This window comes from Centruroides sculpturatus, unplaced genomic scaffold (genome assembly GCF_000671375.1).
Source record: "Centruroides sculpturatus isolate CEXI.00-Female unplaced genomic scaffold, Cexi_2.0 scaffold1285, whole genome shotgun sequence".
Taxonomy (NCBI): Eukaryota; Metazoa; Arthropoda; class Arachnida; order Scorpiones; family Buthidae; genus Centruroides; species Centruroides sculpturatus.
In genome coordinates this window covers 185578-239500 of record NW_019385572.1, presented here as the reverse complement: position 1 = coordinate 239500, position 53923 = coordinate 185578, and the positions used below count along the sequence as shown (strand labels likewise).

At 29.6% G+C, this 53923-nt stretch overlaps 2 protein-coding genes across 2 annotated transcripts; one reads left to right on the top strand and one right to left on the bottom strand.

Annotated features, from left to right (window-relative positions):
* Positions 1 to 5538: 5538 nt before the first annotated feature.
* On the bottom strand, positions 5539 to 12299 carry LOC111640223 (multidrug resistance-associated protein 4-like). The gene is made up of 4 exons (XM_023386224.1): positions 12192 to 12299; positions 11908 to 12080; positions 6188 to 6293; positions 5539 to 6115 (listed from the first exon to the last, which is right to left on the bottom strand). Exons 1-4 carry the CDS (start codon positions 12297 to 12299, stop codon positions 5939 to 5941), a joined length of 564 nt encoding a protein of 187 aa, XP_023241992.1. The 3' UTR covers positions 5539 to 5938.
* A 6722-nt stretch (positions 12300 to 19021) lies between these two features.
* Positions 19022 to 38768, top strand: LOC111640222 (DNA replication licensing factor MCM6-like). The gene is made up of 7 exons (XM_023386223.1): positions 19022 to 19087; positions 24756 to 24884; positions 25368 to 25529; positions 32128 to 32251; positions 34276 to 34449; positions 38362 to 38501; positions 38574 to 38768. Exons 1-7 carry the CDS (start codon positions 19022 to 19024, stop codon positions 38685 to 38687), a joined length of 909 nt encoding a protein of 302 aa, XP_023241991.1. The 3' UTR covers positions 38688 to 38768.
* Positions 38769 to 53923: the final 15155 nt, after the last annotated feature.

The following is a 53923-nucleotide window of genomic DNA, read 5'->3' as shown; positions in this document are numbered from 1 at the left end:
GTATCCTGAGGTACCACTGTATTTCTAACAAACCTTAAATATCTAATGTATTCCTCTTCACTAATAATTTGATGTTATATTGAAGAATGCAAACTAAGTTCATTTATTTCGTAATTTTTTTTTTATTGTTGAAATTATCTCTTTAAGAATTTCATATTTAGGTATTTTTTCCTCTTCATACTATGATTTTGTGTATATATATAGATGTAAAGTATACATTTTAAGAGGGCAAAATTTTAAGACGGGTAATAACAGAGATTGCTTTTATATTACTATTCAATTTTTGCGAGTAGATTGTAGAATACAATATTGCATCAATACAGAAAGATAGAAGACGAAACATCGCATGCTCGAAGGCTTTAATTCTCATTTTATATATCATGGCAGAAAACGAAATTTTATTCTTCTCTTAGAGAATTAATTGTAAGGTTCAACTGATGAAACGAATAAGTTAGATTCAGAATGGATGGAATGACAAAAGAGAATTTTTAAAATAATTAAAATTATGTATTTAATTGAATTGGTTTTTCGCAAAAATTGCTCATTTATCTCATATAAAAACACTGAATAACTTTTATATAAACAACACTTTTATAACTACAGTCTGACCTATTTATGTACGTCCGATTTTATATAAAAATTATAAAACTCAATTTTTTGCTGTTAATTTAAACAATCGTTACAAATATAATAAGTAGTTCTCAAAACTTGGATATAGGTAATGATAACAAATGCGTTCCAAATAAATTATAAGTTGGGAGTATTCGAATGAGAGTAAATGAAAAAAGGGGAAGAAAATATGTACTTAAGTACTTAATTTTGCATTTAAATTTACCCTTTTTTATTCTAGCATATGTTGTTATATTGTTCTAATTGTTATAAGGGTTGAGCTAAAAAAATTTCCATACATTTTCTTCTCCTTTTTAAAAGTATGTCTTCTCATGGCTCGTGTTGTTTTAACTGTCACTATAATATCAGGTAATTAAGTTTTATTGCATAAACCATTGTACACGTATCCTAAATATTTCAATACATTCAGTAATTCTGTAAATCTGTATTAATTTACTGATAAGTCTGTTAAAATAGGACTGAGGAAAGGCTTTAAGCACGAAATGCATATCTGTTCTTACCAATAAACCAACCTTTTTCTAATGGAAGTGTTCCTGTGTGATTTGTTCTCAACGGCAACATTATGCTAAGAAAATACATATAGTGAAGAGAATAGCAAGGAACCAAGATCTAGAATATGTCTTTATGAAATTTTCACAATTACTCTCAATTTTCTAAGCGTTTGTTAACTTTTCTGGGATCTTCCTCTTACAGTTTGTTTTCTTTTGCCATCCAGTAGCGCGTTATAGCTGTATGAGTGGCCAGACAAATTTTGAATAGATGTCCAATGTATTATGGTTTCTTTAGAAGTTTTTTAAGAGGAAATTTTTCGAAAAATATTAATTAAGGTCTGCCTATTGGAGGGGGCACAGGCGATAGCCCTTTTTGCATATAAAAGCTAGCGACATCGTTGCTATCAGTGATTTTTGTTCTTTCGTGTCTGCTAGTTTTTCCTATTTGTTTCATGTATAATCTAGTTTCTAAAACTTTATATCCCTGGTGAAATGAAGCTACTTTTGCAGTTTTTGGCAATGAATCGCTTTGTATATAAACAGCACATGTCTTTGCCATCAAGGATGAGTTTGAAATGTTTATCGGATGTACGAGAATGAAACACTTGAATGCAAGAGTTACTTCATAATATCATTTTCAGCTTATACTTTTAATTCATTAATTAATTATGTAAATTTATTAATAATAAGGTTAAGATAGGCTATTAAATTTTATTTCATCCTGCAAAATATGTCACAGTTAATTAAAATTATAGTAAATAAGTCGTTGGCATATTTATTTTTTGGTTTTTTTGGTATCTTGTATCTTCACTTACTGTAAGTAAATATTAATTAAGAATGTTAATATATATTGATATATATTGTACAGTACATATGAAACAGGTATTTGTTTCTCATCTCCAAATAATTGTTGTTTGATTATTAATATTTAATTGTACATTTAAGTATTCTGATTATTAATAACAACAATATGTACTATATTAAAATTCGTCTTGCCTGTATTAACCTAAATATATAAAATTACTAGTCCTGACTGACTGACTGACTGAATGACTCACTCACTGATTCATCATCGCCCAGAGCAAACTGCTGAACCTAAAGAGGTGAAATTTGGTACACAGTTAGGGTTCGTCAAAAAAACGCGCACTAAGAAGGGGTTTGTCGAAATTCTCCAGCGGGGGGAGAGGGAGAAAATTAAGGCTTAACCGGAAGAACGGCTTCTACTGTACTATCTTCGATGCGAAGTTTCGTTTTCAACTACGTTTAATTTTCATAGAGTACTTTTCAAATCGAATTTGTTATTGCATATTGGTTCGATTATACAATGATTGTAAACGTTTCAAAAAATTGATCAAATTGAAAATAGTTCGTTTGATTCTCTGCAATTTTCATCATTCTCAGCGGTGGGTGTTATATAACAAATACTGTGGTTATTGAAATACTGAATATAAATAGGGTTTGCTTACAAAATCCTCGCGGGCAATGCCGCGGGTAACAGCTAGTTAATTATAAGTATAGGCCTATAGTTTCTTAGGGCTATGGAACAAGCTTATTACATAAATTTCCAGTGTTTCTAATTAACCCAACCGAAATGCATTTCGTCTAAACTATCTCTTTTCAATTAGATAAAAAAAAATAGTGTATGCTGACTGCGCTAACATTACAATATCCTTTAGAAGTACAAATACCAATATGATAATTAATGCACTACAAAGTAAACAATGTTTGGGTTAGACTATAGAATTAGTTGAATTGATAATAAAAGAAATTTTAGTTACAAAACTAGTTGATACACTCAAATTAAAGGTATTCCTGCGATAAGTCGTGTGACCGAAGGGTCGGCACATCGTGGGCGATGCCACGTCAGGACTGACAACGTTGTGACCTTTTGCCCCATTATACATAAGCGGTGAAATTCGGGAAAGAGTACACTGCTACAGAGCAGAGCAATACAGAAAAAAGCTCCTCCTAATCAAATCAAAGTTTTGCGGGAAATATGTGGTAATTTGTTGAGAGGAAACATATCGGCTAACGTTTGCAAATTATGTAAATATGAAAATGTAATCAGGAAATTGAGTGGGATAAATATTCCTTTAAATACTAAACAGAGGTTTTTGGTAAATCAATCCGGTATAGTGTTTCTACCCTTTCTGTTGAATCTGAAATTTCCTATGTCAGGTAGTTTGATTGATAAGGCAATCAGAAAAAGAATCTAATGGCGAAGTAGATGGCTTGAATTTCTTACGAATTACCGATGAGTTATTAAAAGCCAGAAATACGAATTGGTTGTAATATCGAAGAATTATTCGAGAGCACTAATTTACCCGATGATGGTAAAGCCAAGTCCATTGATTTGAAGATATGAGAGCACTATTCATTCTCCTAAATTCTGTTAGAGTATCTGTTGTATCTGACAAAATTGAAAAAACAAAATCTTAACCTGAAAAGCAAACTGTTGATGTTAGATTTATTATACATAAATTTTTATTACTACCTTAATTATACTTTATATTTAATTGATATGTCGAATCGAAGTCTTTACAGATAAAATTCTAAAGGCAAATTAACAATCAATGGTAAACATGTTTTTGAAAGTCCCATAGTAGACATAATTTCGTAGCGAATGTGATAATGTGATATAGAGAAATTGCATTACCTGCTGTTTGTTTTATCGAAAGCACGAATTTTGGTACAATTTAAAAAAAAATTAAACATTTTTCCAAAACCAAAACCCCTCCAAAAACGAAAGATATATTAAGATTTATAACAGAAAAATTTTCAAAGAGTGCATATATAAGTGAACATCCAATCGAATTGTCTGCAGAAATTTCAGAAATTTTTAGCGCACAATAGAATTGTTATCTTACTACTTACTACAAAAAATACATTCGTATTTTTTATTTTGTGGCAATTTTAATGTACTTTAAATTTTAAAAAATTTAATTGTATTCATTGTAATAAATAACCATTTTCTTAGAAATCGTATTAAAAAATTAATCAACATTATTGTACCTCGTAATTTGGAAAAAAGTGGTGTATCATCTATGAAAATGTGTGCTATATGTTATGCGTATAAAAAATAAAAACACGTGTATCTTAATGTAATTTTTTCTTACCGAATACAAACAGATGATATCAATTGTTTAGGAAAAAATCAAGTTTACCAATAGAGGAAAATAGTATTTTATTTATCAAAAACTACGTTAAGTGGGATGTTATAAGACAAAGAACTGACTTAACTTCTGAGTACATTTTTGAATTTTCAAGTAATTTAAATTGGGAATTAATATGGAAAAATTTATATTTGTAGTTAATTCATCGAAAAACATATTGGGCATGGAAAATAACATTTAATTGCAGAATATAAAGTATTAGATTTAAAAAATTCATTAGTAATTTTTCAAAATATCTCGATTGGAATAAATTAGTTAAAAAGTATATACGAAAAATCAGACACGAGTTCTGCTTTGAAATAAGAACGATTAAAAAAGACACTATACATAAGCTAAATTATTATCTACATTAAAATTTAGTTTTCTATTATTATATACTGAACGAAGATTTTATTCATTATTTCATAGACTACCTTTCTTGGTGTCAGGTCTTAAAATATCAAAATCTAAATTAGAAATATGTTTTGGATAATTTACATAGTTTATTAGTCAATATACTTTATGACATTTGTAACATTCTTTGTGAAATGATAGATGTAAGCTTATAAAATAAAATATCCCCAAAGTGTATCAAATGTCTACGACTACGTTATTGCAAGCCTGAAAATTTTCTATTTCTCCTCTTAAACCGAATGGAATACAATGAATTTATACCAGTTTTAATAAAACATGGATTCAATATTAGACACAAGAAAGGAGATAATACGAATGCAAAAACATTTTTTTCATATAATTTTTTTAATTATTACTGTAAACTAAATTTTTCAAAAATACATACAGTAGAGCATCGATTATCCGACCCCCGATTAACCGTCACATCGGTTAACCGACAGTTCTAGTTCGCAAATTTCAAATGTCCGCTAGCGATGTGGCACTAAAGTATTTAGCTATGCCTTGGCTACTTTAATATTATTTTTGTTAAATTTTAGCGTGTTTTAGCTGGCAACATTGGCTCGACCATTAAAGGGAAGCCAGTATTTAAACGAGACTTAATTTTCTAATTATGAGTGGTTGTTTGTTTTGTGAGCAATAAAATAATTTCATAGTAATTTTTACCGATACAATAGAGACGATTATTATTTAAAGAGAAAAATTTGTTAGATGACAATTCAACGCGAAGTTGATTAATAGCGATATACTAATTACATGGGATATACTAATATACTATATTAATAATGAATTTTTTTCATTTTTTTTTCGGTTTTCCGATTTTTTTAGTTATCCGATCAACCTGAGTCCCCAAATCAGTCGGATAATCGATGCTCTACTGTACTTACAATTAGAATTATATTTTTGACTGAGATTGATCTGATTAAACTAGTACACAAAATTTTTGTTTTAATTATTTCAGTTAAATCTATTTCTGTTGTTTAATACAATAAAATGTTCTTCTTTCCTGAAATTAGATCATTGTAAACATTACTCATTATATTATCTCAAAAACTGCTGATGGCATCTCAATAAAAGATCAGCATGTATAAATTGAACTGTGAAACTTGCATATACGGGTACTAACAAATGTTCAGATTTTTACAATTTTATGTGTTATGTGATGTGCGGAAATACCACTCTAAAAACTAAACAAAATAAAAAATCCATAACAACGGATCCACCCAGTCTATGCATAAAATAAGATCCACTGTTTCATAGTTTTGTTTGCTCGACCCTCTCTTTAGCGTAATATTTAGCTTTGGCAATTTCGTATAATTCATTCATTGAAGTTACTCCTGTCTTCTTTACTAAATTATAAAATATACCATTTACGTTTTTCAGTAACGCATACGGCGAGTCAAAGTCTTGTACTCTTCCTGTATCTAATACCTAGAAATTTAAAATGTCTAATTAATGTCTAACAGGTATTTATTTTTATATTATTCAAAAGAAGAATCTTACCAAAACTCTATCCGAATCAATAATTGTATGTAATCTGTGGGCTATTGTCAACACCGTACAAGATTCGAATTTTTCTCGAATTATTTTCTGTAGACAGGAATCGGTTCTTTATATAAAATAAAAAAATAAATAATAATTAAAATAAATAAAACGGTTTCTCCATATTGAAATGTATCAGAAACAATTTAAATTATAATAGGGAAAACAAGCAAAGAATAAGTGAACCCTGGAAAAGAGTAAGTGAAAAAATGCATTACTAATCCATATCAACATGTGAGGAAATTAAAGGATAAAAAAATTGAAACACACAGTCGACATTGTAAAACCTTTGAATAAAATGTCAAATTTTGTCAGTAATTTTGTTTTTTTTTTTTTTCTCAGCTGGAAAACTATCGAGAAAATAGCATCAAGTGGGAAAGTGCAACTTTAAGCCATGATAAGAAAATACATGCATTTGTAAAAATACCAATCTAATCGATAGCTCACTAGTCAATTAGTCGATATCGTTGTTGTGTACTATCCGGCATCAAATGTTTTCCATCTCAAGACGAAGACAAAGCTGCACCCATGAAAATTCACACCAAATTGAACATATATAGTTAAGAAAATTAACCTGCATCTAAATCAGATGGACAGGGTTAAATCACGTTTATGGTGGTGAATGTCAGTAAATCCAATATCAAAACAGATTTCTTGAGGAAAGTATAAAGTTAAGTTTATTTTCATTTTAAGTAAGTTACTAATTGCAGTAAAGCAGCAATTATCTTATAATAATTACACTTGAAGGAGTTAAGATTAGTGTTGTTAACCATAATACAGTAATAAATGATATATGTTGCTGATAAATAATTTTCACACTACACAAAAGTTTAAAGCCACATTAGTCTAATACATACAAACTATACTTAGCAAACTTACTGCAGATTACAGACATGCTCTATCCCCTATAGCAGTGTTCCGCAACCGGTGTGCCGCGGCACACTGATGTGCCGTCACATGGTGACAGGTGTGACGTGAACTTTTACATATTCTGTTAATTTCAAATTTTATTTATATATTTTTATCACAGTTGTTGTGTTTCTTATGTATGTATGTTGTATGTTCTTATGTATGTATGTTGTTGTGTTTCTTATGTTATCTTTTGTATGTATTTCATTCTCTGCCGCAACACTGATGAAATAAGATGATGTTTGTTTATTCTTTATTACAAGCTACCCATTTTTGTGTATTCTAATAAATTATATGTAAAGAAAATTTGCTCACAGGTGTTGGTATCTGTTTAATAACAATAGTAATAGGTTAGTGGCATTATGTAATTCTATTAATAGTATCATATCATACGTTTTTGAGGGGAATAACATTTTGGTGTGCCGTGTTGAGTCATGGGTGTGCCGCAAGTAGAAAAAGGTTGCGGAACACTGCCCTATAGAGCATGTCTGTAATGCCATGGTAGATGGATTATATCTCATAGCCATCTAGCGCGCACTGTACAACTGACTGCACAAGTTGTGCAGGCATGGAGACACATATCCCAACAAGACATTCAAGCACTTATTGATTCAATGCCTGCAAGGATCCAAGAGTGTATCCATGATCAAGGTGGGAATACCACTTACTGAAACATGTACCCAACAGCAATAAAACCTTGCTTAATTCATTTCATTTTGTGTTCATTTCTTCTGGGTATGCCCTGTACATGTTTACCAAGTTTCGTGAATTTCCACTAAATCCATCTGGGTGTAACACTTTCAATTTCCAGTAGTGTAGTTCATGCTTAAAAAACGTGTTAGCAAATTTATTATTATGCTTCTGTAAGCCTAAAGTCATTGCTATTCTTCACTAAGTGTGAATGTACAATTAAAACTCAGTAGCAGATCTTTATCTGCTGCTGAGTTGCAATCATTAACAGGAAAAAACAAATTTTTAGCAAGACAATTCTGCCCTCCATACATAATGAAATAATCGTGAGTGATTTAAAGACAATGCAATTGTTCTTTTGCTTCAGTGATTTATAATACTTGAATTGACTTTATAATACTTTATTTTGAAGAAAAATAATTAGATAATTTTGCACATGTTGCATACAAATATGGTCGGCATTATATACGTTAGCCTGATTATTTAGTAGCAGTTCTTCACAACAGCAAAAAATTATTACAGTGATAACTGTTACAACAATGATTACATTATCAAAGAATCATTCCCTTTCATTGTAATATATAGCGGCTGCCCTGTAAAGTATTGCGTCCATTGAACGTCTTCTGCATTGATGCCTTTATACAAATATGTCGATGTACGTTTTTAAAAAGACTGTTTTCTTCCATTAATTAATGTTTGCATGAAATAACTATATCTAATCATGTTTCTGAGAAGATGGTTCAAACATTCATAGATACAAATATGGTATTTGAAAAAATGCAAAATAGAAGACATAAAGTTACCAACATTAAGTATACCGGTGAGTATTAGTAGGAACTTACAAAGACATGATGTAGAAAAAATAAACAAATTAATAATAACTTCTAATATTAATCATAAAAAGTATAAACTAAAGAACTTACAGAGGAAAAACAAAAGAATCAAAGAACAAACAAAAAATGAATCTACTGGTAAGTCCTTTTTAAATAAATACAATAAATTACTTAAGAAGATAGGTTATCTGACTCTGAAAAAAAGAGAAGATTATGAAAGACAATTAATTTTCAATATGACGAACGTAAAAATTCCAGGACTAATCCAAAGAACACTAAAAGTGGGAATGAACTACAATGGACCAGAAATGTTGAAAATTCAAGAATTTGTTGTGATAACAGAACATTTGTTATGAAACTTTCCAAAAGGAAAAAGAGAAGGTATAAGAAAAGGTATGCATGAAATAATAACAAAAAAAAACTAAATAAAAAAACAAGGAATAAAATTAATAATTATAAGAAACAATTAAATAATCTTAAAACGTTTTTAAGTAATAATAATTTAGAAATACTTCAAGGTGACAAAACGAAACAAATAATAATAATGAAGGAAGAAGAAAAAACAGAAGTGATCAGAGTATTAATTGACGAAGGAAATTATAAAGAACTGAAGAATGATCCAGTGAATGATCTTATAGAATTATTAGACAAGGAATTGAAAAGTTTGAAAACAAAACTACACATAACAGAAGACATCAGATATGTCAAGAAAGAAGATAATAGAACACCAAACTTCAACATAAGGGTAAAAACACAAAAATCCTGTAAAATATAGACCATTAATAGATGTTAGAAAAATATTTAAAAAATAACTTAAATGTATAATATGTCCCGATATTAGAAGATACGTACTTGTAGACGAAAATTTATATTTTAGATGATTCATACAGTTTCTATAGTTATACGATATGTAACAGGGTTTTCAACTACTGATTTTAACGCCGTAGTTACCCCAACTTTACACTTTTCAGAAATGTATGGCCAAGTGATAGACTACCTGGAAATTTACATACAGGTCGACAGTCAGACTTGTTGAAAAATAGGTGGCAAGCAATGCCAAAATAGGAATCATACTAATTGCAACTATATATACAAGATTTCTTTGATGTGCTGCATGTCGAACCCATATCTACGAAGATCGACCTTATTCAGGGTTTTCTCGAAATGAATACTGACAGCCCAACAGCTACTTTTCATAAGAGATTTGATAAATGAAAAAGGCATTTAATGTTATTTCTACTATCAGAGATCACTGGAAACTTTCATGACATTGCCAAAGTGGTTTTGATTATGCAGGTGTTTATGAAAACAAGGCGATTTTATCTATCACTGTAATCTAAAAGTTTTGACACAGAAATTACATAAAAGTTAATTTAATCATTCTGAGACATGCTTATTTTCGTTGGTTTTGCAACTAGATTTCTTCTTACATCTTTTCGATATTTTCCATACTTGACTACTCAACTGTGTTTTTGTTGAAAAATTTCTAGAAATATTTGCATTGCAATATACCAAATTTTAAATAAAATTAGATATGTGAGAAGTTGGACTCTTTTCGGAGTTTTAAAAGCTTAAAACATTATAAAATTTTTTTCATCAGAATTTATTTTCTTCCTCCAGTTTCACCTTTCCTGTAGGTTGAATTCAGACCTTTTCACCCATCAGCGTATTGCATCGCCTCGAGAGGTGACCTTCTAGATTTTCAAAGACGTTCAAGACGACCGAGGAAGTTCTCTCCTCACCACGGGTTATTTTCCATTTCCATCTCCGTTACAATAAATACAATTAAGTAGCCAATTAACAAGAACCTCCACCATTTAAGTGCTAGAGTGAAGCGAAAAGATCAACTACAAGGGTTGACCGTACTGAATTAACCACGCAATTTCCTTATGCTAGCCGATTAAAACGATAAGAAAATATATCAAATGAATCACAACTACACAATCATCACCCAGGTGGCCTTGCAGATATTCTGACCATAGCCATTTCTGGCAAGTAATTCTGTAGGTTTGATAGCTGTTGTCAAACTTATGATGAGAAAGTGTCACAATAATGGGTAGAAACTGTAATAAATCTTGATGCAAGTCGAACTTACATACGATTGCATTAGATTTTCCCCGATAATTCTCCCTCCGGGATGTGTATAAAGAGGGGTCGCATTTGCACCTCTGGGCAGACACAGCTGAGCGGATACAGCCAGGCAAACACCCACAGCGGACATCACCAGTGGACATCAGATAGACACTAGACCCATACTGCCATTTCATCTGTCGCAATCCTTGCATTCCCACCATAATCCCCAATGAACCAGATCTGAGGAGAATGGAGATTACGAGTAGAGTCCGCCGATCCGGAAACATTTCTTATCATCGCCCATTTGACGAGATCGAGAACCAGAGAGGTAATCACATAGAGAAAATTTTATCTTCTCTCTCTCGTTCCTCGTCTCTCTCTCGATCATAGCTTGAACTTAGACAGTATTATGTCTTATAGAGTTAGATAATTAGACGACTTAAAAGTATTTTTGTATTATTCCATTTTTGTCGCTTTTTGATTTGTAATCGTTTGTATAGCTTTACATAATTAAATATGTTATTCTTATATATATAATTATGTGTCATCCTTCAGTACGACCGACACCTTGTTACGATTTCGCTCACCCTCCTATTCTTTAACATATCGAACATCCCTGACAAAGAAGCTTATAAGTGGGGAGAAGCTCGGCGCTATACCCCCTCGGTTCTCACAGATATAAAGTAAATTTATTAAGTAGAAAAAGCGAAGACGTTTACATACACCATGCAGTTTGCCATGTTGACAACGCAAGACTTTTTCTATTACCATTTTCATATATACAATTCATAATATTAATACATATATTAAATACAGACAGTTTGGCATGTAGACACAAAAAACGTTTTTCTCCCGTACTTATCCTCATTACTTCAAACACAAAATTGGGAAAAACAAAAGATGAGAAACAAGATAAAATATACTTTAAACATATCCACACTATATTTGAGATGATTCATTAGAATTTGGATCCAGATGTCCAGAGCGATTGATTGTAAGTTTAGTCATCATGCAAATCAATTATTTTATTGGTGGCTTAATGGCAATGTAGTCATCGTGAATATCATACAATTTTACTTATACCAAACTTGTACCCATAACTATTCTCTATATAACACGAATTACAAAACTGAATGATTAATACTTGAAATTGTGTAACATTTTTAATAATCTAACCTTTTATCAATATTGGACGTTGCTTCGTCCATGACAAGAATTTTATTCTGGCGAAGAATGGTTCTGGCAAGACAAATTAACTGTCTTTCCCCCACGCTGAAATTTCGCCCTCCTTCTGTTAAATGCGAATCCAATCCTCCAGGTAATTTAATAATAACTTCTTTCAATTGTACCTATAATTCAAATATTTATAAAAATAAATATGTGTAAATTGAATTTAAACAGAAAAACGTTTAAAAAGAAAAATCTAAAAGTAAATTGAACAATATTAATTTAATTGTAACCTCCTCTATGGCTTTCCACAGCATTTCTTCAGAATATTCATTGAAAGGATCCATGTTTCTTCGAAGTGGCCCGGTAAATAACATAGGATCCTGAAAAAGTATATGCATACTCTGTAGTAAATGTATTTTACAATTCGTTTCTATATTGGATAATATGAGTTACAATTACGAAAAGTGGCCAAGCAGTTTCTATCCCTAAACACAGGGCTGTCGGTTGTAGGTTCGCGACGACATCGGACAGGCTGGCCACTCAAGTTATCAGGTTTTCTGTGTCTGTTAATTCGAATTGAAAAGCGGAATAGAAGCAGCAGGATTTTTAGCTCTGTTTTGGATTTAATTCTAATACTAAATATTAAGTAAAGTGACAAGTTTTATACAGTTTTTTAAATAGGAAGTCAAGAGGGTTCTATCGGTGTGTAGGTTTTTGAAATTGGATACTTCGTTGAAAAGTTATGACGTCTGGAAAGATATTCGAACTTAGCGATAAATTTCTAATTATGCCGGCAAACAGCCTGACGGGCTTCACGGTGTTTGAATCATATCTGTGCTGTAAGTACCTTTGCCGATTTTTAAAATTGTAGGAGTAACAGTTTTGAAAATTTCAACAACTTTCGGTAAAAATTCGACAAGTCATTGTGGGCTTCCTGCTAGTTATTTCCGAAAAATATTCGGTTTTTTATGAGAGGACATTAAATGTTAATTTTGTGCTAAATATCATCTCGATACACCTTATAGTTTTTGAATTATGGCCGTTCCATCAAATTTTCTTAACCTTCAAAATGTGTTCTATGGCGTAGCCATAGAAACGGTCATTGACTTTACTCTTATAAAGTAGCTGGAAACTTGGGTGAATAGCGATTTTATCACTTGTAATCGAAATAATAAGGAAGAAGGCAATGGCAAACCACTTCCTCAACTCTTGCCAAGAAAACTACATGGACAAGGAATTTCATAATAGAGATATAGTGTTGGAGGATGAGACCTTCAGGTTCGAAAGCACTCTAACTTCTACTGGGGATGAACAAGGAACTTCACTGACTAAGATTGAACATAATGGCATGATTAAGTCAAAGCTGAAAGGGAGTTTAATCATTGATGCAGTCAAACACGAAAAGAAAGTTCCAAGTTTCTTCAAACAACACATATTTGCAACATGGAATGTAAGAAGCATGTATGCTGGAAAACTAAACATAATTAAAAGTGAAATGACAAGAATAAAAATAGAAGTGTTAGGAGTCAGTGAGCTTAATTGGATAGGAATGGGACACTTTGATTCAAATGATTTTAGGATCTTCTATTCTGGACATGATAACTTAAAAAAATGGAGTGATTCTAATTGTAAAAAAGAATTTAGTAAATTTTATTTTGGGTTATAAACCAGTTAGTGACAGAATCATAGTCTTGAGGATGCAGGGAAAACCAGTCAATCTGTCAATCATTCAAGTTTATGCTCCTACTATAGAAGCGACAGAAGAAGAAATTGAAGGGTTTTATGAAAAGCTTCAAGAAACAGTTAATAATTTACCAAAAAATATGCACTCTTTATTCTTGGTGATTGGAATGCAAAAGTAGGAAAAGAAGAGACTCCAGGACATGTTGGAAGATATGGTCTTGAGAAAAGAAATGATGCTGGGATACGTCTAGTGGAATTCTGCATTTCAAATAACCTCTTTATTACAAATACATATTTCCAATTACATAAACGAAGACTATATGCATGGACATCACCAGATGGAAATTATAAAAATCAGATTGATTATATAATAGGTAGCAAGAGATGGAGGAATGCAATTAAATCAGCATGTACCAGACCGGGTGCTGACTGTGGGACTGATCATAAACTCCTTATATCAAAAATATCATTCCATTTAAAAGCTACGAAAAAAGGAAGTGAAATAATGGGATGTTATGCTACAGATATCGCCCCATCTTACATCTCAGAAATAAAAGAAGGTCTCAAAACAATTAATACATCAGGAAAAAACCTGATAAAGTATGGGAGTCTTTAAAAAACACCATTAAACATACTGCTGATAAATGCATAGGAAAGAAGAAAGAAAATAAGAAAACGCCTTGGCTGTCACACAAATCTTTAGAAATTGCAAACACTCGGAAACAAATGAAAATTATAGGAGATCGTCAAACAATTAAAAAATTAACTGCAGAGTTCCAAAGACAGGCAAGGAAGGATAAAGAAGAAGATTTTAATAATAAATGCAAAGAAGTTGAATTAAATAATGCAAAAGCACGTACAAGGGATCTCTTCAAAAAAATTAAAGAGGTCGTTGGAAAATTTACTTCTAGGCTTGGTATTTTAAAGAACACACATGGAAAGGATTTAATGGAAGAAAGTGAAATAAAGAGAAGATGGAAAGAATATACAGAACAACTTTATAAAGCATATAATAATATAGAAGAAATAATTGAAGGAAGAAATTTTACTTTGGAACCATCAATTTTGAAGGAAGAAGTGGAATGGGCAATCAACCAAATTTCAATTGGGAAAGCAGCAGGAACTGACGGAATTCCAGTGGAACTGCTCAAAGCAGCTGGGGAGGAAGGAATTAAGATACTAACAAAGTTATGCCAACAAATATGGGAAAAGAAGGTTTGGCCAAAGGAGTGGAAGGAATCCATTTTTATACCAATCCCAAAAAATGGCAATGCAAGAGAATGTTCCAACTATAGAACAATCGCACTAATTCCCCATGCAAGTATGATTCTGTTAAAAATAATACAGAAGAGAATTGAGCCATATTTAAAAAGAGAATTACCACTGGAACAGGCTGGATTTAGAAAGGGAAGAGGAACTCGCGATCAAATTAGCAACATCAGATGGATTTTAGAAAAGGCAAAAGAGTACCAGAAGGACGCCTTCTTTTGTTTTATAGACTATAGTAAAGCATTCGATTGTGTGGATCACTCCAAGCTATGGAAAGTACTCAGGAGCATGGGAATTCCTGAACACTTTATATCTTTATTGATGAGTCTTTACAATGAACAAGAGGCAAAAGTAAAAACTCTATACGGAGAAACTGAATGCTTTAAAATTGAGAATGGGGTGCGACAAGGCTGCATTTTGTCTCCATATCTGTTTAACTTATATACTGAATATATCATGAGAATGGTTACTACAAATGAAGAGTCCATTGGTATCAAGATTGGAGGCGAAACTATTAATAATATAAGATATGCAGATGATACCACCCTTTTGACAGAAAGCAAAGCAGATTTAGAAAAACTTATCATAAGGGTAAAAGAAGAAAGTGCTAAATTTGGTTTGAAGCTAAATGTAAAGAAAACTAAAGTAATGTCAACTAAAGAGTTAAAAGATTTCATTGTGGATGGTGAAAGAATTGAAGTGGTAGAAAGTTACATACTTTTGGGCTCAAAGATAGAAAGGAATGGAAGTTGTGAAGGAGAAATCAGGAGGAGAATTAATCTTGGCAGAACAGCCATGGCAAATCTCACCAAGATAATGAAAGATAAAGACATTTCCATTCATACTAAGAAAAGAATTGTAGAAGCAATGGTTTTCCCTGTAACATTATATGGCTGTGAAAGCTGGACTCTAAGGAAAAAGGAAAGAAAAATGATAGATGCATTCGAATTATGGGTATGGAGAAGATTACTTAGAGTTCCATGGACAGAAAAGAAAACAAATATCTCAATTTTAGAAAAAATTAAGCCAAGCTTCTCCTTAGAGTCAAGAATCTTAAAACAAAAATTGACCTACTTTGGACATGTGATGCGTAAAGAAGTTTCCCTAGAGAAGACTATTATGCTGGGAAAAGTGGAAGGTAGAAGAAAGAGGGGAAGGCAACGGATAAGATGGATAGAAGAAATAGAAAAAGTCACAGAAATGAAGCTGGAGGAGCTACGAGAGACAACAAGGGAAAGATCAAGATGGAAAAAACTTGTTCATGAAGTCACCAGGAGTCGACGACGACTCGATGGAACTTAACAACAACAACATGTCTGTTAAACCTAAATAGGGGTCAGTTACTATTAAAACATAAAAAGTCCTTCCGGAAGGCATTCCCCTAGAGGCCTAAACACATTACTCAAGTGTTTCATTGCCATAACTTAATAAAAGAAAAAAAAACGAAGATAAATATTATAATATTTTACTTCAATGATCATCGTAGAATATACACAAGATGTAATACAGCATATACACATAAACAATGATGACATTAACTCATTTCACGTCTTCTATTAAAATATTTTGGGTAAGTTTGAACTTTCCGAAATTTAATCTGATTGCTAAGAAATTAGTATATTAATGTGATTTCATATTCTGATTGGTATGTAATTTGGAGATTAGTTAAATGTCGTTATTGGCAATAAGTAAAATTGGTATAAAGCCAAATTATGGAAACGTTTGTATTTTTGCAACATTTAATAAGTTATGTGTGAATCGATTATAAACGATCGGCTTCTTTCATGGATACTGTTTAAGACTTCTTTTTCGTTTTACAGATGAATTTTTTAATGACAATTAATTAATGGAGTATATTTTACGTATTATTTCATCATTGTTATCTCTGAAAATAGAAAATATTTATTCTTTTGAATTGAAGACTAATAGAATTTCTACACTTTTATCAAGTTACTGTCTATGTGCTATTAATAGACTATCAATAAATTTCAAAAAAATTTATATTAGTCAATACAGTAAACCTTCGGTTTACGTATGCTCGTGTTTTCGAACAGCATTTTAAACGCATATTTGCTCCGATTGCCATAAAATAACCCGTTTCCGAGCAATTTACTCGGCGATGCCGGCCACCGATGGTCAACATCCTATACTTCCTCTGTTAAAGAAAGTCGAGTCTACTACAAGACTACCGATTCAGCAGTTACGCCGAGATCCGCCTTTTGTCTTTAGATGTTACGGGACGAACCATCGATGATATCTTTAGTCAAAGAAAATTTCAATACGCATGCGAGTAAGATACTTCATCTGGTTTCTTTTCAATTTAAATTAGACAATTACACAAAGTTTGCATCACAGTTCAATTTAAATGAAATTAATTCATAAAAACTGCATTAATTGACATTCGCATAATGTAACTAACATCCAATAAGTAGTAATTAAGATACTTAAATTAAATAACAAATTTTTATTAATATCACATATTATAGTATTAATATTTAATTTAATATTTATTATTAATAGGTAGTCAATTAATCGAAACTAAAAATAATTAAATAAGTATTAATTTAACACTCTTTACACCGAAACTGAAACTAAAATTAAAATTATGTTTTTTTCTTCACTACTAGGTGCAGTAATAGACACAAGGCATTTTACATCATCTTTATTAAAATTATGTATTTAATATTTCAAACGAAAAAATATATATGTAACAAAGCAACCTAAAGAAAAGTTCGGATGAAATGTGAACGGATGACAGGCCTTTACCTTTCATCTGTCGGCCTATGAAATCCGTCAGCATTAATGCATCGTATCGGCCTATGGAAGTTTAATTAAGATTATGTAAAATGCCTTGTGTCTATTAATGCACCTAGTAGTAAAGAAAAAACAAATAAAGCCACGGTCCCGGAAATACATAATTAAAATTAAAATATATATTGAAAGGAGTATAGATAAAGAACTTGTTCTCCATCTTTATCGATTTGCTTATTTAGTCGACCCCCCTATAACACGAGTTCCTATAGTTCGGATTCCTACATCACAACGAAAAAATCGCAACAGTATTCGTACAAACATGCTAAAATACTCNCATGATTTAGTTCAACCACTTTGACGCTTAATAACCTACTCCTGTGTTAAACCATCTGACTCCGATTCTGACCACTATGACCACAGAAATTATTAGGCTTTCAAACAAAGTGAACAAAATCATGCCCCCACACACAGTCTAACATGCACACATATAGAAAAAAACCTTGAATCTTTTGCATATCTCAAAATTTCAAGGTGTTCTGAGTCTAAAATATAAAAATTTGGGAGGGGTCATTTTTTGACTGAGCACTACATGTTTCCTCTGTTATATATAACAGCTGGAAAAGTAAAAATTATCGAATACATATTTATATATTACTTAGAAAAGTCTTTTAGCTTTGGAATAAAAAGTTTCTATGCTCTATCTTTATTAGAACTCTATTTATTGAATCTTTTATTCTGAGGTCACATGATGACATCAGAATTTTAGGGTCTCTTTCAGTAACAAGTCCGTCCCTGGTTGGAGTCGGATGGTAGGGAAAAGTTGGAGTTGGTAGATTTTTATGTAACTCCACAGCCCTAAAATGAACTTCTAATGTTTAATTAATTTGTTTTATAAACTGAGACATCACTTTATTAGGTACCTCTTGCTTCCACACAATCAGATGCCCTATTAATTTGTAAATCACATGAGCACAGCTTTTTTTTATAAATGCAACAGAACAACCTTTCTAACATAGTCAAGCATACATTCATATTAACAATGGGAAAACAAAGGATCTAACAGACTTTGAATGAGGCATGATGGGTGCTGGACAAAGTATTTTTAAAATGGCAACGTTTTTGAGCTTTTCACACACCACAGTTTCAAGGGTGTATTGAGGTGCAACAAAGAAAAAAACATTGTCATTGGCACTCCTGTAGAACAAAACCACTTGTTGATGAGATAGATTGGAGGAGAATTGTGGCCTATCTGTACAAGCAAACAAACAGGTTACAATTTTACAAATCACTTCTGATTTCCACCTTGATGGGCATAATAAATTATCTCACATGACCACTAATCGCATCTTGTCATGAATGGGCTATTACAGCTGATGGCCAGTTTGGTCCATTGCCATCAATAAATGACAAGAGAATGCCTCCTGTGGGCACAACAACACCAGCTCTGGTCTATCATCAAGGATTAGAAAAAAGTTGCTTGGTTTGACAAGTCAAAGTTACTGTTTTCCAGAAATTTGTCAGAAACATGTATTCATGGAACCTTCCTGTCAGGTGACAATTGTGCAAGTTGTTGTAATTTGTTTAATGTTACATGGATGTTTTCCTGGCATGCATTGAGTCCCTTGATACTGATAGCTTTGTGTCTGAATACCACATAGTACCTAAATATCATTACTGACTCGGTGCATCTTCTCATGTTGAGAGTTTTTCAGGATAATGCACCATCACACAAAGCCCAAATCACTATGGAATGGTTCCAGGAATATGACAATGATTTTGCTGCAGTGATCTGCTCAGTACCAAAATCTAATTCTTATTGAACATCTTTGGAATATGTTAGAAAGGACTGTTTATAGCTGGTCCATACATTTATCAAATATACAGGAATTGCATGATGCACTCATGACTACATAGTACACCATTCCAGTACAATGTTTCCACTTTCTCCGTGTATATTCATTTTATATTTTGTATTAAAAAAAGTTTTAAAAATTACTTATTATATAACATAATTTTAGAATTACAGTGGTAACTCATACTTCAAATGATTCTAACTTTGAATGTTCCAGAGTTTAAACTCTGTGCACAGTAAAAAATGCTCTCAGCATGTAAATGTCATCTGCTGTGCTGTGCAATTTTGTTGCTTGTTCTTGCTGTAAAAGCATCTCTTGCATTACACTCTTGTTTTTTCAGTACTTTTTTCACTTTAATTTTGGTATGTTTGGTTTTATACAGTACATATCCTAACTGTTAATCATGTCATCCAAGAAGAGTATGGAAGTAATAAAGTCTAAGAAAAAGATTGTAGTATCAATGATTGAGATGAAAGGAGTGTAAACATGTGGCATATCTATCAGTCATATTAAAGATACTAAAGTTGATGGTGTGCAGCCAGTAATGCAATTTTCATTTTATTATACAGTACAATATTTATGTATTGCTATTTTATTTCATATTTTAATTTATTATTTAGGACATGTAATTGTCTTAAATTATGCATATTTTCTGTTTAAATTTATTGAAATGGGTTTTAAATTTATTAAATGTAAATACTGTCAGCCATATAAAAAGTTAAAATATGGCCGACAGTATTTACATTTAATAAATATAAAAATATTATGTATCTACAAAGAAAAACTGCTTCAGTTTCCTATCTGTCGTTTTAACACACCAGTGACAATCTACAAAATTTCACAAACATAGAGACGACCTTTCTTTTGAGGCTCTGTCTCTGCAATGAAATGTAAAAATGGAAAACAGCATCCTCTGGCATTCTTGTCAAAATTCACAAAATAATACACTTAAGTAAAAAGTTAAAATAAAGTTTTTCTTTGTACATACATAATATTTTCATATTTATTAAATGAAATGTGTATTGTTTAGGGTCTGGGAATAGATTAATTTCACTTTCCATTATTTCTAATAGGGAAAATTGATTTGGATTTCATGTAATTCAGAGTTTGAAGGCCTTCTGAAATGAATTAAATTTGAAGTACGACTCCCCACTATTATTTTTATTTTGTCTTATTATTTAAACAGATAATGATTACAAAGATTATAAAACTGAACTATGAAACTGAAGAATTAAACATAGGCAAGTAACTATCTCTCTCTCTCCTTCTCAGCAATATTAATTATAATATATGAACACACCTGAATTCTACTTGCCGAGTTTTTTCTCTTTATTCAAATGTTTTCAGCCTATTTGGATAGGCCATCCTCAGGTTTTCCTTTATCGTTCCAAAATGGAACCATTTGTTCGAATTTTATTTTGATTTGAATCTTTGAAATAAGTTAACAACTTTTTGTATATTACATAAATAAACCAAATAAATAAAATAAAATATGTCACTACACATGCTACATATTATCAAAAAAAATTAAATAACAAATTTTTACATGCGTCTAAATTATAATATAATAACTTCTTATAACCTCCAGTTCCTATTTTATGGATTATNCATTCGAATTATGGGTATGGAGAAGATTACTTAGAGTTCCATGGACAGAAAAGAAAACAAATATCTCAATTTTATAAAAAATTAAGCCAAGCTTCTCCTTAGAGTCAAGAATCTTAAAACAAAAATTGACCTACTTTGGACATGTGATGCGTAAAGAAGTTTCCCTAGAGAAGACTATTATGCTGGGAAAAGTGGAAGGTAGAAGGAAGAGGGGAAGGCAACGGATAAGATGGATAGAAGAAATAGAAAAAGTCACAGAAATGAAGCTGGAGGAGCTACGAGAGACAACAAGGGAAAGATCAAGATGGAAAAAACTTGTTCATGAAGTCACCAGGAGTCGACGACGACTCGATGGAACTTAACAACAACAACATGTCTGTTAAACCTAAATAGGGGTCAGTTACTATTAAAACATAAAAAGTCCTTCCGGAAGGCATTCCCCTAGAGGCCTAAACACATTACTCAAGTGTTTCATTGCCATAACTTAATAAAAGAAAAAAAAACGAAGATAAATATTATAATATTTTACTTCAATGATCATCGTAGAATATACACAAGATGTAATACAGCATATACACATAAACAATGATGACATTAACTCATTTCACGTCTTCTATTAAAATATTTTGGGTAAGTTTGAACTTTCCGAAATTTAATCTGATTGCTAAGAAATTAGTATATTAATGTGATTTCATATTCTGATTGGTATGTAATTTGGAGATTAGTTAAATGTCGTTATTGGCAATAAGTAAAATTGGTATAAAGCCAAATTATGGAAACGTTTGTATTTTTGCAACATTTAATAAGTTATGTGTGAATCGATTATAAACGATCGGCTTCTTTCATGGATACTGTTTAAGACTTCTTTTTCGTTTTACAGATGAATTTTTTAATGACAATTAATTAATGGAGTATATTTTACGTATTATTTCATCATTGTTATCTCTGAAAATAGAAAATATTTATTCTTTTGAATTGAAGACTAATAGAATTTCTACACTTTTATCAAGTTACTGTCTATGTGCTATTAATAGACTATCAATAAATTTCAAAAAAATTTATATTAGTCAATACAGTAAACCTTCGGTTTACGTATGCTCGTGTTTTCGAACAGCATTTTAAACGCATATTTGCTCCGATTGCCATAAAATAACCCGTTTCCGAGCAATTTACTCGGCGATGCCGGCCACCGATGGTCAACATCCTATACTTCCTCTGTTAAAGAAAGTCGAGTCTACTACAAGACTACCGATTCAGCAGTTACGCCGAGATCCGCCTTTTGTCTTTAGATGTTACGGGACGAACCATCGATGATATCTTTAGTCAAAGAAAATTTCAATACGCATGCGAGTAAGATACTTCATCTGGTTTCTTTTCAATTTAAATTAGACAATTACACAAAGTTTGCATCACAGTTCAATTTAAATGAAATTAATTCATAAAAACTGCATTAATTGACATTCGCATAATGTAACTAACATCCAATAAGTAGTAATTAAGATACTTAAATTAAATAACAAATTTTTACATGCGTCTAAATTATAATATAATAACTTCTTATAACCTCCAGTTCCTATTTTATGGATTATTGAAACCCATACATTTTTAAAATTCTAAGCAACATTCTAAAACATTCTAAGCAATATTTAGGGCAAAAGTGTCTGCCAATTAATTTCTGTTGATATATTTTTGGCATAATAAAAGTTCAGATGCAAAAAGTGGCATTTTGCACAACCCATTTTCAGTGCTATCCTACATTATAAATGTGAGTTTTTTGTTGTGTCTGCAATTTTCCTTTATTTTATGGTCTGTAACAATGTTGATATCTGATTAGTGTTTTTGTCATGTAAAGTTTGAAAGCATTAGGCATAGCTAGATTCAAGACCTTCAGAGAGCTGTATTTTCCATCAGAAAAGTATGCCAATGTTGTGTATACTTTTCTTTAGAATATTGTGCAAAACTGTCAGGAAATGGTTTCAAAAAGATATTATTGTTGATGCATTGAGAAGTGGGCAGTCTACCAAAATGGCTTCCAAATCAAAGGAAAAACATGGAGAAGGCATTATAAAGTTTCCAAAAACTTAATTTTTCTAAAGAATACTTGCAACAACAGAAAATTGTCTGTACTTCAACAGTATGCTATTATGTCAGAAACATTAGTTGAAAGAAGTCAAACAAATAGTCATTATACCAAAACAATGGACTGTATGGCACAAAAACGAGCAATTACTTATTGTGGCATTGCAGCCTGGCATTGTGACAATCATAATTTCAAAAATCATTAAACTGTATCAAAACTTTCGGTTTGGACTTTCAATCCAAACTGGAAGTTTATATATAGTTAATCGGGGTCTCTGTGCTAAGCTTTCCATATCTGAACTTGAATTTCATTTATCTAACTCTGTTCCTGAGATTAAGGAAGGACAGATGAACAGTAGTGAGAATCTATAGGTCTGCAAGTTGAAAATTGCAGCCTAGTAAATCATGCAATTTGTTCTGATTATCATATGTATGTATAAAGTACATGATACATATTTACACAAAGCATTGTATGGATATAAAGGAATAATCAAACAAATTTACTTGCAAGAAGTAGACTTAGCAATGTCAGCAAGGAGTTCAAATGCTATCTCTTAAATACGTAATAAATAAATATTTAATATTTAAATGTTACTCATGACATGTAAAAGNATATGGATTATTTTCAAAAAATGATACGTATTTTGGAAATGTTGAGTCAAATTAGTCTAGAATCGATTAATTTTATGGAAGAAACCTTTCAAACAGCGGTAGTCCATGCTGGGCTGTGATTGGCTGGACTCGTAGAACTGGATTCATAAAGAACGGAACGTATCTACCGTGTTATTGAGTGGGTCGACTTTGGCCCCTATACAGGCGCTACAGACATGAATAAAACCTGCCCATTATAGGGGTTTTTTCACCATCACCTCTGGGTGAGACACAAACCCATGACCAAACTTCCAGTGTTGAGGAACGGAACCGCTTATGTCACTAGTGTGTCTATAGATAATGTTATATTATACACAATATTAAATTGTATTTGTAAGCAATTTTATGGATAAAATACAGCTAAAAATGTAAAACTAAATTTGTTTTAATGTTCTGGTACGAATAAGTAGATTTTACGTTGTTTCTTATGGGAAAATTTGTTTCGGTTTAAGAAGAAATCGGTTTCCAAATGCAGTACATCGTCGATTATTGGAATCAATTAGGGACTGGGGTTATTCCGAAAATCGATATTTCGGCGTGTCGCTTCGCCTTGAATTTTCGTCAATGTTAAGCCTAACGAAGACTATTNTTTAAATGTTACTCATGACATGTAAAAGAAGAATGACAAGTATGATTAGCTCTTGGTATTACTAAATCCACTCCTGGAAAGTTAATTTTTCATTTGATTGTTGAGCTTGTGTGTGTTTTTATTTTTTCTTTCTTTCTTTTAAAAATTTTCACTAGATTTGACTTATGTTTATATTTTTCATATTTGTTAGCTGTAAATATATGTGGAAAATATTATTAATTGTATAAAAAGTTATAGACTTATTATACTTAAATATAAAAATTCTGTCTCTTATGTTGCATAAAGATTTATTTGAATTTAACATTATCAATTAAATTAAAAATTAAATACATTTAAGCAATATAAATTTTAATTACTTTAATTTTTAGATAACAGATTATGCAATTGCTAGAAGAATTATTGATCTGCATAGTACAGATGGGGAATCCATTGAAAGAATCTATACAATTGAAGATATTCAAAGATATATTTTGTTTTCTCGTCAGTTTAAACCCATAGTAAGATTATCATTATTATTATATATTTTACTCTTGAATAATAAGTCATGCTATTAATTTGACATTTAAAATATTATTGATTTTTACATAGTACTAATTACTGTGATGTCTAATCATAATGATAATAAATTGCAAAATTATATTTATGATCATCTCCAGCTTAAAACTTGTATTTCTGAAATAAAAAGTATCATTAAAGTTCAATCTTATTACATATACATAAAATTATGCTTATTCTAATTCAGAGTCATTATATATTCCAAATGAAATTTTTAAATTATTAGTGATAAATAAATAAGTAATAACTAAACTTATATTCTCAACCGTATAGTTTTTCTGGCTCCTTAATAAGTTGAAAATATGTTATTTATGAAAATAGGAAATATAGTATTTATAGTTATTATTGTAGGGCTTTGCAAGTTTTACTATAATTTTATTATTTTAAACAATATTTATTTTTTATAATTTGTTTAATAAAATTAGGTAAGTGAAGAAGCTGCAAAGCAACTTGTTGATCATTATCGTAGTCTTCGTCAGCGAGATGCAACTGGAACAAGTAAATCATCATGGCGTATCACTGTTCGACAGCTTGAGAGTATGATTCGTCTTTCTGAGGCTTTAGCTCGTTTACATTGTTCAGAAGTAGTAAGTAAATAATACATATAATGAAAAGATTATTATAAAAGTTCATAAAATCATAAAATTTGGTATAATATTGATGAATAAATCAAACAGCTGCTTAGTTCAAATAACAGCTGTCTGAACTTCAGCAGTGAATTTGATTTATGTAAATTGCCTTTATTGTAAGTTTGCTTAGAAAATTATAAATGTAAACACAGTGGAACACTCACTATTTTTACATGTCAAATTTACACATAGTTTGATGATGGTCATGCCTTCCTATTTCTTTTAAAGATGACATACTTTATTTGAACACCTAAATTCATTATGCAGTTTCGTTTGTCACATTGTTTCCATTACAATTTATAGAAATTGTCATATACTGTCTATACTGAAGCAGGATTTACTGTTTTGGCTAAACCATGGCTGCCAAAGTGGCGTTGGCCTATATATATAGGCTCTATAGCAAACTGACACTTTTACTGCCTCAGCTATCTAGTCATCATTCATTTATTAATCACTACAACTTCAAAAAATAAAATACACTCGACCCCCCCCTATAAGATCATAGATACGTTCCATTCTTTAGGAATCCGATTTCTTACGAGTCCTTCTAATCACAGCCCGACACTGTGAAGTTTACGGACTACGGCTGATTGAAAGGTTTTCTTCCATAAAATTAATCGATTCTAGACTAATCCGACTCAACATTTCCAAAATATGTATATTTTTTTTGGAAATAATCCGTATAAACTACGCTATAAACAAAAAATTGTAGGATTACTTACCGAGTGTACGCCATTCGACATCGCCATTGCTCAAGCTTGTTTTCGTCACGGAACAGCTCAGCAAACAGCGGCTGATTTCTAATAACTTATTTTTCTGCGAAAACTTCCTTGAACTTTGGAGACATCATTAATATAAATAATTTTAATCGCCGTTGAATAAAAAATGTTCCTTTCACAAGAAATGTATAAAATTACAGTACTGTATTAGACTTACGGTACCTAATTTACATACTGTACAGACGATAGTTAGCCTAAACTCTCCATAGTGTGGCGCTACGCGGCGGAAAATATATATATAATTATAACAAAGTTACAATAAATTAAGTTAATATATAATTATATATATAGTACCTAATTTATATATAATTTATATATAATACTGTACAGACAATAGTAATCTCTCCGTAGCGTGGCGCTTGACGGCGGAAAATAGTTCGGCTGCCCGATGACGTTTTACGTAGTTATAGGAGTTTTTTTACGGATACCGTCGCAATTTTTTCGCAGTTTATAGGAATCGTAATTATAGGAACCCGTTTTATAGGGGGGTCTACTGTATGTGCAATAAAAGGTATTATCTGTTTTATAATAAAAACAAGTAAAATGGCAAAGCCATTTTTTGGGATGAGACTATGTCTTGGAGGGTGCGAACAACACATGCACAAATTTTGCACTCGTACCTGTTTGTAGAAACAATCTTAGCATTTCATATTTTCTTTTGACCCAGTTCTCAGTTCCCTGACTACCTACAAGTCTGATTTATTTTATATGTGCATGATTTAGGCACCAAATACTCGGTGCCAAATTGCAACTCCTGACATGTATTCCTTCATACCTCTAAGGCAGGGGTGTCCAGCCCGCGGGCCGCATGTGGCCCAAGGAAAGTTACAATGCAGCCCAATAAACGTGTACACAAAACCGACAAATTTTTTATTTAATTTTATTTATTTATTTCAATGGCTCAAACTCAGAAATAAGTTTCACAAAGCCTTAAACCTTTATATGTATTTTATTTTTGAGTGGAAAGGAAATATTTTCAAATACTTGGAAATGTGTGAATGAGGAAGGAATACTAAATAAAGCTAAAGTTGAGACTCAAAGAATTATAGATCCAAATTTGAGGAAAGGAGAGAAAGACCAAAAGACAAAACATAGTGAGAAAGGTTAAATAGACTTTCTGTTAAGCAAATATGGACCCTTAATTTTTCAATCTTCCTCACTTCTTTACCTTTTGTCCTTTCTCTCTCTTCCCCGCATTTGGGTCTATAATCCTTTGAGTCCAACTCCAGCTTTATTTAGTATTTCTTCCAGCTTTGCATGATTCGGCTACTTTGCGCCAAAGTTGGCTACCCTTTCTTTTAGTTTGCCGTAAAAAATATCATTTGGCGCGTTGGCTACTTTTTGGGCTACATCTTATTTATAAATATATTAGTCAAATAAAAATGCACTTTAAAATGGTGTTTTGTCAATTTTTACTAATTAGAGACCCAAATATTTGTGTTTTTCAAATACATTTTTGTTTGTCTCCTTTATAATAAATGAATTTATCTATTTNAAAAATGCATTTTAAAATGGTGTTTTGTCAATTTTTACTAATTAGAGACCCAAATATTTGTGTTTTTCAAATACATTTTTGTTTGTCTCCTTTATAATAAATGAATTTATCTATTTCTAAGTAAAAATTAAAAATGTCTGTAGAAGTAATTTTTTAATATATCCTTCTTCGTGATAAAGATGTAATACTTATTACTATAATCTAGATTTGTTAATTCTTAAATATACAAGTATATTTAAGGATTAAGCCACAAGTATATATAATACACTTGTGGCCCAAAACTCCATGACATCTTTCAATGTGGCCCAGAGAAACAAAAAGGTTGGACACCCCTGCTCTAAGGTGTGCAGTCGTGATATTTTAATAGAAATTATATTTTTTTGGGTTGAAAAAAGTGGATTGAAATAGTCTCTTCAAAGTTATATTACTAATTATTAGGTTGAAAAATGTTTATATCTCTGTATACAGTGTATGAAACCCATTTTGTTTAAGAAGACAAGACATGTTTATTATTTCAGATGATTTAGAATTATCTCAAAAAATCAGTTCCTTCAATCATTCCAAAAGTTTATTCAATTTTTAGAGAGAACTAAAATATACCTTTTTGTAATAAATAAATACCTTTAATCCACAATGTATTCACCCTTGTGGTCAATAATCTTATACCATATGATAGTTAGTTTCATAATTCCTTCTGTGTGGAATTGGTAGGTCTCTGATTGAAGAAATTATCAATATGATTTTTGAGACCTTTTAAAGATTGAAATTCTGTATCATTTAAATTATTCTGCAACAAATGAAAAAGATGATATTCTGAGGGAGCAATATCTGGAGAATATGCAGGGTGACTCAAAACATCTTAGTTAAAGTCTAGAAGTTTTTGGCACATGTTTAGTGATATGTGCAGCCTTGCATTATCATGATGAAGAACCACTCCCTGTTGATTTGCAACTTCTGGATGTTTCTGATGCACTACAACTTTCAGTTCATCCAGTTGGAGACAATATTTATTGGAATTAATTGTTTGGTTGTTGGGCAAAAGCTTGTAATAACCCCTTTCCAATCCCACCAAACTGAAATCATTACTTTTCTGGGATGCAAACCAGCTTTACATGGTTTGCATCCCACTGGTGGATCCACACTTGATCTGGTGTTGAATATTATTGTAAACAATCCATTTTCCATCACCTGTTATTAATCGCTTTAAAAATGGATCATCTTCATTGCATTTTAAAAGTGAATTACAAACAGAAGCACATTCAATAATGCTTCATTCACTTAACAGATGGAGAATCTAAACATCATAATGGAAGTATATCCAGGCTAGCAAAATCTTGGCTATCTCTCATGTTGTTCTATGCTAATCACTTTGGATTAAAGTCACTATGGACTCATCTTCTATTGTTGAGGTCTGTCCTGACTGAGGTGCATCTTCAAGAGAAAAATCTCTTGCCCTAAATTTTGAAAATCATTTCTGGCATATTCAATTTCTCTCATGTACATCCTCCCCATATACAGCACATATCTTATTTTGAGTTTTTGTTGCATTTTTCCCTTTTCGGAAATATAGCATGAGATGTCAAAAATGCACCTTCTTATCTTCCATTTTAATTTATTTCTTCCTTAAAAGATAATGGAATTAAAAAAAAACTGTAACTAGACTTATGTATTAAATATGCAAATATAGCTAATGCCCACCTACACAAGTTAAAACTTCATAAGCACAAGGCAACACAAATGAGCAATTGTGTAAATACCTGAACGAACTTTTCTGAAATCTGGAATTTTTATCGAATTTTCCGATTAATATCCCGCATTTTTCTAAACCCCCAATTAAATTTTCCTTTAAATTCTAAACTAAAACCTAGCTTAAAAAAAAGGGGAACAATTCCAATCTCCCCTTTTGTTCAAAGTAAACATCTGCCCATTTCGAAAATAATCCCACATTCCAACTCCAAAGTTGATAGTTAGCATGGGCCCGGGGACAACTTTGACCCATCCGAGTACCTTTTATCTCACAACAATTGGTCACATGACCATTCTCCCACGACGAAACTATAAAAAGCCACTTGCTTCCCCCTCTCGGGAGTCGTTCATCAGCCGCCAACTACAATTTCCTCGTCTATTGTGTCCTATTGATATATTGTGTGCTGAGAAATTATTATCCTTATCCTACCAGTTCGGAACCCGTTGGATATTATAACCTTTTTCCTCAAGAATATTTAAAGCCATAAAGAGGTATGGAACAAATTTTTGTGAACTCTCTCTCAGCCCTTCGCGTTTTAGGGACTCAGCATTTCCCCTTGATAATAGTTATTGTACCGTCTATGTAGATAGCTAATAAATCGTTGTTTCCTTGTTAAATTGGTGTCCTCAGTTTACTCGTATATCGCCTGTCACCTTACCAATGGCACTCCTCCCTCCTCCACTCGATCCGAACAATTAAATCCCGTTACCGTGGGAAAGGGAAGAAGAAACATTTAAGCCATCTTGACAGTGAACAGGTTTAACGACCTATCGCCGGAAAGGGAGACCTCCAATCTCCCCAGCGGTTCACATATTGGTGTAGCAGGAGTGGGGTTCCAAACTGAAAGAAAAACTCTTCAAAAATAGCCTCACATTTTGTTCAGCCCTGTATAAATTTTTATCTCTTGTAGAAATGTATTACTGTTATGTTGCTATTACATTTCCAAAACATCAATAAAAATTTTATGTTATATAATATATAAAAGCTTTCCTGTGTTAAGATAATTTAATTAATTAATAATTTAGACTATATGTGGATTATTAATTTCATTTAATAATCATTATTGAGTGAAAAATACTGATGGATTCATTGAAATAAAAAATAATGTATTTTTTAATTATCAGAACCATTTGATTGATTCAATTATCCATGTTTTACCTTTAAAATAAAAAAGAAATAGTTAAAAAGCCAAAAAATACATTAAGCTACCCTCAAAATTTTATCCCAAAAATTATACTCATTCACAAGAAGTAATTTTATAGTTACTGGGAAACACTACACTAGATAGTAAGGAAGTTCTCTGTCAAATGCTGTAAAAATGCAGGCTAATTATGTGAGTTATTTAGATTGTCTTGATTTGTTTCCATAATGAACAATCGATAAAAACTTCAGTTTTTAAGCACATTTATTTAAATAAAAACATTGGCTATTTAATAACTTTTATAAATTAAGAGTGAAATTTTAAATTAATAAATTATTTGTAATTATATCAAAAATACTCTATTATTAATAATAGAATTTTAAAAATTTTTGAGACATGTTTGTAAGTTTAATGTGAAAAATGTAAAGTGATTACAATATCATTTTAGCATTAAATATCTGAGAAATTACAAGACTTTAGCTAAAAAGTAAAATTTTATAGATTTGAATGATTACTGATTATTCAAACATTCAAAGGGATCTATCACTAATTAAAAGGAAATTTTACATAAATTTTAATTTCTTTAAAAGAAACTTAACCTGTCAATCAAAATATTTCAAATAAATAAAATATATTCTGGAGATTTTTTGTAAGATTGATGTTTATAAAATAATACTGTATGCTATAAATTACCATAAAATAAATTGTATTATACAGTACATATTAACGTCCTGGTTTGCATTTAATTCCTTGAACTTTAAATAAATTTTCATTTACATAATATATTACATTATATATTATAATAGTATAAAGCAGGGGTGTCAAGCTGGCAGCCCTCAATGTGATTTTTCATAGCCTGCAGCCACAATTATCTAAAATTAAATAAAACTGCTTACAGATCAAGATTAAGTGATAAACATTTATCTGCCATAACGAAGATTGTTTGTTCTCAGTCTTTGAATCCAGATGTTGGAAAACTAGTAGGAGGAAGATAACGCTAGCAAGTTTACGATGAAAACAATTAATTTTAGTTCTATAAATATGTACATGAAATAAAATAAATGTTTAAATAAAAGCAATACTATAGGAATTATATATTGTTGAGTTGAATTCACTGAACTATATAATATGTTTTAATTGCCCTATCTATATTCCTGCATTTTCACTTCAAATTATAATTTTAAGAAAATTTGTAAATGTGATCTGGCCCATGTGAATCTTACCAATCGCATTAGTGGCCTGTTGTTTAAATGAGTTTGACACACCTGGTATAAAGTAATACATTAGAAAGTAAATTATTTTATTTTTTGTTTAAATTATGCATTATTTAATACTGACTTATTTAAATAATTAATTCCAGAAAATTTATAGAATATGAATTTATGATTTAATAGGTAGAAACTCGACATGTAAAAGAGGCATATAGATTATTAAATAAATCTATAATTCGTGTAGAACAACCAGATATTAATCTTTATGAAGAAGAAGATGAAGATCAAGAACATTTGGAAATGAATGGTAAAATAATAATAATTTTTATTTTCAATAAAATAAATAAAAGTATATTCAGTATCAAAAATGACGGGATATAAATTTTAAATTACTTCTCAACCAATCAAACATAGTAGATTTTCATTAGCAACAACCTGTGTATAAGGATTGATGTTAATCAATAGTTGATATTAACAAGTATTATGCAATTTCAGCTTCAAAGAAAGTTGTATTGTACAGCTATAGTAATATTTCAATATGCATATTGTAAGACTACAATTTCTGTTTCCAGATTAAATTTTTTTTATTTAAAGAATTATTGAAAAATGCCAAAACAATTATCAGATACATATAACAAGAAAGATAGTCTGGCATAAAATAAGCAATCATAGGCATCATAACAGATTTTTTAAAAATCTGTTATGATGCCTATTTTTAAAAAATCTGTTATTTTCATCATAACAGATTTTTTAAAAATCTGTTATGATGAAAATATTTGACATTTAAAAAATCTTAAAATAAATGTACAATTAAAAAACATACTGTATCTTTATATATAATGCTAATGCCAGATGAAACATTTTAGAAAAGTTAGCCAAAATTCCTGAAATTTTGAATACATACATCAGCTAAATATACTTAAATTTTGTTGAAATTTTATGAAAGCAATAATGTAAATTCTAGCAAGTTAGTGGAAGGACATTGACACTAAGCAATATTGTTTAGTATACTATTTCTATATTTTTGGCTAGAAAAAAGGTTGATAGAAATTTTTAACCAACTTTTCCTTAAGCAGAATTAAGTACAGTGGGTGATCGGTTAACGAACATAATCCGTTCCAAGACTTTGTTCGCTATCCGAATTGTTCGTTAACTGATTCTCGATTTACCATACGTTTCTGTGGAAATTTGATTAATTCGTTCTGGAGACTCCAAAAAAAATAAAAAATATATACTTTCTTACTACATTTATTCATATGTAATAATAAAAATACATATATACACGGTCTTGCATTTTTATTAGTCATGTTTTTTCCGTTTGTGGGGGTTAAAGAATCTGTCTAACGTTGATTGCTTTTCTCTCATCTTTAGGATTTTTCAGAAGTAATTAATAGCATTGTAATTGTAGAGCTCTCTATGCCTATTGACCTTAACCTGGTTTGAATGCCATTTTAAGACCGTTGTTCTGACATCCTCCCACTTCTTCAAAAGATCTTTAATAGCAGATATCGGCGTAAATTCGCATTTTCAGAAGAAAACATAAAAGAATTGTTTCTGTCAGAAATATAAAAGGCTGGAATTACAAGGGATAGTTTCAAAGTTCAGGGGAATGCTATTCAATCAGTATAGGCTATACTGGATAGAACATCGATTTCATCGTCTCCCGCGCTCTGAAAAGTTTCGAATTGTTGCCTGAAGACAAAGGAAGACCAATCGGTATTCATTATTTTACGTCTCTTCTTCTTGTGTTTGTTCATTGAAGTGTTTGTTGTCCGATCATAAAAATCTTTCGCGAAAGTGTTCATTATCTGATTTGTTCGTTAACCGATCACCCACTGTATATGTTAAAATATAGGATTTCTGCCAAAATATCAAAAATTGATGATATTAACTGATAATTGTCACTACCTGGATTGTACAATGATTAATTCATAAAATGATTATTCACTTATTATCGAACAATGTTTTCTAAATTTTCTTTGAGAAACAAATTTAATTTCAAACATTAATTGAAGAAACTGTTTGATTGATATTGTACTCTGCATTATTGTTATATCTCAGTTGTACTTTCCATCTGTATGACATCTGTCATGAATTTAAAAATTATCATAGAAATATAGGTCACTTAAAAATGAATACGTAGTTTTAAAAAATTGTCAGTTGTCAAAATTTAACATTATTAAAAACAGATATGTCTATAGTTTGTCTTGTTTATAGAATTATTATTAATTATTAATGATACTAAATAAGCATTTTAAAATATAAAACTATGTTTTTATGTTCTCAGTTAATGTGTGCATATAGATAAAATATAATATTGGAATTATTTAGATATTAACGGAGATGCAGAAGAACATGAAAAAATGGAAGTTGATGGTGAATCTAAGCCTAAAGATCAAGTACCTTCTAAAGAAATAAAAACATTAAAATTAAGTTATGAAGCTTATAAATCATTATCTAACTTGCTTGTTATGTACCTTCAAAGAGAAGAAAGCAAAGCAGAAGGTAAATATTATAAATATAGCATAACATAATAGGAAAGCTAAAAATAAATGATTGCTGTATAAACTGATTTTGTTGAGAGACAAAATCAAACAAAAAAAGATAAAAGCTTTAAGTAGTGTTTTTTTTATTGCTTACCTGGATTTTGCTATTTGTTTTGTTAAAATCTAAAATCACAGTTTATGCTGATTTTAGAATTTAGATAATTAACTCATATTCTGAAATTCCACATACAGATATCAATATACTAGTCAATTTCTTTTAATCTTAAAATTAATTTATCAAAAATGGTATCTATGTGTTATTTACTATTAAGAAATCCAAATTATTACACCTTTTATATTTATGGGCAACAAATTACAGTGGAACCTCGCTTAACCAGCATAATTTGTTCCAGAATCTTACTCATAATGTGAAACACTCGTTAATAAAAACAAGTTTTCCCATATAAATTAATGTAAAATATGGCAATGCCGAAAAAAATACTCAAATATTTTATGTATAACGTTTATTCAAAGAAAATTATACAATATACATTGTTAAGGAGCATGAATCATCTTCATCTTTTCTTTTAACACAGAACGAACCAACCTGGAATATGAATTCAATTTGCAGAGAACAAAAAAATCACAGATAATATATCTGATAAACACGTCAAACAATATGCCAAATTCTTGGGCTATGTAAAGGCTATAATTAAATATTAGAAATTGATTAATTTGACTAAATGTAGGCAGTTCTGCCATCTTGTATTAAATTTAATGACCAATTCCAAATTAAATTTTAGAAATGTCTAACTTGCAAATTAAAAATTAATTATTTATAATTATTAAATTTAATACAAGATGGCAGCGTAACTGCCTAACTCTAGTCAAATTAATTAATTTCTAATATTTAATTATAGCCTTTACATAGCCCAAGAATTTGGCACATTGGCATGTTTATTATATAATGGGCTATGATTGTTGATGTTTATACTTAATATGTGTGAACACAAGTTTGGAAAAATGTGTGATCACAAGCGACACTAAGATGCTAGCAGAACAAGTGCTGAACACAGACTGATGGAGCATGGCACAATCTGCAAACTCCCCTCTCTAAGCGAGTCATTTTTTTACAATTTGTTTTCTTGTTATGAGAGGTGCTTGTTAAGTGAGGTTCCACTGTAATTATGTTTATTCTTATTAATGTGACCAAGGAGTCAGTTTTGATGAAAAATTAACTTTTAAATGCCATATTAATAAACTAGTAAAACGTATCTTAAGGGGAATTATGTAGCATCAGTGTAACTTAGTTTTGCCATGTTCAGTTTTAAGATCTCTCTTCTTTGTTAATTTTCAATTCCTGGTCAACCATTGCCTGATTTTACGGTCAACAGCAGCTCTACCACCACTTAATAAGATTTCAAATGCATTTTGTAAGGTTTATCTTTTGCTTAACAAGCTTCATCATCTACCTTATACTGACTCAAATGAGATGCCAGAAAAAAGATTCGGATTTCCAAAACTCTCTGCATGCATTAACTATTTCCATCAGCTTTTATTTTGTAAGTATTTCAGTGGAATGTTTTCTCTACATAATATTTCTATCTGTGTTCCTCCTAGACAACTTGAAATTTATCTTGTTTGTCATTCCCTAATTGTTTTTTTTTTTATTGTACTGTTTACAGCAGCTTCAATATTACTTATTTTAAAGTTTAAGTGGAAAAAATACTTTATAATTTACCATTGTAAATTTTTTATTATATATGCATGTTTTCTCTTTATTTTTAATTTTTACTAGCTGCAAGGACCCGCTTCACTGGGTTTTTATTTGTGGGCAAAAAGTAACGATAGTGAAGATTAAGATAATTACATTATAGCCAATCTTACCCGTTTTCACAGAATGCAAGAATCAGGTCCCCCGTTTCCAGACTAATTAGAGAATTTTTACGTCCAGTCAAACGAACTATTTTCAATTTGATCAATTTTCTGGAACGTTTACAATCGTTCTATAATCAAACCAATTTGAATACGAACTCAAATTCAAAAATTTTTTAAATCTAAATAGAAAATCTTTCACTTTCAAGCCCATATCTCCCGCACCCTTATTGCTATCGAGACGCAACCACCATAGTGCACTAATGGAGACTTGGGGCTACTACCACATACAAACACCATTCATGTGCGATGTGTAGTTTTGGCTGAAAAGTGAAATATAGGGACACACACATTCATTTTTATATATATCTTTAATTTTTATATAATATACTAATTTTATTCATCTTGTAAATTTTTCATCTTGTTTTTAATCATTTATTTATGATTTTATTATTGTTTTCATTTTAATGGGACATATTACTTTTGTTGGGGTAGTAGTCTTGCTACATAACATTACTTAAAATGCAAATAAATAAATAAATTTGTTAATTTGAATTAATTCATATTTTGATTAATTGTATTTATGAATGCAATATCAGTTTATTTTAGAGGGCAAACTCCATTTTGAAATTGTAATATAGCATTAGAAAGATTTGTAGCAAGAGAAAACAACATTGTTGATTGAGATAATGTAGAATTATCAAGCTGCAGAAAAATATTACTCTTTAAAAATTACTAAAAAAAACTGAAATGCAAAAACAGGTAATCAGGAGTAGTTATTTTAATTAATGTAAGAGATGTCAAAGTTTTCCCAGTTTCCTGGATAAAGTTATAAAAAGAGTGAGCACAAAGTCCCATCACTTATATAAAAAATCAATCATACATTTTATTTGTTGTTTATTTCAGAACATGAAAAATGGCTGTTTTAAGTAACTACACCATTGAGCAATATATAATCACTAGATTTTGGGTTTATGAAAGGGAAAACAATGGAAGAGATTCTTCCATTGTTTTTCTTTTCATAAACACAACATCTAGTGATTATATATTCCTCAATGCATGCATGCAGACTTCCAGCAGAGATTTGGATTATAAAATCTTCCAAGGTGTTTTTCAACAAGCGTTTTCAAGAATATTTTTCTGGTGGGAGCATAAGATTTTACAAGTAGCACAAAGGACAATTGAAGAAGTAACAGACCCTCTGTCAGATGTAGAAAATGCAGTGAAGCCAAGGAGTCAGTGCTGAGATCATCAATGAAATCAATGCAGAAATATTCTTTGGAACTGGATATACCCTGAACAGCAATTTGTAAGCTTAGCCATTTCATTGTCTATTGTAAGAATCTTATGCTTCCATTCAAAAAGTATTTTTTTTTTGGAGGAGACTATCATCCAAATCTCTGCTGGAAGTCTACAGGCACCTCTTCCATTGTTTTCTGTTGTCCTTTCTATAATGCAACAATTAGCAATCATATGTTCTTACAGTGTTGTTACTTGAGTCAGCCATTTTTCATATTCTTTTATCAGAAACAACAAATGGAACATAAATTACAATTAATTTTCTATAGGGATGATGGAACTTTATGCCAACCCTGTAGAGATATAATAAATGGGAATAGCAAATAAAAGCTTTTATTTATTTGCATTTTTGTATTGTTAATTATGAGGTTTTTGTACTTAAGAATGTTTTATAAAGTAAATATATATATTTTTTTTTAAGAATTTTAAACTTTTCTAGAACAGTATGTACTTAAATGTATTTTGTTCAAATTTTGAAATTAATTTTGTATATCCTGAGGGATGATCTAAAGTTGAAAACTTGAGATTAAAATATTTTTGCCAGTTTGAAAGATATGTCTATTGTAAAACTCCATTTTGTCTTCCTCAATTTAATAATTATTATTTTAAATCTTCTTTTAATCAACTGATTTGTGTTTTTAAGAATATCATCAATACTAATAACATCATAAAATATCAAAATATTTTAATCCATAATTTGTATTATTTTTTAGACTAGTACTTATAATAATAATTGTTATTCTAAATTGTTGTTTAGAAAAAAGTGAGCTTGGAATAAAACGAAGTGATCTTATAAATTGGTACTTAAAAGAAATAGAAAGTGAAATTGAAACAGAAGAAGAATTGATTATAAAGAAATTAACAGTGGAAAAGGTTATTGATAGATTAATAGAACACGTAAGTATAAATTTGAAAGTATTCTTTCATATATAAGTTTTAGTTTCAATTAAAAATGAATATTACTTTTAGGATCAAATTATCATTCCATTATCTAAACAAGGATTGAAAGGAGATTCAGAAGAAATGGAAGAGGATGATCCAATATTAGTGGTCCATCCTAATTATGTACCAGAAATTTATTGAAATGCTTTTTAAAAGTTGACATTTTATATATAAAATGTTTTTATACTCAATTTATGTACATATTTAACTACATCTTTTTAAGAAAGAATTTATATTTTAGATTTATAAATGTAAATAAGAAGTATAGTAAACATGTTTTATAAATTGAATATGATAAAATGATATATAACATCAAAAAAATTATAATCTGAAATCATACAAAAACAGCAAAAATTTAAAAATTTATTATATAAATTCTTTTCTTTGTCATATTAGTAAATTAAAATTTCAAATTATTTAAAAGTAAAAACACATCCTGATTTAAAAGTAAAAACACATCACTTGTACTTACTTCAGCCCTCAAGTTTTAATATAAACACACATGTTTTTGGTCACCTTTATGGACCATCAAGCAAGAAAGCCATTCTATAAATTGAAATACATTAATTTTATAGAACAATATTTGATGAAGGCCCCTAAATGTGACCAAAAAACATGTGCTTATATTAAAATTTGAGTGCTAGAGTAAGTACAAGTAGTTTTTTTTTTTTTTTTGATCAACAGTTCTAGTTCTTTGTGTGAGTTTAGATAACTGATTTAAATTGCATGTATATATCTATTGCAGTCTGTTCATTGAAGGTAAAATAATTTTCTGCTTCAGTGTTTAATTTAAAGTAGTTGAATCTGAAAATTATGACTATTTAATTAAGAACTCATTAATAAGAATCAAATAAGTGTTATGTAAAAAGTAAGCTATTTTAAGTTACAGAACTGACATTTATATGACAATTATCACATAGATGTTTAATCATAAATATACTATAATTTATGCAATAAATATTTATAGAGAATAAATAAAAAGCTGATTCAATGTACATATATGTTTTGATAAATATGATAATTTGTCATATGAAGTAAACTACAATGTTTAAAATTAGTAATCATAATATTACAAACAGTTTTATATTAAATTGAGATAACAATTACTTTAAAAAGTTTTTATAAAATTGTTGTATATTTTTTTCGTTTAATTTACAATTTAATGTAATGCTTGTAAGTTTTGAGTTAAAGTTTAAAAAGTAGTTATGTTTCTTCTTTGTTAAAAATTAAAAGATTGAATTAAGTTCATTTGTAGTTTTCTTTTTGCTTTATTGTAATTGAACAATTCTTTTTACAAATATACAGTATATCAAAATCCAAATTATTAGTCAAATTTAATTATAATATAACCTGAAAAATAATTCAAAAATTTAGGCTTGTTTAGGTACTTGCTTTGTTATTTGTATTAAAAGAAATTTATAGAAAAGTTAAGAAATGATAATATTAAATACCTTTAATTCTCAAACAGTTTACAAATTGAAATGAATTGCATGTGTATTCACTCTGTATTTATTGAAAACAAAATAAATAAAATCCAGGTTGACCTAGGAAACATATTGAGGAGATCCCATATATTGTACAGTTGTGGGGTGAATTTCACAGACTATATTATATCTAGTTTACAAATATATTAGTCACCAGTGTACTAATAAATTTAATAATATATTGTTTAGAATTAATATGATTTTTTCTCTATTTTGAATTTGGTATTCTGTAAATTTATTTTTCTTTTATTCTTTCTCTCTCTCTCACTCATTTTTACAATGCAGTATTGAAGGATTGAATCTATAAACAAACTGTTTTGTTTTCACATTACATAATTTTTGAGAATTTTTTAAATATAAAATTTGGTTTATTGAATTTTCTTATTTAAAAACAAATTTCCAATATTTACTTTTTGACTTGTACATAATTCCCAAAAATCAACTTAACTAAATTTAGTCAAAAAGTATATTACTGATTTTAATTTTAAAAAATAAATTTTGATAAATAGGAAATTAACTAATTCAAATCTGAAAGTTTTTATTATAAAGAATAATCAAAAAAGTAAAATTTTTAAAAATTAATTATTTAATTTATTAATTGAAAAATTAAAACTACTTAAATCAATTAGTTTAATTGTTACTTTTATTGTAGATTTTCAATTCTTTCTGCTTTGTACTATTACAAAAATATTAATTAAACTGGACATCTAATAATGATTTTACATTTAATGAAATATTATCATTAAAACAATAAATATAAATATTTATGCCTCTAGTTTGTACATATTCATTTGCAATTATGCAATAAAAAAAATTAATAATACTTTATTGATTTTAGCTGCAGCTTATTGGGTAAATGTAGTCATTAACATAGTACAAAATGTAGTAAAACATATTAAAGATACATCTATAAAATTAAATTTAACAATTACATTACCATTATATAGAAAAAATTCATTAATATAATCAGCAATCCTAGTGATACATTGATATTTTACAAGTTAAAACAAATTAGTTTCTTAAATTAACATAATTGTCTGATTCAGCAATTTCTGGAATATGCATAGTTCAACTAGGCATTTATTTACACTTACAGAGTAGATGAAATATATTATTAATTTTATCTTTACAAAAGATAGTTATTGTACAGAATGATGTTTTGGTAATCAAATTTAATCAAGTCAGCCAGATAATTGAGGCAGTTGGACATCAGCCTATTATTTTGATAGACCCAGGATTGTATCTAGGCAAAAACCTCAAATTTTTCATAGTGATTGATCTCAGATATATGGAACAATGTCCTTCACTACTCATTGCCCCACTATGGGTATGAAAAAGTGCCCCCTTATTGTCCACAGGACAGAAAGCCAAAAATGAAAAAAACAAATGTTTAATCGTAAAAATTTAATAATCTGATTAAGGATTTTTTATCTTAATAGGGATATATATAAATTGATAAAATGTAAAAATTTTTGTGCAAGTAAGGAGATAGCAGCCATTTATGATGTGACATGATCAAGACTGAAATTAACATTTCTCATTTAAATAGAGAAGCTTTCATAAATGAAAAGAAAAATAAAAATTTCTTCTATACAATATTCTTTTTAACAATACAAATTCATTATTTTTAGAGCAAATATATCCATTTAATCTTCAAAAAAAGTATTATGTACTGTTGAAAAGTGCTAATCATTGATATCAAGAATAAACATTTTTTATTTTAATAATAAAAACATATACATGTAATTTGACATCCATAAAAAAATTATATTTATTTCATTCAATAAGATGAAGAGCTATGTGAAATCTGGAAACACATCAAAGAATGTCAAGAAACTTAAATCCAAGAGTGGTTTTAAGATTATGGCAACAATTTCAGACTACTTGTGTTTAAGCTTATAACTTCTCTTGTCTGAAGAACAAGATGCCATAAGGAACTAATAGCAATATAACTTTCTTTTTAATGAATTAAGCATTTTTTGGCTGCAATTTGAAAAAATTGTAGATTTATAAATTCTCACTGTCATCTATCCATCTGTCCGTCTCCTAAATCTCAGGAATGGAGTTAGATAGATGAAAGACAAGACCAGATATGGAAACCTTAGGGCAGGAGGCCCAATTAACTATATGAACTTTTGCAAACAATTTTTTTAATTCAAAAATTTTTCTTGAAAGGCATTAGATAGATGACTGGCATGACTCTATTGTTAAAGGAAAAGTATGATATACAGAGGCAAGTCACCACTGATTTGAGGTGGAAAGTATATATTTTAAATTAAATAAGTTAAGAAATATGATTAAAAATTGCAGCCTAGAATTATGAAGGTGTCACAATAAATATTTGCTCGTTCGTAATAATAGTTATCATCAAATTCCACCATTATACAGATTAGAACAGTGTTTTTCTAGAACTCAGGAAAAATAATGTTCTAATCTGTATAAAAATGGAATGATGGCAGCTAATTCAGTGAAACCTCACTATACGACCTTAATCCGTTCCTAATGTTTGGACTTATACTGAATAGACCTTTCCCATAAGAAATAATGTAAAAATGATTAATCCATTCTCATGAAAAAAAGTGGCTGGCTTTAAACACCTCGCTTTCTTGGCTAGTTCATGCTTGATTTTTCATGAGATCAGCATGTATCTTTTTAGCTTTCTCGCAAATAATTGCTTCTGATACAATGTTGCCAGCACACTGTTTTTCAGTTATCCAAAGCAAAAGCAATTTCTCAACATGATCTAAAGCAATTTCTCAACATGTCTTTGATCTCTGTTTAGATTTGATTTAACTCCTTTCGCAACATTAGCAGATTTAATAATGTCTTTATTTTTCGCGATTGTCAATATTGTCGTTCTCAGAATGTGGTATGCAACAGTTAAATATCAATCACGCATAATACCACCTTCATATTCCTCAACAATCTCTTTTTTCAGTTCCATTGTGATTCTATTATAATTTCATTGTATACATATTCCATTGTAATTCATGATTAATAAAAATAATAAAATTTTACTTAAAAATTAAAATCAGAAAAAATTTAACAAAGTTATAAACTGTGGCACTGCGAACGTCTAGTCTGGTCTAATACACCGATAGTGCAACTTGTTCATAGATGGCGCGTATAATTGAATTAAGTCATATACCGAACAAAAGTTGTATACCAAGCAAAATTTGTTTCGTTCAAACAGGACGTATTCTAAAGCAGATGTATACCTAGGTACCACTGTATCCCAAAAAATATTTAATTCATAAATAAAAGCAATCTGTGGACTGCTTAAAAATTTCTCTTTAACCCATTATCTTCGTTCTCTGGAGCAGAGTTTTAAGAAAAACCATTTTTTGGACCTTTTATGAAAATTGACTTTATACTTAGTAAAATTATAGATTATTTTTAAAATCTCTCATACATTCAATCTATAATTCTATCAGCATATACTCATACTCAAACATTTCTGAAGTTCATATCAAAAAGCAGTATTCTTTTTACATGTAAAAGTCAAAATTCAGTTTGTAGACTGATTTAGAGGATTGATTATGAGTTTAGAAAGAACTATAATTCTCTAATATCAAAAACAATTTTAGTATGCTGGTTAGCAATGGCTCATGTTGAATATAACTCTATGTACTTGTAGAACATTTGAATGACTGCTTAATGTGACAGGAAAAGGCTTACAAGTTCCATTCAAAACTTTTTTAAGATTATTGTTGGGTTTCGTTTCTTTTAAAAGATAATATTTAGTATGTAAGGTTCAGTTTGTCAACAGTTTTCCTAAATGAAGTCATTGATAAGTTAAATTCTATGTATTATAAATAGAGATCTGAAGTAACACAACTAATTTAAAAATGGTCTAAGAGTCTCCTAACTGTATGTATCTCTTCAGAAAATATGTTGAAGTAAGGTAGTGGGTATGGCTGATGCAAGAGTTTATGCTGCCCAGGGCAAGACATGAATTTGATGCCCCTTATCTTCCTACATAAACAATTTTTTTTTTTTTGTTTTATGTATGGACGTCAATGGCATTATTTCCAGAATCTTACATAAAACTTAAAACTGTATCTAAAAATTATCCATACAACAAAACAGTTACAAGTTTAAACATTAGCAAATGTATAAAGAAAACTTTAAAATTAGACATTAGATGACTCAAATTTCACACTATTACTTATAAAAAGAATAATTTTACAAAGAATTTCTTAATATTAGCATTTATATACAAAAAAATTATAAGAGTAATATGTGAATAACAGTTGGATTCTATTTCAAAAATTAAATAACTAAAAATATTACTATTTCATATATGATTTTATGTAATTCACTAATTATTCAATCTTATTTTTCAAATTAAACTATTTAAATTATATTTTTTAACAAATTTTTACTTAAAATTCTGTATATAAAAAATTGCTTTAAATAATTAAATAAAACCTTTACATTAAATAATAAATTGATTTTCTTATGATAATATTAAAGTTTAAATACATTAATAATACAATGATAAAAGTTGTACAGTATAATACTAATTGTCAAACATGAAAATTAAAAAGATTCTGCTTTTTGCATAATCACCATTTTTCTTTGATTTTCAATTATTTTTAATTCAATTTCATTCATTATTGTTTAATTTTTTTAATATGAAGACTAATCTTAAAAAAGAATGAAATGTCAGAATCTAAAAATAAAACTAGAATTGGGTTAATTAGGGATGGTGATAAAATAAACCTAAATAAAACTTTATTAAAAATAAAGCTAAGATTAATAAAGTTGGTATCTAAATTTTTTAATTTTATTGATTTTTTACAGGTCAAAACAATTCAAGATAAAAGTTTTGCTGTACATTTTATACTTAGTTACATTGGCATTTGTGCATAATTAAAAATGTTATGAAGTTCATATCTATTTATCTCATACAGAATTTTAAATAAGTGCCTATATAATTATTCTACATGATCAAGTTTTATCTCACTTCAGTATTATTTAGATTAGAATGAATAATAAAATCTTTGCACAGTAACTTAATTTTATTTCCCAGTATTTTCATAACAAATATGAACTGTCTTACTTCATTTTAGAAACTTGATAAAAAAAAGTATTTGTTTCTTATGTTTATTTTTAGATTTTAAATTTAATTTTGAATTGGAGATTGATTAAATTTATTGGTTTTGCATACATGAGAAAAAGAAATACATTTGCTATTTAAAAACATCAGATATGTGCTTGATTAATATCTTATCTTGAAGATTTTATGTGGATAAGAATAATTCATTGAAGCATTAAAATATATTTAATGTTCCAGTCATTTATTTTTTCAAAATTACAGTACTATTATTATGGTTTTTTTTAAATTTTTAAACCTACAATAAACTCCTGATGAAAACTATAGGTTTTATTGAAAAAAATGTTTATTATAGATTTTATTAATGTAATAATTTCTTTCTTATTTATTTATTTTTTAATGTGATAAAAATGATTTTTTAAATGTATTTTACCATGTTTTCCTATTGTAGTTTTCTGATAAAATTCAGATATATAGAAATAATATAAATTCGCCTATATATAGTGTATAATAGATTTCTACAAAATGCATTATATTTCAAAAAATTTAGGTTATCTTGATGATGATGGCATTAAAATCAATATTAAGTTTCAATATAATATGTGAAATGTAAAATATGAAAATAATGCATTAAAAAAATATATTATAAGAATTGAATAGTTTATAGCTGTTAGGCACATAAGTAGGAAGAGAACTTGTAGACATAAAAGCTTCCTCTGAATTTTAACAGAAGCCAATTGCCAGTAGCAAAACAACAGCAGGAAGCTGAGGAAGTTAAGGGTGTCAGCTATTAAATTCAAGAAATCATCTCTGAAATGAAAATTTTATCTACAGGTCTGATACTGCCCTCATGTTAAATGACATTGTTCTCACATTGTCAGTTAGGGAAAATGACAAGAATATAATTGCTCTTTACAATCAAAAGTACCGTTTACCTTGCAGAAATAATGAACATATCCTATATATGGAATCAAGCAAATCTTGACATAGTATTTAATTTGCCATTTTTATTGTTTGATACATATGAGCAGGTGGAAAATTACAGTTTTTCTTAGGTGTCAGAATTCTGTAAAATTCCACATTAGCAGCAGGAAAACGGAAATTTTTCTAGATCAAGTTTATGATCAACTGTGGTCCCAAATTAAAATATATAAAATATTGACATGCATTTAGACATGCTACAGATAGAAAACAGTTCCTTCTATATCATATTGGTAGCATTCTCAAATAAAAAGACGTCTTGAAATCATCTCTATGACATTAAAGAAAACCAAATGCTCAGTTACAATGATCTTGGTATTCATTAAATGAACAAAATATAGATTGTCATACAGAAACAGATTGTATAGACCAGTGGTACTGAAACTTTTCAATTGGTGAGCCAAATTGCTCATAAATTATAGATAGGTAGGCTGCCAATATGTATATTCCATACCTACAAAAAGTAAGCCTATTTCTATCATTTTGGACATTCTGCACATTAAACAATCATGCAAAGGTTACAGCACACACTATTATTAAATATTGGTCCAGACAACAGGTCAATCACAGAGATCTCTTTAGTACTTTGTTCCAGTAAACTATCATAGTAAAACTTCTGAAATATAGTTAATACATAGAAGTACATTTTGTTTATAGTAATTGTATTATAGTAATGACTGAGAACTCGGTTAATATTAGTATTAAAAACACTCATCAAGCCAGAAAATTCAGTAGTATAACGTTGATTTAATAAAAATGAACATTGTAATTCAAACACAAATTATTTATTGTATTTATACAGACACTTGGCAAATCACAGAATTAAATTTTATTCAGTTGATACGTGTTCTTTTCATTTATACACGTTTCGGGCATTTCTTGTCCCTCTTCAGCCAACTTTTTGATTACAGATTATTGAAATTTAAAACTATAAAATTCCTTTGCCCATTTTACTAAATTTTTTTATTTATGGTTTTGAACCATTTAAAACATTTGACTTATTATCATCTAGTTATTCATTTTGAATTGTTATAAAGTTTAAAGTTCATACTATAAAGTACCATACAAACATATTTCTCTGACCTTTCTAGATCAAAGAAATATGTTTGTATGGAAGGATTACTTTGATATTGATGAAAGATTCATATGTAAATTTTAATTGTTAAATCAATTTAAACGTGATTGTAAGTGTATGGAAGAAATTTTAAAATTGTTTAAACTTGGCACAACATTCGTTTATTTCAGTTTTTGTTGAAAAACTGAAAGCTTTTCAACAAAAACTGAAATTTAGCAATTTAGCATAATAACCAACACTTGGCACAACATTCGTTTATGTTGTGTTGTGCCAAGTGTTGGTTATTATGCTAAATTGCAGTTAAAAAAATAAATATAAAGCTATTTTATCTATTGGTTACTTCCTATTTCCCATTGTCTGTCTGTCAAAATTAGGCCAAAGATCCTTCTCAAGATTCAGATTATTTTCTGCTGTGATTATTACTTTTATCTGTTTCTTTCTGTGAATGTCAATTCATACAGAAAAATAGGTCTCAGTATTGATCTTTGTTTTGTAGAACATTAAGTGTTTTTGAATATGATGTCTAGGGAGAACATGCATCTGTTTATGTTATGAATTCTTGTTTGGATTTCTTTGTCAAAATTTCCATTATTTGAGAGATACGTCCAACATATTTGATCTCACTCTCTCTGAAAAATTACCCTTCTGCACTTGAGATGGTTGTTTTCCTCCACTTTGCTATTTACGGAAACTGATATATTTCATCTTCATTTGTATAGAGCTCTATGTCCTGAGCATACTAATTAGAATGTTTGCCAAGGTCTTAAAATCATTTTTACTTTCCTGGCTATTACAGTATATATAACAGAGGGAAAGCATGGCAAATAGTCAAAAAATGATTCATTAACACTTTTTTACATTTTTGGATTCAAGTCCTTAAAATGTCAAGAAATGCGAAAAACTTTGGAAGCTTTTTCTGTATGAATGTATGGATGAGTGTATGTGTGAGGGGACACAATTTTGCTTACTTACTTTGAAGTTTAATATCTCCTGTGCTTTTTGTTGAAAATTTCTGAAGGGTTTGAAATTCTGAATTTCTGAAGTGTTGAAAATTTCTGACGACTCCCAGGGAGGTTTGTGTGATAGGGGGATTGACAATAAATTTTGGTGGAAAAAGTCAAGGGGATGAGAGGATAGAGGGAGAGTCATGTGTCATATCTTGAATAGGGTCAAACTTAATGAAGATTTTACTTGTTATTAGCATTTACAATTTTTTATAAAACCCATCTCTACCCTCAAAATTGAGCTTTTTGTCATTTTATTATAATTAATAATATAAGTTTTTAAATAAAATATCATAACAGATGGCACTAAATGCAATTTTAAATGTTTTTGCCAGAAAAGTTATGCAACTTGTTGCTGGATTTTTGTTGGTTATGATGATGTCAGGTGCAAAACCAAAAGGTTGATGGTTTTTCCAATATTGACTCCAATGTTAATTTCAACTACTTTCTTTAACGCTTGCTGTAATGCTATGTTGAAGATCAGTGTGAACTGCCTTTATTCCTATTAGATCAAGTTATAAAGGTGAAATTTTAGACATTTTGAAAAAACCTTTATTTACAATAAACTCAGCAATATTTATAGTTTAGTCTTGTAGATAATCAGCATCAATATCAATCAATCTCATCACTTCTGAAAACTTTCAATCCCATGAGCACAGAAGACTGGAATTTTCTTTTGAAGAAAACCTTGATTGTAGTCAGTTGGCACAAAGTCTGGGATGTAATGTGTATGAGGCAGCCAGACCAGCCAGCTTCTTTAAGGTAATCTTTGTGTTGGCATGTTGGCTTAGTGGTGTCAAACTGTCACTTTTTGGAGTGTATGGGAACACTCAAACTGTTGTGCTAATTCTCTGATGATCAATTGTTGATCTCTGATGATTATCATAATAGTAGTATGTGATGAAATACCCCTAATTATTCTACTTATATATCTACATTGAATGTTTTAGAACATCTTTTTCCAGTTATTTCTAGAAAAAATCAAAATGTTTAAATTTCACCTGTACAACCTAATATAAATTGTAATTTCTTAAAATAATTACATATATTTAAATAATTCATAATTATTATAATTATAAAATTAATAAATAATAATTACATATACTACATAAATGATTATATTTCATTTTGTGCTCATTTTAGTTCACACTTAAATTCCAGGATAGATATTTAAATCTATGCTGGAACAAAAAGAGTTCTTTCCAGCATAGGTAAGGTTAGGTTGTGGACAAATACAGTGGATATTATGTCACCATGACATGCATCTTTTCTGTTGCTATATGCAACCAACATAGCATGCAAAGGATGCCACAGAGTAATTTGAGAGGTGCAACATGAAGTAAAATTTACAGCATGATGAACCACAACTCCTACAGCACATTTTATGGATTAAAAAGGCACTGTTTTCCCAGAATAAAGTGCATAACTGAGCAGAACATGCAACATACACAACACAAAATGCATTTTACCCTAAATGTCTGGTGTGGGATTTGAAGTAAGCAGTTTCTTGGTTCCATATTCATTGACAGCATCCCAAATTACTGATACATGAACATCCTAAGCACAAAAGTGGATGAATGGCTTGATGACTTGCCATTGGCACAATTACAACAGATTTTGTATTAGCACGATAGCCATGCTATTTCAATCCCAAACAAATATCTATATGTCAGTGGCTTACAGAGCAGTTTGGCAACCATTGGATAGGATATAGCCTTATTCCATAGCCACATTGTTTCCTAGACTTGACTCCTCTGGTTTTTTCCTGTAGTTATCTAAAAAGAGTTGGTAAAAAATGTATATTCATAATAAAAATGTATACTGATATTGGCAAACTGGAGAGATCCATCATGTGAGGTTGAGAATCATAAGGTTCTATCTACATTTTTTTCACATTTTAATTTTTTACTTATTTATTGTTCAGAACTCATATGCTCAAATACAGTTAACGAACAAATCGGATAACGAACACTTTCGCAAAAGATTTTTATGATCGGATAACGAACACTTCACTGAACAAACATAAAAAGAAGCGACGAAAATAACAAATACCGACTGATTTTCCTTTGTTTTCAGGTAACTTTTTGGAGCACGGGAGACCTCAATGTCGACACTCAACCTGATATATACTGATTAGATAGTATCCCTCGAACTTTGAAATACTCCCTTGTAATTCCAACCTTTTATTTTTCTGACAAACAATTCTTTTATAGTATTCGTGAGACTGTCGGCCGGGCACTCATTAAGTTTTGTGTCGGTTTTTATTTTCGAAAGGTGAGAGTATAATAGCAAATGTAGAGAGTGGGCAGAAGATGTCTGATGTTGCTGGGCAGTATGGCTTGAACAGGTCTACAGTAGGCTGCAGTTCAATCTTATCTAAGAAAGATACAGTATAATCAAGAAGACTCAAACAGCTAGAGTAACAAAAATCACATCTGAGAAATAAAGAACAATGAAGAGCTCATAATGGAACCTGAAACGGATCTAATGACAGAAGAACACCAAGAACTCATGAATGGAGAACATCAAGAAACTCGGCAAGATATGTTTTATTCTGAAAAAGAAGATTAAATTAATGCCGATATCTGCTATTAATTAAAGATCTTTTGAAGAAGTGGGGGATGTTAGATCAACAGTCTTAGAATGGCATACAAACCAGGTTGAAGTTAATAGGCTTGGGGATCTCTACAATTACAATGCTATTAATTACTTCTGAAAAATCCTGAAGAAGAGAGAAAAGCAATCGACATTAGACAGATTATTTAACCCCCACAAACCATAACCATAACTAATAAAAATGCACGTCTGTGTGTATATGTATTTTTATTACTACATATAAATAAATGTAGTAAGAAAGTATATATTTTTTATTTTGGGGTGTCTCCAGAATGAATTAATCAAATTCCCATACAAACCTATGGTAAATTGATAATCAGTTAATGAACAATTCAGATAGCAAACAAAGTCTTGGAACGGATTATGTTCGTTAACCAATCACCCACTGTACTCATAAAATGATAATCATCTTTCTGTTAACACAGAGTTTTATCATTTTATGAGCATAGGAGCCTAGAGACAAACTTTTGGCATGAAAATTTGGTTCTATTTGCAAAAGATGACAAATCATCAAACTTCAAATTTTTCTGCTTTAAAATTGTCTCTAAGTCATAAAACTCTGATTCTCACCTCATGATATAAGAGGCTTGTGAAACAGTGGTACTAGGAATGCCACATACATCCATAATGCTATGCTCAACCATCTGTATCTTTGTATTATTGTTGAAAGTAATCATTTTGAACACATTCTGTAACAAAATAAAGCTCACTTTTTTGTATCAATTTTTGCAACGTTGTCTTTATCCATAAGACCGACCATCAGAGATTATTTGTATGTTACACTAAATTTTTTAAATTGATTCCCTTCAGTTATTTCAGCAATGAAACAAGCATGCATCACATGCATGCTTGTTCCAATGCTGGAAAGATTCTTTTGCCCCTGGATAGTTGTTTAAGTGGGCATCCTTTATATCTGGATACCATATTTTAAATAATTATATATTATTTAATATTTTTATATGATGAATTGATTTTACTATCAAAATGTGTGCACCAATGAATATTTTAAGCATTTTTATATGTAATAAAAGTGTATAAATTCAAAATAATGTAATTTTAAATTAAAAATGCATAACTTATTTTGCTTTGATGAACACCTTTATTTTAGTAAAACTAACATTTTCGGACATTTCTACCATTCTCAAAAGTAAAAAATTAACAAAATTAAAAATATTGAAAGAACTAAAATGAACAAATTCAGATAGTTGGAATTAAAATTTGTATTGTCAAAACATAGTTACTATGACAACTATTTTAAATCAATTTCTATACTCTTTCTAAAAATTTTTTGATACTTTATATTCTGTTACCAACAATTATAGAAAGCTTTTTACAAGTTTGAATTCAATTATTAGTTTCTATTGATATTGAATAAAATACAATGATAATACATCACATTTCATTAATAATTTTTCATTAATCTATTCATTTTGATACTGTATTTCATTCTGAGTTTCCCTTTAAAATTTTGTTAAACAAGAAAGTGGAATAATTAATTTGACATTAAAACTTGTTATAAAAAATGTTTAAATTCTAAACCTGATTTTTAACTATGACTCAGATGTTAATACAAATAGTGAAATTTTTAAAAGTTTACTTATTGAAATAATTATTAACATTTTTTAATCATTAAAACAAGTTAATTTCAATACTTTTAGTATAAATAAAATTGCAATCTGTGGTTTAGTTTGTCTTTATGATAAAATACATTAAGACTCCTCTTAACACTGTTTTGATATAACATGGTCTGCTTGAAGCCTAAAAAAAAAAAAAAAAACACTCAAAATTTACGCCAATTCAAATTATCATGGCATTTCATTGATTTGTATATAATACAATTATTTATGAACATGAACCAATCAGCAAAAGGTGATAAATAAAACGAGGTGTTTTGGATGTGATCTTTTGCTACTGACATTTGCTTAAGGAAAAAGAAAAAAGTGACAAATGAAACTACACAACTTTATCGCAAAAAGCAAGAATTTCAGAAAAGTCAGGACCTTCATCACAAAAAATGAACTTTAGATTTCTGTGTGTATATATTTATGTTATTTAACATATTTTTATATTAATTTAAATAATAATATAACTTAAAATCATAGTAAAATTTGTTTATTTTTGGTCGCATGTTCCCCTTTCCACATTTACTCTATATTAAAATGACTTTGTTTAATGCTGTTTTGCTTAGTGCTTTGTTATCTAGGAACGTATCCCCTGCATTAAGCAGGGCCTTACTGTATTATTAAGTTTTAATTTAAAATGTACAATATAACAATTATTGCTATTTCTAAAGCCAATTAAATCATAATATTCTTAACTTTAATGTAGATGCAAACTTATTAAAATAATGATAATCATATCTGTTAATTTAAAATAGATCCTTTCAAAAGTAAGTTCATTTATATATGTAAATACATATAATTAAGCTTTATTGTATAATCCTGATTATCTAAAGTACTGTAATGCAGACCAAAGGTATGTTGGATAATCAAAAGCTCAAAATGTTTAGTACAAAATGATTTTATAACAATATTCTTGCATTTTGTCAAAGTCTTATGATAATTAAAAATCCTTTAATCTTTATAAAATCAACACCAGAGAAGGTGACTTCTTTTTAGGATTTCTAGAGCCATTTTATTTTCTGAGTAACAAGATTTCTGTACTGTGTTCTTTTTCACAATTCATTTTGGATAATGTAGAATCATAGTTAATCAAGACTCTACTGTATTTTAAATGAACATTGAATAAGATCATTTTAGAGAAGTGGGGGATGTTAGATCAACAGTCTTAGAATGGCATACAAACCAGGTTGAAGTTAATAGGCTTGGGGATCTCTACAATTACAATGCTATTAATTACTTCTGAAAAATCCTGAAGAAGAGAGAAAAGCAATCGACATTAGACAGATTATTTAACCCCCACAAACCAAAAACCATAACTAATAAAAATGCATGTCTGTGTATATATGTATTTTTATTATTACATATAAATAAACGTAGTAAAAAAGTATATATTTTTTATTTTGGGGTGTCTCCAGAACGAATTAATCAAATTCCCATACAAACCTATGGTAAATTCATAATCGGTTAACGAACAATTCGGATAGCGAACAAAGTCTTGGAACGGATTATGTTCGTTAACCGATCACCCACTGTATA

Coding starts and splice junctions, on each gene's coding strand:
- LOC111640222 (XM_023386223.1), top strand. CDS start 19,022: ATGCCTCCTGTGGGCACAACAACACCAGCTCTGGTCTATCATCAAGGA. Junction 19,088..24,755: donor GATTAGAAAAAAGTTGCTTG/GTTTGACAAGTC, acceptor TTTAATTTTTAG/ATAACAGATTATGCAATTGC. Junction 34,450..38,361: donor AGAAGAAAGCAAAGCAGAAG/GTAAATATTATA, acceptor ATTGTTGTTTAG/AAAAAAGTGAGCTTGGAATA.
- LOC111640223 (XM_023386224.1), bottom strand. CDS start 12,299: ATGCATATACTTTTTCAGGATCCTATGTTATTTACCGGGCCACTTCGA. Junction 6,294..11,907: donor ACGTCCAATATTGATAAAAG/GTTAGATTATTA, acceptor TTTTATATAAAG/AACCGATTCCTGTCTACAGA. Junction 6,116..6,187: donor TTGATTCGGATAGAGTTTTG/GTAAGATTCTTC, acceptor TTAAATTTCTAG/GTATTAGATACAGGAAGAGT.